This window comes from Platalea leucorodia, assembly GCF_965183815.1.
Source record: "Platalea leucorodia genome assembly, chromosome: 5".
NCBI lineage: Eukaryota > Metazoa > Chordata > Aves > Pelecaniformes > Threskiornithidae > Platalea > Platalea leucorodia.
In genome coordinates, this window is record NC_138827.1 from 39822738 (window position 1) to 39893864 (window position 71127).

General features: G+C 37.7%; 3 protein-coding genes across 6 annotated transcripts in view; 2 read left to right on the forward strand and 1 right to left on the reverse strand.

Annotated features, from left to right (window-relative positions):
• The first annotated feature begins 6269 nt into the window (after positions 1-6269).
• Positions 6270-34662, forward strand: MTF2 (metal response element binding transcription factor 2). 4 transcript variants are annotated; one of them, XM_082312200.1, is made up of 15 exons: positions 6270-6500; positions 18153-18351; positions 18500-18593; positions 20115-20210; positions 20590-20690; positions 21059-21207; positions 22462-22557; positions 23726-23794; positions 24654-24777; positions 28151-28218; positions 28619-28789; positions 29446-29554; positions 29744-29802; positions 29956-30060; positions 33160-34662. In XM_082312200.1, exons 1-15 carry the CDS (start codon positions 6496-6498, stop codon positions 33512-33514), a joined length of 1800 nt encoding a protein of 599 aa, XP_082168326.1. In that variant the 5' UTR covers positions 6270-6495; the 3' UTR covers positions 33515-34662. The 4 variants fall into 4 exon arrangements, with proteins under 4 accessions (XP_082168326.1, XP_082168327.1, XP_082168328.1 ...); XM_082312201.1 differs by having other exon boundaries at positions 18500-18581; XM_082312202.1 differs by lacking the exons at positions 6270-6500; positions 18153-18351 and having other exon boundaries at positions 18546-18612.
• Positions 34663-43568: 8906 nt separating this feature from the next.
• Positions 43569-50114, reverse strand: TMED5 (transmembrane p24 trafficking protein 5). The gene is made up of 4 exons (XM_082312815.1): positions 49713-50114; positions 47308-47405; positions 46425-46608; positions 43569-43874 (listed from the first exon to the last, which is right to left on the reverse strand). Exons 1-4 carry the CDS (start codon positions 49926-49928, stop codon positions 43656-43658), a joined length of 717 nt encoding a protein of 238 aa, XP_082168941.1. The 5' UTR covers positions 49929-50114; the 3' UTR covers positions 43569-43655.
• Positions 50115-51198: 1084 nt separating this feature from the next.
• Positions 51199-71127, forward strand: part of CCDC18 (coiled-coil domain containing 18) — a gene marked incomplete at its 5' end in the record, with an annotated part of 22188 nt that continues 2259 nt past the window's right edge. Inside the window, 20 exons of the mRNA XM_082311828.1 lie at positions 51199-51329; positions 51507-51663; positions 51926-52093; positions 53068-53177; positions 54073-54201; positions 56246-56342; positions 57110-57231; positions 58809-59118; positions 60463-60566; positions 60676-60836; positions 61518-61738; positions 62529-62639; positions 63810-63941; positions 64720-64854; positions 65429-65506; positions 66967-67083; positions 68466-68633; positions 69093-69235; positions 69706-69869; positions 70707-70920. Coding sequence (XP_082167954.1) covers positions 51199-51329; positions 51507-51663; positions 51926-52093; positions 53068-53177; positions 54073-54201; positions 56246-56342; positions 57110-57231; positions 58809-59118; positions 60463-60566; positions 60676-60836; positions 61518-61738; positions 62529-62639; positions 63810-63941; positions 64720-64854; positions 65429-65506; positions 66967-67083; positions 68466-68633; positions 69093-69235; positions 69706-69869; positions 70707-70920 — 2972 coding nt within the window. The remainder of the gene's footprint in view (positions 51330-51506; positions 51664-51925; positions 52094-53067; positions 53178-54072; positions 54202-56245; positions 56343-57109; positions 57232-58808; positions 59119-60462; positions 60567-60675; positions 60837-61517; positions 61739-62528; positions 62640-63809; positions 63942-64719; positions 64855-65428; positions 65507-66966; positions 67084-68465; positions 68634-69092; positions 69236-69705; positions 69870-70706; positions 70921-71127) is intronic.

Here is a 71127-nt window from a genome sequence, read left to right on the forward strand (position 1 = left end):
CCCTCCGGCCAGACTGGTGTCCAGAACAGATTTTTCACCGCAGATGAAACGGTAATATTCTGCCATGTAACTGTGTCCTGAGGGGCCATTAAACATTTTTTTACTTCAGTTTAGAGTTAAGAGGTAAGTCTGGTCTGTACTGTTGCAAAATTTAACCGCACAAGAGCTGGAAATTCTGCTCTAGCAGACATTTTTACAGTACACAAAGGAGCATAGATGCTGACGGAGAAAACCTTGCCATAGAACTCTATGATGCCACAGTCTTCAAGAAGTCATGATACAACCCATCATGATGTAAAATATGCGAGACTGCAATTAGTTTTGCAAATCTGCAGAACAGAGCTAAAGTGAATGAATAAAATGCTTGCTTAGGCTTTGACTCTGAAATGCTGACTATGCATTTTAACTTCAGTCACTAGAGCTTCAGTAACTGCTTTCAGATCTATGCATAGAGAGTAGGGGATGGAATGCATCACACCAGCGCATGACTGAATTCTCAGGGAGTTTGGGAACCGGAACCTCTTTCTGATCCAGGCAATTAACCAAAATTTCAAGTCTTGGCAGCTGTTTGTTTTCTGAAAGAAGGTGATTATATGACCACGGCAGTAGAATGACAGTGCAGAGAGAGCAGTGAACCTCTCTTTAAATTCCAACTCTGAGTAATGAGCTCATATTTTTATGCACTGGTCTCACAAGAAAAAGACAGGAAGAAAGATTACTCAGGACTATGCTTGCATACCTTCACAAAATTCCCACTAGCTATAATAGTAATAAGCTGCAGTTCTCTCACAGCTATTTTCTGGAGCTAAAATAATGCTACATATGCTCAAAATTCTTCAATACAGAAAAGACAGTATGGCCAGTAAGAACACAGTAACTCATGCATAAGCACCCTCAGCAAGGCCAAACTTAGTCAAGCACTTGTTTTTTCTCCTTCAGACTTTACTCACTGTGTTTAGGTACCAAAAAAGCATTAATATAACTTAGGTGCCAGACAAATACTCTCTCAAAATAAAGGCCTTCCCCGCTCTTTAGCAAGCCTACTCAAAGATGGTGTAAATAATGTAGAAACACTATGTCTCAAGCTCTTACTGTTCCAGTCTTTGAACATCTCGGTCTATTACAAGTTTTATTTTTTCCACTGTTATACATACATGAACTGAGGGATTGCTTCTTATTCAGCCACTTCCAGCAAACAGAGAGATTTCAGCCATGGTGGGGTATGAACTGCAAATTAGGAATAACTAAGGTCTTATATTAGAATTATGTGAACATTTAATAGCTTGTAAGTGCTTTGAATTGTGAACTATAGAGCACCTGAAGAACTATCTATCCACCTACCAAAGACCACTCAGACATACAAAATCCTGACTTATGTTTTAAAAGTCATTTCAGAAAGGTTACACATCTGGAATAAAATTTTAAGTTAATCGAGTATTAAGGACTTTTAAAGTTGTAGCTTGTTTGACATTTTTTCAAGCATCTGAAGTGTCTGTTACTAGATGCAGAGCTAACACCCATAGTTTTGTTTTTGTTTTTTTTTTTTTAATAAGTGTCTTTGGTGCTTTGAGTAATACTGCCAGGGAAGGATTTAAAGAACAGAGTTAGATTGCTAAATGTTACTTTTTAGAAGGTAAACAACCTTTTAATGGTTTTCAAGTTTAAATGTGGCTTAGTTCAAAGGCTAATAAAGATTGTGATACCAGTGGATAATACACTAACCCACACAGTAATTGCTGTTTAATGCGTGTGTTGCAGAAGCGCTTTGGAGACTTACAGTCAAAACTAGGACTCCAATACTCTCATAATATTCTATCTTCAAAAGTTACAAGCAGTAGATTTTTAAATATTAAGGAGATAATGAAGGAAAAATTGCTTAGGATTAGTGGGACAAATACGTTGTTTTTCTATACATTGAATTTAACAGAAGAAATAGTATTTGACTGGCTAAATTGGGTGAACAATGACCATGATAGTGAACACATTTAAAAGGATATTTACAGTTTAAGCTTTATCAAGCAAGATCCCAACATTCAGAAGAAGATGATGGAGTACAGGACAGTTTTTTTCAGGATTTCCTGATCTCTGAGAAGATATACCTCTATAAAAAAGATGGGAATGGTAAAGTGTTTCTGTGTGAAGACCAATATCAGGGTACCTTACATCCAGTAATATTAATTTATTTTCCTCTGTATTGCTGATATATAAGGATGAAAAATTATTCATATTCTTGTCTATCTAGAAAAATATTTAAAGATATATATTTTAAAATATTTTTTGTCCTATTTTTGTATCTTTAGTGTAAATATGTAATAATTACTGTAATTTTATGACAATTGTTAGGTAGTTGTAAGACAATACAAAATTCTTTATATCTTATAACATCACTTGCCTATTTTTTAAATTTTGAAATTGAAGATTCTTGTCTGAGTTGAGCCATAATAAATGCAGCATACATGCATTGTCTCACTAATTATTATGTTTATGTAAAAATAGATGTACCATATTTATCTTGATTTAAGATAGGAAGATCCCAGTTGAGCTTCCTTGCTGTTCCCATGCTTAAACAATGCAGAGAAAATGGCCTGGGATCTAATTTTCCCTCCTTACTGAATTGTGGTCATGACAACCATCTGTACAAGGATAAGCTTTACAGTATTGTCTTGTTCAAGGGTATCATTTTGACATTATGTTGTGTGATACAATAAGGTAATGGAAAATAATACTGTGCGGCAGTTGGTGCTCTCATCTACATATACTGCTGACTTACACTTTTGGGTTTTGTGTGTTTTCATTTGCTTGTTTAATATTTATGTGGCCATTGTCGCAAGGAAAGTACAGAACATCACACCAGCCTTTAAAAAATCCGTTAACATTTGGGAGAAGGGCCATTGGCTAAGGGAAATGCCACTGTTTCTGACTCTTCAAATTCATCCATCTCTACTGGGTACTAGGAAATTTACATTTTGAATATGGAATTTATTTTTTCTCTGCTGTGCCAGCAAGGCAAGATACGATTTAAAAAAGCCAAGCCTTTGCTTTTGCATGTCTTTACGGCAAGAGCTTGCCTAACAGTATATGGACAAAAATAAACAGAGGTAAAGACAGGGCCAGGTTGTTATTCTTTAGCCCCTTTCTGAAATAGAGCTATGTATAAGATGAGATGGAATAAAGCTGAACATAACTATTATTAAGCAGAATTTGATAGATAATCAAAGACTATTTTTTTTCCTGAAACTTCTGCACAGGAAAGCCCTTACTGACATTGGAGGGAATGTAATTTAATTTGGCTTTGGTCACTCTGTGCCTCGAAGTATATACATAATATGTCTGGAATTGAAAACACAACAGGAGAGAGTGCTTAAACTGTATGTTCAAATAGTTTTCAGGTATTAGTGGAAGGCAAAAAAGAAAGTAAGGCAGGAAAGTTCATTCTAAAGTCATAACATACAGTCTTGCCATATGTTAAGAGAAAAAATAACTGGTTGTTTTACTACTAGCACTGAACAGAAAGCAGACAAAGATTCTGGCTTGCTCCAAATCAGATTAATCATCCATGTCTCATAGTATAGTAATGGGAATTGTGGAAAGAGTGCTTAAACTAGGTTTTTTCCTATTGCTGTTGATTTCTTTGTCCCACATATGCCAGTGATAACAAGGATCCTCCTGCTGCTGCAAATACAGGTTTCCTGATTTGAGCATTTTAACTTGAAAACCATTTGTAAAGGATCATTTGCACATTTCCAGTAAGGTTGCCAACCCTGTAACAATCTGGTCAGCTTGGGAAAAGGAACAGTGCAAGTGACTCTTCCAGTACAAATTTCTCCTTCCAGAGTACAAGTTGTTGAACTTAAAGTCACCTGTGCTACATATACCTCAGCCATTTGATTTACTTGGTCTAGCAGAGGGACTGGATGAGTAGGAGTCACACAGTCACTGCTCTAGAAAGGGGCTTCCTGTCGGACGGCGATTCAGGGACCTGCTAAATTGATTAAAAAAGGATGTTACGGTATGAGTTACTAAATTAAGGTGGTGGCAGGAGGCGAGGTGTGTATGTGGGAGATACATGGCTTGGAATTTTTTTAGCTATCAGTAATAGCTGGCCTTAAAGGATATAGAGTTTGAAATGGTTTTATTTGGTGTTCGGCTATAAGCTCATATTGTACTTCTTGGATATTACAGGAGAAAGATATTATGTGGAATCTAGGTTGTGGGAAAACATTGGTATGATCTGCTGTTTGTAGTAATAGAGCTAATGGTAACAAGCTTTGGGAGGTACATTCTGGCCTAACTAGTGCAATCCCTAAAATAGCAAACTAATCAGTTTATCAAACTCTAATTATTCTTATGTAACGTAGGGATCCCTAGTGTCTCTTCATGCTGCCCTCAGATAATGCTCTTCCAGCAGCAACTCCTCGCTTCGTGACAAGTGGTGCTTTATGGACAGGGTGGGGCCAGGCAGCTCTGCAACTCTGCGGTGGGGTTACGCAAACGGCTTCTGGGAGCAATATTCTAAGGACAAGGAGGGTAGAGCTGGCATGTGCCGTGTTGGTCAGGAGCTTTTTGTTTGTTGGGTTTGTGGGGTTTTTTTTGGTGGTGGTGCTGGTGGTTAAACAAACAATTTACATTATAGGGGAGTGATACTACTTTGAGAAGTTTTAAGTCATTTCAAAGATACTGTATGACACGGCTGGTTAAGACCCTCCATCTATGACACTAAAAAAACTTGTGAGGGAGCCAATTGTTGATGTTTAATCACGTTTATTCTGTTGCTGACTAGAAAATTTGCTTTTTAACTTAGCTAAACACTGGTTCTCACACCACTGTTGTGATTTAAAAATAAAAACTTATACGCAGGTGTATCTCCAAATAAGTGCAATTTTTTTTCTCCTGCTGGTGACCATTTGCCTTTAGCATTAGAAGTACCTGACTGCTGTTCACAGTATGTGAAACCTGTGAAGAGCAGCCAGGGCCTTTGTGTTGTGCAAGTCTGTTTTTAGCAGCAGACTATTCACGATTCACGACTACTGAACAGTGTCTAGTTAGCACATCCAGGGGAGAACTATCCCCTAAAACTTGTATTTAAAACAACTGTGAACAAGAGATTTTGATCATAAATACTGCTTTATTCTGACGTAAGTAGGAGTTGACCAGACTAAGCTGTACTCCGGTGCTCTGCCCAGGCTTCCCTCCCTGTCCCCCTTCCTGGGATGGCAAACTGATCCAGCGTCTTATTTTCAGTGGCTTATCCTAGGAGGGATGAAGGCTTTGGGAATTTGTGCGGCATGAGCAGGACAGAAACGGGAATCGGAAATTCACCCTCCAGTCCACCGGGTTCAGCCGTTCCCCGAGTGTCTTCTTACACCGGTCGTCAAGATCTGATCCAGTAAATATTTGCATTTCAGTATTGCAGAGAGGCCCGAGCAGCACTGAGCAGCTGCCCTTACAGGGTTAGGGCACGCTTTGTAACGTATGTTACTGCTGCATTGGGCAATTGCTGCGTTTAATCATGGGGACTACCGTGGTCCAGTACTGCAGTCTAAAAAACTATTCACAAAACCAAGCCGTTCTCGATGACAGAAAGTGAAATGCCTATTTCGCGTGGCTAACACAGCTACCGCTAAGAACAGAAACCGAGGTTTAGCTCGTCTCCTAAAATGGCAGCACCCCGATGACTGTCACTGCGGAGTAGCACTCTGTTCGGCCCGCTGCCCCGTGCCCTCGGTACCACGCACCGGCCGCAGCAGCCTCCAGTACCCGGGCCGGGTGCGGGGCGGGCCAGGCCTCGCCTCGCCTCGCCGGCCACCCGGGCACGAAGCCGGGCTGCCCTCCCGCTCTCTCTGGATCATTCTACATGCCAGGGCCGACCGCCGGCCATGTGGGGAGCTGCGCCGCGGCCCCGGGCCCGGGCGGGGGACCGCCGGGGCCGCCGGGCGCGGTGGGTACGGCGGGGCGGGCGGCGCTGCCCGGCCCCGGGCCGCCTCCCCACAGGTGCGGCGGGGAACAATAGGCAGCGGCCGGCGGGGCAGCGCGCAGCCCTCAGCACTGCCGCAACGAGTCCCGGGCGGCGGGCAGGGATCTCTGCTTCGGCAAGCACGCCTAAAGTAGTCCCTCTTTGTTCACCAGCGGCAAAGGTTCGGCTTCACCTGTGTCCTTCCGCCGCGGCGCTCTTCCTCCCCGCCCCCTGGCCCAGGAGCTGCCTGTCGGCGCAGGCGGGGCCCGCCGGGGCGGGGCCCAGGCCCTTTGTGCTCCCAGAATGCACCAGCTTCTCCTCCGCGGGAAACAAAAATGGCGAGGGGCTACGGTGGAGCCGGGCTGTCTGTGAAGCGGGTCTGACCCCTCCCCCGCCGCCTTTTCCTCCGCTGCGCCGCGGGGTCCGTGCTCGGGGGGGTCCCGCTGCGCACCGAGGACCCGGCCGCACCGGGGCGCCGGGGGGAGGCTCCTGAGGTGGCCGATTTCCCTGTATGAGGCGGTTGGCACCACTGGAGAGACCGAATGAGGTGAGGGGTGGGGGGGCGGGCCGCGGCGGCGGGGGGGGAGGAGGAGGAGGAGGGAGGGAGGGAGGGAGGGAGGGGCGGCCGGGCCCGGCGGGGAGGGGGGGGCGGCGCGCCCCGTAGCTTGGGCCGCCGGTGCCGCATCCCACCCCCCCCGCGTCGGCCGCGCCAGCCCTCGGGGAGGGGGTGCGAGGGGCCCCGCTCCGGCGCGGGGGGCCCCGGAGGCCTCTGGGGGAGGGGAGGAGGCTCCCTCCGAGGCGGACGCTGGCGAGCAAGTAAGGGGTCAGCGGTGCTCTTCAGTGACCAAAACAAAGGGAAGGCAGGCCGGCCGTCTGACGGGGTCCGTGGGGGTGCCGCAGCGGTGAGGCTGCGGTTCGGCGTGCGCCAGCTGTATTTTCATCTTCTCGTTTAAGGATATTGTCCGAGCAGGCTGCGTTTGCTCGAGTGCGAAGGGAGCAGCACAAAAGAGGTGGTGGTGGTCGCTGGTAACTTTGTTTTTGGTTTCTCTTTTTTGTTTGCAACGCCTCACCTCTTAGTCTCTGTCAAGCTAGGCAATTTGAATGTGCTTAGAAGCTCGCGTTTTTAGTCCGCTAAAATACGGTAACTGTTGCTGGCCGAAAGGATGTGCAATAACGCGTTTTCTTTTCTTTGGCATTTGAATTCCGTAGGAAGAACGGGTTGATACTTTTGTTAGTCAAAGAGAACAATATGGTACTATGTTGGATGCTCTGGACACCGATACTAGTGTTGAAATACTAATATCGTGTTTATCATCCATTCATGAAGTATCTGGGTGCTATTTAAAGGAGAGGGCCTGTGTCATTAAATGAAAGGGCCTGCCAAGAAAGCAGTGTAGCATTATGCTTGTTTCTTGAATTTCTGATAGGTAGGCCCTGCTCATGACTTTAAAAGGCCAAACATAGTAATGGATAACAACATGATTTTCTCCTGACTTAGTGTAAGGGAAAGTGATCAATGCTTTCTACCTAAACTGTCAAAAGCATGGGATAATAAGAAAACTGTTTCCCTGTTTTGGGGTTTTTTCTTGGTTGGTAATCAGGTTGGTAGAAGTTAACAAGTTAATGTTTGTCCCTTTCTTGAGAGCTCAAATTACAATTAATTTGAAAGCATTCGAGGTTAAAAGAAGAAAAAATCTTAGTTCCTAAAGTATTAGAATACAGGCTAATAGGTTCATAGCTTTTTAGTGGAAGGAGAATAAGAGAAACCAAAGATTGAAAATATGAAAGAAGGTGCTAATAAAGTAGTGAAAGTGAGAAGGATCTTTGCAAGGAGCTACAAGCTGGTGAAATGTGGATCTATACTGAGAGTATAATGCAGTAATGTTTTCCACAGTTAGCTCTTGTTTTGTCAAATATAGATGTGTGGCTTCTCAACAACTTGTCCTTTCTACTCTGGGAGGAATTTTAAATCAGATGTAGGTTGCTTCTCAAAAGTTGGCTTAATATGGCTAGTTACTAGTTGTTGAGGTACATTTTTTTTTTTTTTAAATAGGTGAAAGACATATATACTGGTAGTTAGTATCAAGGCTGGCCTCCGATACAGTTATGTTTGTCCTTCCCTGCATTAGGAGATCAGGGAAAGTGTATGTGAAGAGCAGCTGTAACAAATAAGTTGCAGTTCATTTCTTAGTAGAGAGTGGACTTCTGTATTCCCTGGAGATAGATGTGAATGAATATACTACTAGAGGCACCTAAAATTGCTTTAAAGCATATTTTGTGCTCCTCATGCTAGTTGTGGAGGGAAGAAACACGTGTGACCAGAAGCCAATACAAATCTTCTCTTAATTTGTGAATTGACAGTACTTTTTGTGTGATTGACCTCTGAGCTTGCTGCAGTTGGTTTCACCGCCTTTACAGGCCTTCCTTGCAGGAAATGGAGGGGAAGTGTGTTTTTGAGTAAAACACACGAGGAGAAGAATGATAAAACCACAGGTATTGCTTGGAGGGTCCTTGGGCAGGGTGATACCTGTTACCGAAAGCACTGAAACTAGTTGAGTTTACACTTTGAACAATCTAGATTTCAAGCTGATGGGGTCTTCCTGGAAGGTAGAATCTCTATGGAGGAGTGAAATCAAGAGGCTTAATTTTCTTTGAGAGGAAGAGAGCTAAAGATGAGAGCATTCCTGATGAGTCTGGACATATTTCATTCACTAAATATCTTGGAGGATAATAATACTTTGTTTATGGTTTAGGTTGATTTTATTTTAAATTTCTTTCTGTGGAGTGCTTATGAACGTTACTGTTCTTGTAGACTAGCCTTAAAGAAGGAAATGTATCTTTGTGGGGTTTTGATCACCTCTGAAATCCTTTCTCTAGCCCTCCCCCGTGCAAGTCAGCATGTTGTCTGTTACCTCTTTCACTGCTTGGGTGCATGCTCATACTGTACTCCCTTAGGTATGTTGCTGGGCATCCTGTATTTGGATACTGTAGAAACCCAAAAGGTAGTTGCTGTGTTCAAGGATGTGCTAAGTATACAATTAAGGAAAGATCTGATCTGAAAAGGTGTGTTGCAACCTGATACCATTGTTCTCTCCCTGATACAACCTTCTGCCTCTTCTCTTTGTGTACAAACACATGGTCAATCCCGAACAAATGGCTCTTACAGTACAGGACTGCCCTAGGGAAATATGTTATTCTGTAATGATCTTTTAAAGACAAACACTTTGACTTTGCATATCAAATAGAATTAAACTGCTTCTAGTTATTTATTATTTCTTGAGGGAGAATGTGAGCAAGTAAAACCAAAATCACAAGTGATTGTACTGTTATGGACATGAGAATGCAACTTATCCTGGTGGCTACCTGTTTTTAATAGTATGAATCAATCTCATTAAGGATAGTCATACTTCACAGGGTCACAAGATGACTCAGGTTAGAAGGGATCTGAGGAGTCCTCTAGTCCTGCTCAGTGTAGCATCAGCCATGAGGCCAGACCAGGTGGCTTTATCCAGTTGGCCCTTGAAAGCCTCCAGTGATGGAGGCCACACAACCACTGTGGGCCCCTGCTCCACTGATGAACTGGCCTCATGGGGGGCCGGGGGGGGCCGGGGGATGACATTTCTGCCCCATACCCATCAGAATCTCTCTTATTTCAACATGTCTGTTACCTCTTGTCCTCCTGCTGTGCACTACTGTGAAGAGACTAATTCCATCTCATTAATCTTCTCATAGGAGCTGGAAGGCTGCTGTTAGGCCTCCCTGAAGCCTTCTGGTCTTCAGGCTGAATGAGCCTGGTTCCCTCAGCCTCCCCTCACAGGGCAAGTGCTCCAGTCCCCAACTGTCTTAGTGGCCCTCCACCAAACTCATCTAGTTTGATGTCTGTCTTGCACTGGGAGAACCAAAACACAGTATTCTAGATGCCATCTAACAAGTTCTGTGTAGCAGGAAATAATCACTTCTCAGTCTTCTGGTTAAACTTCATTCTAATATGCAACAGATTCATAGACCTAACTGCTAATCAGCTGAATGGGCTGTAGGGACTTGCTTGGTTCTTATTGCAACTTTTTTTTTTTAGAAGCAAAACTTATTACTTTTGTCAGGTAATGTATGGATATACTTCTGAAAGCATAGAGCTACTTAAAGAAACACACTAATGAAAAGATGTTCTGTGATTACTAGAGAATTCTTTAAAGTGTCTAACCAGACAGAAGAATCCAGAGCAAAAATCATAGCCAAAATGTAAGGCTCTTTCAAAGGATTAAAATAAAAAACAACCCTATTGGGTTAGTAATGTATTGCATGAAAATCACATATGATCATGATGGGTGATACAATGGTTGACTGGGCAGAGCTGAGGAGTAAATAAGTTACAGTTTCTCATCTTTCTGACAAGGAGCAGCTTACATAGAGTGGTTGCCCTGAAATCATTGGTAGGACAAAGTTTTTCTGCCTTAAATGACACTTAAACAAATCCATCATGGATAGAAGTTAAGCATTGCTTGCTTGAGTGGCCTGTGAATTGTGGCTTGCTGCACATGTTTAAACAAATGTGTGAACTTGACTCATGTAGGCCCATGGGACCAGACAAGCTGCTTTCAAGAGCACAGAGATAACCGTGTGATGTTCTCGTGGGGCTGTTCTTTACCATCATAGGTTGTAGAGAACAGGGTAATCCGTAATGATTAGAGAATAGCAAATGTTACACCTATCTTCAAAACCGGCCAAAAGTTCAGCCCAGGGATCCACAGGGCTGGTTAGCCTCACTTTGGTCTCTAGGAAAGTCATGGAGTAAGTCTTCCAGGAAGACATTTCTGGACACATGGAAAGGTGGTGACTGGGAACAGTCAGCATATATTTACCAAGGATAAATCATGGCCTGACCAACCTGACCACCTTCTGTGTAAAAAATGGCAGGATTTGTGGATGAGGGGAGAGGAGTGGGTGTCACTTACCTCACCTGCAGCAAGGCTGAAGGAAGTGGCTGACAGAAACCTCGTGAAATTCAACAGAGACAAAAGCTAAGTCCTGCATCTGAAGGAAGAACCCCAGGCGAAGATTGGCTGGGGGTCTGACAGACAGAAAGCAGAACACTGTGAGCAAAAGCAAGTGGTATCCTGGGCTGTATTAACAGGAACAGAACCAGAAGATTGAGAGGAAGTGATTATTTCCTTCTACACAGAACTCATTAGATGTTCTGTGAAAGACATCAAACTAGACGAGTTTGGTGGAGGGCCACTAAGACAGCTGGGGACTGGAGCACTTGCCCTGTGAGGGAAGGCTGAGGGAAGTATGCTCATTCAGCCTGGAGACCAGAAGGCTTCAGGGAGGCCTAACAGCAGCCTTCTAGCTCCTATGAGAAGATTAATGAGATGGAATTAGTCTCTTCACAGTAGTGCATGGCCTCATGGCTGATGCTACACTGAGCAGGATTAGAGAACTCCTGAGATCCCTTGTAACCCGAATTATTCTGTTATCCTAAACAACTGTAAAAATTGAAAATAACTTTGAGAATCTATTTCTTATCCCCCAACGAGTACTTTTTGCTTTTGTAGACCAAGGAATGCCTAGGTTAGAGTCCCTTTATCCACCTTCAGTACAGTTGGTGATGTGGCTTAGGCTTTTGATTGTACCAGAATACAAAATAGTGTAAAGATAAGGACCTCAAAGTATATCTTGTGGATGTTATGACACAACACATTGGAAGCTCCATATTCATTTGGCTACATGAAGTAGCATAAAAGGGTAGACTATAATCTAGATTTGTGCTGGATCCTCTGCTTGAAAGAAATTCATGGCTATTGGCTAATATAATAGCCTGTTCATATGTAATTGGAACAGCGGCTGTTGCAACAAAGTTACCATTATGAAAAGCGAAGTGAACTTTCTGTTTTTTGAATCAGACTGATCCTAAGTTTGGGCCTGGATTGGGGTGGAGGAAGTATCCTGTTAAGTCTGTCTGTCTTCTTGGCCCAGTGGAATCTTTTTATTTGGAGGAGGGAGGTATGGTTGACACAGTGGACAGATAATGTTTCACATGAGAGCTCTTAAGTGCCAGAGAATATGCAAGGAAGATGGGAAGAAATGTGTGGCTGGGAACCAGTGTCTCTCCAGCTGCTAACAGAGGTACTGGATCCCAGTCACAGGTTAGCAGCTACGTTGGAAGCATGGCTTGGGCTTGGTTATGCGGTGCTGGGTGAACCAGCTAAGATTGTGGCTCTTAGAAAAGATTAATTTCCCTTTTCTGCTGCTTACCTGGCTTGTCTAGTCACCAGACGTTTCTGTGAGGTGCTTTAATTTGTTTAAAATACCAGAAAATGAATCCATATTAAGGGAAAGAAAACTGAGTAAGATCTTATGGAGAAGTCAGCTTGTCATTCCAGAGCTGGTGGGAGGGGAGCAAGCTGCTGGATTGGATAAGCCATGTGTGAAACTGCCCTCAGTTTTGTGCGTTCTGAGCCCTTGCTAAACCTCCACCCCCCATTCCCTGTGAGATGTTAGCTGTCCTGTTTTAAGGAGAGCAGAACAGACTGCAGGTATTTTACAACCTTTCTTCATAGTTCAGTTTTCTTTAAAGTTTAATAAAAGTCCGGTTTGTCTGTAACTTCAGACACAACAATTGCAACTAATCAGCCATAACATCACACTTTCAGAACTTAAACTGATTATCTCTAGTTACAAGTTTTTTTCACTAGATTTTTCCTCTCCTGTGTGATACAACATTTTCCAGTTTTGAGATAGATCCTAAACCTGTGTGAGTCTCCTTTAGTAGGATGCTCTGTGTGTGTGTGATTTCTAATGTGAATTCCCTTCTGTTAAATCTGCTGGGCTCTCTAACTCATCGTCCCTTCAGTGTGATTTTATATTTACTGGGAATAAATGAATTATCTGTAGGTCCCACTTTTATGAGTTGTCTCAGTGGATTAAAATTTTCTCTTCATATGCTTTGGGCACTTAGTTGTTAAAATTTAGTATCTTTAAATTAGCTTCCAAAAACTATGTGTACTCATAGGGTAGCTATCATCTGTTGCTGTTGCAGTATTTGTGAATCACCCAGCCCTTCTGGAAGAAATTTCCTGAAATTGCATGGATTGTCAGTGAAATTGTCTATAGTTCAGTCATGCAGTCTGGCAGTGCCAGTTGAGGGAGTTTGTGTCCCAAGTTGCTTGTTTGCATTGGTTCTGTTGTGCTGACAAACCATTCTGTGAAACAAATCAGTGAACTGAGATGGCTGAAAAAATAACTCTGTCAAGGGAGTTCTTAACAGGGGTTGTTTCACAGCAGTTGTTACAGCTGAAGGAGTACAGCAGTATGAATGACCTTAACCTGGCAGTGCCGCTGAGGAAAAAGGCACTTGGAAACAGGAGGAAGAGTGCTCAGTTTTTTTAATCCTCCAGCCTCTTCACATTTTTTTTTCCCCTGCCTTTTCTGCTTCTTCCTTCTGTAGGATTGCTGTGGAGATACAGGAGTCAGAGCCACCAAATGAACATTGACATTTTCTAACCTCTAATAAGCAGGTTATAAAGAGTTACAAACAAGTCAAAACTAACAGAAATCTAATTTTGATTTTGATAAATACAATGCTAGGCATAGTAATGCCATTCCTGTTGACAAAGAATGACAGCTGTCTCCTGCTGCTGCAGCATATTATAAACTAATTCATTAAGTAGATGAATAGAAGGTCTTCTGCCTGTCTTTCTTGAGAATATCTATGTTATGATCTAGACTCCGAGGTGAAAAATCAGTGAGCATTTTCAGTACTTCACAAGATCACCTTCTCAAGAAATGGTGAAAGTGCACTTCTATTTTGAAGTGTATTTCAACATGCAGACATATTTCACTGACTTTCCCCACTAACTTCTGAAAGATTGTATGGGCCTATAAGTACTTTCTTTGCGTTTTCAGTGCTTAAGAATACAGCCACAACATACTCAGTATTGAGTAAAAGATGTAAAGCCAAGGTAGGTTGGACATGCTGTGTGACATGCAGTGTAGCTTAGTTGTGCAAGCTAAATGAGATAAAGTAGATTTTTATATTGGATAAGTTTTTCTGAAAAACAAGACATCCCTTGGATATTTTGCAATGAGAAGTTTTTGGGGAGAAGTTTTTAAGATAGTGGGGAAATTGTTACTTAAAGGTTGCTAATTTTGTTGGTAACTATAAATGGTATGGTAGGAAGGTGCTATGGAGCTAAGTTTAGGGAAGACTTGAAGGCAAGTTTCTGGAAAATGTGGAAACTTTAATTTCAAAATCAGCAAGCAAGAAGTTAACCTCAGTTTACATTTTCACTTAACTTCGAACAGAAATTTTATTTTAATGGTTGGTGTGACTTTTTGGTACTCCGCTACAGTGGAGAGAGCTGTGGCCAGACAGACGAGAAAGTTATTAACATTTTAGGCGTGTAGTTTTTATGCTGGTCTGCACTGAATTTCTTGTGATTTCTTGTGCAGTGTTTCCAGAAGGCACTTCAGAGACACCTCCTTTAAGTAACTTATGGCTTGCTAATTAAAGTCAACTTGTTAAAACAGTAGCTCTTCCCACTTAATCTCCATCAAAACATTGAGGGAGTGTTTCCCTGAAGAGGAACTTCTTATCCATGTGGAAAGCAACTGTTAAGCTAGCTCCAAGTGTCAGCCTATTGTGATAACTAACGCTATTTTCAGTCTATGTGTTAGATAAACCATAAACTACCACAGCAGGAGCTACTTCATGAGCTGTTTAGTCATCCCTTCAGCAGTGCTATCTCCCACAAAGAGAGCAACGTGGACAATGGAGAAGTATCTGCTTTATTGGCTCAGACCTTTACTGTGTGTCAAGATTCTTCAGTGTCTGAAGTAGCTATTGTGAATTTAGGCTGTTGTATAAGTCAATGTATAGACTCATTTAAGTGCTTTGTGCCAGAAAATGATGCACAACGCTTTTTTTTATAGTTCGAATGGAGTTATGCGACAAACTTCCATACTTAAAAGGATGTCATATGCTTTTGAAGGCTTTTTTTAATATGAAACTCAAAAATAGTTGTTGATTTTTAAATGGAAATCTGTACTAGATTATGTATAACAAATAAATTGATTGTGCCTTTTCACTTATTCTGTAGAAGATAGTTCACACCTCTTTTCAAGTACTGGAAAAGAAGAGCCAACATTGCTGCCTTTTAGCTGCTTTCTCTAGTCTCTTAAATCAAACCAGATAAAAAGCTGGAAAGAAAATCTTTGAACCTCTAGAATAGAGCAGTCCTGTCAAAACACTCATTAAACTGTTTCAAGGTGCACTAGTGAATTTGCTTTAGGCACTTCAGACTACACATGGCAACTTGTTGACCCATTTAATACGCCGAATCAAGTTCATAGATGTAATTTGAAGTATCTAAATACTTTTAATACTTTGTAATGATGAGTCCTTTCTAAGGAAAGAATTATTGGCTGAGACCAGGTTCTAGTTTCACAGCTATTTCTAGGCTGTTATGATCAAACCTTGCCTAACCTTTGAACATTGCTTGCTTTGTGCTAAGTTGCACGTGTCTAGTCAGAAAGGTTTGGGGAACTGATGAAAATAAAACGTTTTTTCCTCTTTCGACTAGCTGACTTCAGATACATTTGTTTTGGAGCCTGTTTGGTACTTGGCTGTGTAAATTGTACAGATACAAAGGACGGAGTAGAATGTGGTTGCAACAAGTGTTAAGGGCTGTGGCCCTGCTTCAGAGGCCCTTGCAAAGATTTAAGCTGCTGTACAAGATAAGGGCCAAAATCTTGCAGTGATGTACAAAAGATGGTAAGTTTAAATGATGAAATATTCTAAGGGTATGAGGTTATTCAGAATAATGTAGAAAGTGTAGAAGGACTTCAGGCTACTGAGTGACTGGATAATGAAGTGGCAAATGGAATCTGGTGCAAACAGAAGTAATACACAGTGGGAAGAGAAACGATAGTCTGGGAGCAGTTAGAATGAGAACCTGCAGTTTCTAATCTTTCTTTGAAATTTTTAACTCAAGGCCGGGGGCGCGGGGAGGGGAAGGCTACAAGTGTTGTTAGTTGGAAAGGAGCAAAGAATAAAAAATGGCCTGGGCTGCCATGCTATTACTCTGCTATTGTAAACTTACTTTGAATGCTGCATGCATCCTGTCCCATTTATTAGAGGTTAGAGTAGAACTGGGGAAAAGCAGCAGTAACTAAACAGCTTTCACGTGAGAAGCAGCAGAATTGGTAGGATTCTTTATCTGGGAAATATGGCTGGGTGGATCTAAACATTGTTACTGGGGCATGAAGGGAGAAGATGGAAAACGGCAGTTTAGCTTTCTGATGCAATGATGAAGGACATCAAGTGAAGTGACAAGGTGCCAGCGGTGAAACAAGACAAAAGTGCTGCTTTACAGGTTCAAGAAAACACGTAGGAAAACTTGCAGAAGAAAATTCCATTAAGGACTAAAAAAAGTGAAGACATTACTGCTTGAGATCTTTGGATCCATAACCCATGAGAGACCTAGAGAATATTTGGGAGAGGAGTGTTATAAGTTTTGTCTGTTCCTCTGGTCTTCCTTAGTCACCTATCTGAGTGTTTTTGTGTTTGGGATCAGGCAGGACTTAAACTGGTGACCCAGTTGTGCATGAGGATGCCAGAGTTACTGGGCTAGATGGAACACTCGTCCGGCCCATTATGGCTGCTCTTCCTGTCATGTCATTGTTTAGACTTACTCTGATTATAAAGATGCTTAAAACAGCTGTCTAACTTTCTTGTGTCTAACCTTCCTCATTTAAACTGTTTAGAACAAAAAAAAGTTGATCTCTAGAATATTAACTTTTGCATTTTTGCATATTTTTGATGCTTTAAGCCATTATAATTCAAGTTTTATTTTCATATTGAACTTAAATAGTAAACTTTTTAGGGAGAAGGCATTCCCTTCTCTTTGAAACTTTAGAGTAACTTCTCTAACATCTGAACAGTAATCCTCATCAAACTATATAGGACACTGATTCATTTACTGGTTTTGTTGGTGCTTTGTGATTAATTCAAATGTTTCTGGTGCTGATAATGTACCCAAGCTATCTTGAGTGAGGTGAAACTTTGTTCTTTCAGTTGACTCTATCCTATTTAACTCCCTGATCTGTCCTTGTGTTTGCATCGTAGTTATACATACATTTAGTTTCTAAAGAGAAAATATATTTGGATATAGGAATGGTAATTTTGTTTTATTGCTTCAAATTCTGCCTGTTACTTATGAAGATTCTTTGTTGTGCATTATCTGGTTCTATTTTATAATTTTCTGTATTTTACTCCTTTACTTGGAATGTAGTGTTTGATAGCTAGTCTGACATAAAAGCATATTCACATGTGTATATATACTTATATATAAATAGGCTATATGTTGTGGAATGTATGAGGAAAAGATTATTGATCCAAGTAACTTATAATTTGGGGTTTCATATATGAAGAAAGGTTGCAAGATCTTTTTTTCCCTCCTTATTCTTTACACTTCTGGTTATAACAGAGAGGAAAGCTTATTTTACATTAGAAAATTCAGATGCAGAAATTCTTCTTGCGCTAGAAACCTCTACAGCTATGCTTAGTGGCAAAGCATGATGCTGTGTTGGAGGAACCTGAGTTAGTATAGACCTTGAGTTAGCATAGTGTTCAACCTGGTTTCTTTCTCCACCAACCCCCCCCCCCCCGCCCCCATGTTTTTGTGCTGTGTTTGGTTTTGTGTGGTGTGGGTTTTTTTTGTTGTTGGTTTTTTTTGTTTTGTTTTAAATTCTGAGTAACTGATTGCTGAGTACCACATTGTCTGCTACTCTCCCTACCCGAGGTAACGTAGTTAGAAATGGCTTAGGACCTTTTTAGCTTCCTTGGAATTTTAGAAAACTGTCAGTGACTTGAGTGACTAATGTTTTGCATAAGTAATCCTGTGTTGAATATTTCTGATGCATTCTTTGCTTCTGGTAACTTTATGAAGAGTCTCTGAGCTGGAGAGCTTGTGTCTCCCCATCCTTGTTAACAGTAGTTGATTTCATAGAAGATTTTTCTTTATATAAACTTGTCTCTTTCAAATTTTGTAGACTCTTATAGTGGCAGAGGCACTGCTACTAAAGGTGCATGAAGTCTGAAAACATGACCAGGATTTTAGTTACCTGAAGTTCTGGAGTTAGTTAAGTGAGTTTTAGCTGTGAATCATATTAATATTTAAAATACATGGTTTCTTCCCTTTAGAGACTCTACAGCGGTGGGTAATTCACTGGTCCATAAGCGGTCTCCTTTACGTCGAAGCCATAAGACCTCAGCATCTCTGACCAAGCTGTCGTTACGTGATGGACAGAAAGCCAAAAAGCCACTGTGTAAATTTGAAGAGGGTCAGGATGTCCTAGCTAGATGGTCAGATGGCTTGTTTTATCTTGGAACTATCAAAAAGGTAAACAATTTTTTTAACTTCACTGGAGTCATACAGTATCATACGTTGGTTAAATATTACAGTATTATTGTCTCACTTACTTAGTATTAAATACATTCTTCTATTTAGTCCTTTTACTCATGGCTTCCACTGTATTTATGTTTTTCAGATAAACAAACTGAAACAGAACTGCTTCATTATATTTGAAGACAGTTCCAAATCCTGGGTTCTCTGGAAGGACATACAAACAGGCAAGAACTTCGGTGAAGTAGTCATTGTTTGGTATTTTGTTTAGATTACTCTATCTGTTAAAATAAATTATTAATTATATTCTTGTATCCTGAAGAGAGCTATAGTTTAATGTGACCCAAGATCATGAATTAGGCAAATTAAAAAAAAAAAAAAGTTTCTTTTCAAACAACTCTTTATCATTGCAGTTACTGTTTTGTTTTGGGTTTTTTGTTTGGTTGGTTTGTTTTTTTGTTTTCACATAACTATGTGCAGGGAGGGGAGAATGCTTCTAAAAATAATCACATTTGAGTTTCTTTGGATGGGGATAGAGTGTAATACTCTGTCTTAACAGAAAACTCCAGGCCCTAATTTACACCAAGTTTATGTCCTCCTATTGTTTTCAGTTGAAACAACATGACGTGGAAAGAAACCAAAGACTGGAAAATCCTAGGTTTGAATGGAGTTTTCACATTTAAAAGTAACACCATAACTGTTGCACATAAGAAACCATTACAGATTTTGGAGTATTCATGTGATATAAAGAAATGTGCAATTATCAAGTGAGACATCTATTGTATATTAGCTTTGATTTTTCAGATATTTGGGGAGTAGCTAGTATTTTGATAATTAATGCTAATGAAGCATGGATGACAATTTCAGTGAGAATTTCTTCTGAAAATCAGTTACAATTTCCTCATCATATAAAGGCAGTGGAAATCTGATCTGGCTCTTGCTGATTCTTGATATTTAAACTAAACACTTTATCTGCTGGTAGGAGAAGCTTTGTATTCATAGTAGCAAAAAATAAACTCCTTTATTTCTGAGAAGCTTTTAAAATACTGCTGTTGTGCTTCTGTATAGTACTAGTTTATGATCTTTGATTCATTTATCATAACGATCAAACTTTAGTGCATGAGTGTGATAACATGTAGATTAAGTTTATTTGTATTTTAATCCAGATTTTTACATTGATACGTGGTATAGTCGGAGCAAGATGTAGTTTTGTTTCTGGTTTGCAAGCTAACTTTTTTTTACTTCTACTGTTACTGTGTGCTTTTGCATGCTTGCAGATATGTATAAGAAGTAATAACGTATTTCCTAAGAGTGTTGGAGTTCAATATTAAAGCACCTTGGGCAGATCTGTCACAAAGATATGCACCAAATTGTCCATGTATTTACACGAAAACAAGCACAAACTATTGTAAATACAAAACATATCTATCAGTTGTCCAGATAGGATTTGTTTGTATGTATTTTTTAGCCTGCACTTACTTTCTTTATTCGTTATTTAATTTTTATTGTTGATATTAAGGAACCATGGACTGCATAGTAAAGAGGCAGCATATAGCCTGTGATAAGTGATATAAATACTTGTAACACGTACAGTCTGTACAAAATGTCTGAATTTATCTTTGTTAGGAAGTTAGGCTCTGTAACTATTTTTCTACAATGCATGGATCTGTAACCGAAATTATGAAAAAAGCCATATGTGTGGTAACCATTCCGACTGCAGATGTAGTCTGAAAAACAATCACACTTTCATCTTTGTCTAGGAGCCACTGAAAGTGGGGAAATGGTCTGTACAATATGTCAGGAAGAGTATTCAGAAGCACCGAATGAAATGGTTATATGTGATAAATGTGGGCAAGGTAACGATGTTTTTTTTTTTCTCTATTTACTGCATTTTGAAAGATGTTTCGATGTGCTTTATGAAGGAGGATATTTGCCTGGCTACGACTGACTGCTCAACTGATGTTAAATTTTATAGCCCTTAGTGGCTATTAACAGCTCAGTAAATAATGATAATCCATGTTAAAGTATCTAACACCTGTTCTGTAAGTAAAATTTATGTTTTCCACTAAGAAAATTTCAAAGACCATTTTGCATGTGTTACCAATTTTTTTATCAGATTTTTGGCACTTAATAATGGGTAATGCCTTATAGTTGCATTAAAATTATATGTAGTTAATTTTGTGTAAGCTGCTTCTGCCATTTTAGTAACACTTCGGTTGATCATTTTTTACACAGGTTATCATCAGCTGTGTCATACACCAAATATTGATTCCAGCGTGATTGATTCAGATGACAAATGGCTCTGTCGACAGTGTGTTTTTGCAACAACAACAAAGGTGTGTTTCTAGAAAAACATTTCTTAATACATCCCATACTGCATGCATGCTTTGTTTTTGAAGTCGAGACAAAAAAATAAAAGAAATAGCATAAAAGAAATAGCATTTTTTTCAGTGATTTATTTTTTGTTAACTTGGATCCGAATTGAATTTTTATATTTTGGGAATTAATATTTATTTTAGAAATAGATGACATTTGGCTTTTGATTAATTTTTAAACAAATATGCTAGTATTAAAACATAAATACAGGTGAAAGTATTTTACTTTATTATAGACAAATTTTTGTAACTTTCAAATTAAAGGATTTCAAAGTTTCAGAAATATATTATTGTTGTTGTTGTAAACTAATGTATTTGTTTTGCCCCAGAGGGGTGGTGCGCTTAAGAAAGGACCAAATGCCAAAGCACTGCAAGTCATGAAACAAACATTACCGTATAATGCAACAGACCTTGAGTGGGATGCAGGTCATAAAACCAATGTCCAGCAGTGTTACTGCTATTGTGGAGGACCTGGAGAGTAAGTAAACAGATAATACATAAGAGCTTTTCTCTGTAATGCAGCTGCAGACTTTGGCCCTGATCCTGTAGACTTTTACTCGTGAACTTGTTAGCTTCTGTTTCTATTTTGTGTAGGTATTAAACTCGATGCAAAGTGGAATTTTGAATTTTATGTATCTCTTTTTTAAATGTCTCATGGGAAATACATGATTAATGGCTTTCGTTCTTCCATCAAATCTTTTGGTTTGTTTTAATTTTGCCATGTTACCATCACATAACATCACAGTCCATTCTACAACAAGCAAGAATGTATTTTTTTGCATTGCTACTGTTAATATGTTGAGATTGGATGGAGTTGTTTGATCTTCTTGCAATTCTAGGCAGTGTTTTTCTGATGTTAACTCAGCTCTGTCATTAGTCACAAATATAAATTTATCTAGAGATTAGTTTATTAAATTTTGTTGGGCTAGACAGGTGTCTGATTCTACCATAAGATCATACCCTGGATTGCAATTATTGGCGGGGGAAAGACTTTTTTCCTCTTATGGCATTAGAGGGTCCTCTGCTGGTTCTTTCTTACAAGAAAGGCAAGAAGAGGATTTCTTAAGCAGGTAGAGATGAGTCTGCATGGATGAGTGAATGAATAAAATAGCATTGAAGATTTGAAGTCAAGGCAAGTCAAGAGTCCCACAAAGAAGTGGAGATTTTGAGTTTATACTCACAGAACAGAGCTCTGGTTTGAGAATTTTGCAGACTTGGACAAACATCGCCTTCAGTTTTGAATGGTTCCTTTTCTCAAGGGAGAAGCAGAAGAAGGAAAAGGAAAAAAAGTGTAAACTATGAGGTTCATTGTGAGGATTCAAGTATTTGAATCTTCAGAACAAATGTTTGTAACTTAATGTGGCTGTACCATGCTTCGGAAAATAACAAGGAAGCTAATCTGGTATGCGAGAAAGAGCTTATATGGAGTTACTGAATTCTTATTATTGAGAATTTAAAGGTGGTTGTCAGAGGAAATTAAATTTTTATTTTCTTTAATAGCTTAATTCTTCCTTTTACTAGATGATCTTGTATTATTCTTAGTCAGTCTTTTCTAGTAATCATTCATCATGGAACTTTGTTACTGAAATATCCCTACAGATGACAGTTTGTTTTATAAACTGTGAAAATCAGTTTTGGGTCAGAAGATCCCTTGCTATTTAATTTAAATGTAATGAAGAACAATTTTCAGTAACTTTTTTAACACGTATTGTTTTTCTTTCTGTTGGTGAAGCTGGTATCTAAAGATGTTGCAGTGCTGCAAATGTAAGCAGTGGTTTCACGAGGCTTGTGTGCAGTGCCTCCAAAAGCCAATGCTTTTTGGTGACAGGTAAGAAACTTAAGCTGTACTTTATGGTTGTCTTTATTTAAAATGTGGAGGGAATCTCACGTATGAGCTTTTATTAAGGCATCTGTAATACAACAGTATTTTCCAAAGATGGGGTGAGTTTTGTTTAGAAGATTATATGAAATAAAGCATGTGTTCAGGTGCCAGGAAAATGCAGTTCTTCATCTGTGTTTAATGAAGGAGGGTGGGGTGGGGTGGGGTGGTGGGTGGTGTGGTGGATGGTGGAGAGGTAACCAATGGATAGTTAAATTCAAACTGTTACTGACTTCAGTTTGTGTGGAAGTCCATTATACTATAGGTGCTGGCTACTGGGAGATTGGAAGCTTTAAAGCAGACCACCTTAGTGGGCTCATAAGTTAGATAAGGGCTTTCAAGTTCACATTGTGTAGGTGACTAATCTCTTGTATGCAACAGGCACCATGCTTCAAGGTAGGCTATCAGTGTGTGTGTGTGTGTGTGCGCGCACAGTAGTAGTTCCCTGTACTAACAGTATAGGTAACTGGAGAAAACTGGGAGGATAGTTAGACTGAGGGAAACTCTGTACATCCTCTGTTCATGTGTGATGAGTCGGGACAAAAGGAGATGAGAAAGCGCTGTTCTGTGCTTCCATTTTAAGAGGAACTTGGAGCAGTTGGAGCAGATGAGAGAGAGAAAACTGGAGAAGGGCATCAAGGAGTATCTCATTCATTATCTATTATACGTTCTTTTAGCTGTTGTTTGTGCTGGAATGTTTGTATGAGGGAACTGAGTTAGGACCCAGGAATGCATGGGTCCTTTAAATGCATTCTTACACTGGTGCATAGGTTTCTGCATTTGAGAGAATGGAGTGGGGACATTACAGAGCATCTTCACTGATATAGTCACAGGTTGAGGGACATTCTTAAGGAGTATGAAACAGTGGTACCAGGATAAAATTGAGGAAGTACCTTGTATCTGGCCTGGTAGGTACCGGCACAGATCGTGGAAGTTGATAAAGGAAGGTGGAGGATGAAGGGACTCTCAGATATCATATGGCTGGGTTCCTAGCCTGCTTAACTCTTTTTTTTTTTTTTTTTTTTAATAACTAGGATGTTAAAGCGTTAAGAGTGTGTGTGTGTACAGACACCCACCACCCAGACACATGTACATATACATATGTATATATTTTTAGGTTTTATACGTTCATTTGCTCAGTTTGCAGTTCTGGACCAGAATACCTCAAACGTTTACCCTTGAGATGGTAAGTATAAGCTAAAAAAAAAAAAAAAAGGTGAGTTGAATACCTGCTCTGCTTTTTTCTTTTTGGTGTTTTGATTCGCCTTGCAAAAAAGGAAATCCACTTGCTGCCTTGAGGAGTTGTTGTTGCTGCTGCTGCTGCTTATATGAACAGGGACAACTTTTCCTTCAAAGCTTATCCTTAAATGTAGAGAGAGATTGCAATTATGTGCTCTTGGGATTTATTCCTGGGATTGTTCAGTAAAGTAGCAAGCAACTACTCACTTGTTGTATATGTGAAGATTGAGATATCTGAACAAAGTCTTTTTTGCAGGTTTAGGATCGTGCCCTTAGAAAAGCCAAATGTAGTGAATACTAGAGTATACATCTTGATACATTTTGTAATAGTTTCCTTGATGAGACTTGATGGTTAATTGTAGCTTGAAATCTTTGAACTAACCCATATTAGAAATTATACCCAATTTAGTGGATATATGTGCTAATAAATATATGGTGGAAATTACCTTGTTAAATGTTAATTCACCAAAATACTTGCATGAATTTAGAATTGATACATTCAAGTATGAATTTGGACTTACTTAAATATCCTATGGTTTAGACCAGTGTCGGACTTTAAAAGAACATCATGACAATGAGATGAGGCAGAGATGAAAGTAAGAGTCAAAGCAGAAGGAATCATTTGAGGAAGAGAAATGACAGGAGACTTCGTAATATTGTTCTCTGCATTGAGTGTTTTAAGTTGTACTTTGTGTTCCTCTAACCATATCGTACCAATATCTTTTCTACTAAATTATTTCAAAGAAAAGCAATTGGAAGAAAAAGACCTTTTTCTCTGTTTTTACTCAAATATCTCTGAATTCTAGGGTAGATATAGCACATCTATGCCTTTACAACCTAAGTGTTATTCATAAGAAGAAATACTTTGATTCGGAGCTTGAACTCATGGCCTACATTAATGAAAACTGGGATAGATTGCATCCTGGTGAGGTAAGTAATTGGAATACTCTCTCTTGTTTTTCCTCACAGTGCAAATATATGTCCTAAAAGTTAGCGACCTATGAACTGTTTTATTCTGGATGTTAGATCCTTTGTTACCTTAAAATCTGGTAATCCCAAATAATGAGGAGACCATCTTTAATTTCCTTGCAAAAGTAGAATGCTTTTTAAATGGTGTATGTTTTTCTGAGCTATAAAATTTCTCAAGTGGTCCATGTAACTATTATTTTATTATTTGCATGGTAATTTTAATTATTTATACTCAACTGTTTACTCTGTTGCATATATGTATTTTCCTTTTCTTTCATTTTATAATTGTCTCATGGTTCCTTGATATTTTCATGTGTACAGACCAGAAAAATCTAAATGTAGAACTGAATGCAGAGTACATTGCATATGAAGACATCTTCAAAGTCTTTAAGGTTTAATGCGTAACAAATTATTGTACATAAACATTTCCTCTTTCCTCCCTCTTCCAAAAATGGGGGTGATCAATTCGTGTCCAGGTCTAAAGACTGTTTTGATCCTTTTCCAGTCTGATTCTGCTACTTGTCAAGGCATCTTGGTTTTAGTTTGTTACTATACTAGTTATTTTTCCAGCTATTTGATCTACTGGGCAGTTATCTTAGCATTAAAGGAGATCCATTTCCCCAAGTAGACTGAATTCATAGTTAAGCAAGAGGAACAGTGTAGATACTTGTTTCTGAATGCAAGGTTGGATACAAAATTTATGTCTAAATTCAAATTGGCATACTGCTAGTAGAGTATGCACTTCTTTTGTGCATGAAAATTGTTTAGGGTTTTGAAGTTTTTTAATACAGGTGGCATATAACCGATTTCAAACTTTCTTATTGTGAGTACATCCTACTTTTCTACTTCTTTTCAGTAAGTTCATATATGTGTAATCCATTTCTACTAGCAGAAACAATTTGAGAATCAAATGTATATTCTTAGTTTACATGAGTAACTACTTGTCATATATAATGGAAAATAGTTTAAAATACATATGTTTAGACTATGAGTGTCAATAGTTTGTTAGAAAGACAAGCAAACACTCAAGCATTACTAAAAATGACAATTAGCATCATTATGAATAGACATCTGGTTTACTTTGGGATGTATAACATCTCTTAGCTAAGTCATATCAAGTCAATAATGCTGTTATATCAAGCCTTAAGCTTGAATTAAAAAAGGCTGCACAAAATGGTAATTCTCACACCATCTTTTCAATAGAATGAAATATTCTCACTGTCTTACTGTACAGTTTAACAAATATGTAAGCGGTGTTAAGTTTTTGCTTTTGTTTTTCTTACTATTGAGGGAAATGTGGAAGAAATTAATGTTTGTTTAAAGAAAATTATATTACGTGAAATTAATTTAACATAATTTCATGTCAGAATGGCTGGTCAGAGCAGCCGGGGTGTGGATGAGGAGAGTGGAGCTATCTAGCTGCCACTGACTTGGAGCACACATGCCATTTTGAAGATGTTGAAAGGCTACAGTCCTTATTGTGCTGCTCTTCCCCCTTTCAGCTTTCAATCCATCCATGCTCAATCTATGTGAAAAACACATAACTAAGGGGGAGAAAGGAGAGGGGAGATCCAAAATAAGGAAACTCACCTTAAGTGGCTACTTTCAATTCCTTAATCAATATTTCTACACCTTCAAGGAAAGTACTTCTTTTAAGTCTGAAGACTACATTTTTGAAGGGGTAGATTTTGAATAAATGCGTAAAAGCTGTGTTGAGGAAATCTTCAAGACTTTGTTCTGAAAAGATTCTAAATGTCTGTCACGAAGTTGGGAAAAATTGTCTTGAAAAATTTGAGGCAAATTTATTTTACTTTGGTTAATCTGGTTTATTTATAAAACAGAAGTTAGTCACAGAAAGAATAACATCTACAATATAATGGTTTTAGGGTTTTCATAATATTGTTGGCTTGCCACTATTTGAAATGACACTTTGGTTTCTTTCTCTAGCTGCTTATAATTGAATAAGAGAAAAAGAGTTTTTTAGCCATAGGTAAGATAGGAGTAAATGGTGGAATCTTCAGACCTCCTAAGCCAGTAATTTTTAGCATGTTATTTAGGAGGCAATAAATATATGGCAGTTTTCTATATTTCAGTGCTACAGAGTTGCAAGACCTCTGGATAGCAATGGATTATACTGAATGCATGTGGTAAAGATGTGTAAAAACAGTTGGTGCTTTCTTTGGCTAAAATTGGTTGAATACTTCCCTTAACCTGACATAGACTGTGAATCTTGCCCAAAATTGTGTTAAAAGGATTGTTTTTTCTGAGTATATTGACTCACTTATTTAGCTGTTAGCACACTTAATCCTTTGAGCATTTCTATCTGTCCTGTTTGGTCAGAATTGTATTTAGAAAGTATTTGAAGGTGATGTGTGGGGTTTTTTTTTTTTTTTGAGCTGCAAATGTACAGTCTGCTCTGTAGTATCCATGCTAATAGTGAAACTTATAAACTGTTTGTCAACTCTATAATTAAAGATAAATTTACTGCAGAGCCAAGTGGATGTAAGTTCTGGAACATTTTGGCATGGCAACTGGAAATGTGGTAGCTTCACTGGAATTTAAAAATAGCTGTCTAAATAAAAAAAAAATAATCTTGTTTTAAATTCTATTACATAAATGTCGTGTCCGCTTCTTTATAGTCACCACCATACTTATTCTGCTTTATGTCTCTGTAATTCATAAGTATATAGTTTTTCAGAGAGCAGATTCCACGTTTTGGTAGCTTGATAGGGACTAGCTATTTCAGGCTTTGGTGCAAGAAGGGAGGTTAGACTGGGTCTTAGCAAATGGGGCATGAAAATGGATTTACTTTTTTTTTTTTTAAACTCTAGTAACTTTTCTGGGCCTCTTCTATTTTTTGTATCATGTTGAGTAATGTTGGCAAAAATGGGAATTAGGTCCTGTGGCAGGTTAAAATGATCACCAATAAAATAATTAAGTTTTTGTGTCAATATGGTTATCTTCTGCTTGCAATCTCAATTCATTTGGGAGTATGTAGTGCCACAGAAGAATTCTTGTTAGCAGTCTTGGGAGGGCAAGCTAGTATTATGTTCTTTGAGTATACTCAAATTCTTTTACATACTTTTCTTGCACTTCTTACAAGTGAAACTCAAATTATTCCACCTGGGCTTGATCCTGGCATTAATTCTGTGGGTGTAAATCACAGAATATATGGGATAATGATTAATATCCTTTGGGGTTAGGTAGTTTCCATAGCTAATACTTCATAAATGTACTTCACATCCAAATCTGTGGTTACAGTAACTCAAAGTAATGGGAGTCTTTCTATTACTAAAGAATTTGACAGGTTAAATGATTTCTTAATACTTCACAGCTGGCAGATACACCAAAATCTGAAAGATATGAGCATGTACTGGAGGCATTAAATGATTACAAGACCATGTAAGTTACTGGTACTTTTTGTTTTAAATGTTGTTTGCCTATTTAAGATGATGTAGATTAGTCTTCAGTCTCCTTTGCACAGTCTATCTGATAATCACTTTGGCTGCAGATAACATGTAGATTTTAAATACTGTTTCTATTTCAAACTATAACATTACATAACTATTTGAGTGGAACCCAGATCATGAGAAAAAATTTGTTTTAACTTCCATTTGCTTTCCACTTCACATTCTGTATTTGAGAGTGAGGATTGTGTTAGGGTAAAAAGCAGAATAAAATAGCATTAGAATGAGTTTTGCTTGCAACTAGTTTGCATAGTTTTGTTTTGCATGTACGCTGTTATTTTACAAGTTGCTTTCCCTGGGCTCAGAATTTTAACAATTAATTTAAAATCATCTAGGTTTATGTCTGGAAAAGAAATAAAGAAAAAGAAGCATTTGTTTGGCTTGAGAATTCGTGTTCCTCCTGTGCCACCAAATGCTGCTTTAAAGGCTGAGAAAGAACCAGAAGGAACTTCTCATGAGTTCAAAATTAAAGGCAGAAAATCATCTAAACCAATCCCTGATGTGAGGTAAAATAACCCAGTCATTCTAGCAATGTTGTGGTAAATTGGGACTACTTCGGGTATATGTTTTGTGCCTACAAAAAAGGCATTTTCGTTGTATAATGTACTTTTTTAAATAACTGTAAAGGTGGACTATTTCTGAGAACAAGGTCTTTGAACGAATTTAATTAGCTTTCTATTAGAAGCCTTTTAAAAACAAAACACAAAAACCAACATGAAATTTAGCAGTAAGAACAATGGAAAATATCCCAGCTTTGCTGCCATTTGGGAAACAAAATCTCTCGCCTTTCTGTGGAGCTCTTATGCAATAACGTAACTAGAATTCTAAATAGGAAATATGATGTGAGGTTGTAACTTGTATTAGTAAATGTGCCATCTTTTTTTACCAAGTGTGATCATATGAATAAACAATTAACACTTGTTCGTTCCTCTCCAACATTAGAGAATCAGTAATGTCACTAGAAAGATCTCATGTGTTTACGTTATTCTAGAGGCAAAATTATGTAGCGTTGTACCTGGCGATTTTCATTTACCAGAATAACCTCATTTAGCACAATGTTTTAGCAGTAGACATCTAATTGTGTATTCATTGCCAAAGGAAAACATGTATTCAATGAAAATTATCTTCAATAATACAGAACAAAATATAAATTTTCTTCTAGGGAATTAAGTAATGGTATAGAAAGAAAAGGGAAAAAAAAGTCAGTAGGTCGTCCACCTGGTCCCTATACAAGAAAAATGATTCACAAAACTCCAGAGTCGTCTCCTCTGGTAAGGTTTTGGATATTCCCCCCCCCCGCCTTTCCCTCTAACTGGATTACAGTTTTTGAAGAAAAACATAACCAGTTAATCTGAATCATGATATTCCCCCATTCACCCTCAAACAAAATTGATACAGTAATTAAAACTTAATTTGAAGTACTTTTTTTTTTTTTTCTTTTTTTTTCTTTTTTTCCTTAGGATAATGAACCAGTTCCAGTGATGGAGAACCCAGCCTTGGAATTACCCTGCACTGTTGGGTAAATTAAAAAAAATAAATTAAAAAAAAAAAAAAATTCCCTGTAAAACATTTTAATACTATGTCATTTATTTGTGTGCTTCTGAAATGTTAGCTCAGTTTTTAATATAAGATTATTTTCATTACATGGCAACCCTGTTATCTTGCATATCAGGAAATCTGATGGAACTGCACATTCATCCAATACCTCAGATGTGGAATCCACAGGTGCTGCCAGTATGAAAGAAACTACCTCATCTAGCATTTCCAGACATTATAGGTAATTATTCAATTACTCTATCTTCTATAAAGGTTAAGATTTACAATATATTTATTTTAATAAAGTTTTCTGAAAGGGGGGACAGGAAACAATTGGTTCAGCAGCACTTCACCCTTAATAAACAGAAGTTGCAGGGATTCTACAAGAGATGCCTTGCCAAAGCATGACATGTAATGTTCTAAGACTGGTTTCTCAAAACCTGAGGTTCTGTTGTACTTCCAGTCAGTTCTGAACCTTTTGGTTAACTTCCATGAAATCTGATCCAGGTAGATCCAAAGAAATTAGAGTCTAACAAGATTCATGAAGATAGACGCTTGGATGAGAGAGACCCAAACCAGCAACCCACACTTACAGAAAGGCAGATGATTTTCTAATCATCTGCGGCCTAGTCGTTGCCAGTGCTGTTCTGTTGTTTTGTGTGGTGTGTTTTTTTTTTTTTTTTTAAATTTAGTTGAAGCTTTGGCAAAACAAAGGTAGAAGATAAGGTAGGAGGTTGACTGAAGTTATGAGGCAGCCATAGTAGATGTGAAATGGAGGTAAGGATATTGCAGAACTGGTGGGAGAATAAATAGAGAAGAACTAAGGATGTTGCAGAGGGGTATAACATTGAAGACGTGGTAGTTCACTGGGATTTGGAGTAATGAGCAACTGAGACTCAGAGCAGAGCTATAAATTGCATGGGGAAATGTAAAGAAATAGATTTTCTTTAGTAGTTCTGCTTAAAACACACAGGGTGAGGGGTTTTTTGTGCTCACTAACTACTGTTCTTTGTTCATGTAAAATATGTAGTTTAAATTACATTTACTGAAAAGAATTAAACTCCATAAGCACTTTCTGAGCTTAGTTTTCTAATACAGGCCACAAAAGAGCTGATGTATACCCTGAATTAATTTTAGCAGCTTTTGTTTTTGTAGGTTTGTGTATTCATGTTAAAGAATAGTAAGTATGCTGTGATTTTGTACAGTCAATAGAGCATGAAAAATTTTTGGCACAGTCTTCATAAATAAATTATTAACTACAATCAACTTTTCTGCAAATAAATTGTTACTTGAACTTTTCCCTCTTTCGAGTTCAGCAAACATAACTTTCTCTTCTATTGAGGTACATGGATCCTCAATCTACTTACTCTGTCTCCTCTCTTTCTGGTTCATGCTGTCAGGTGCTTTCATGAGACATTTTTGTGTGCATTACTGGCACAAATAGTCTGTGTTCAAAAACTCACGTTTAACTTAGACTTCTGAAATTGTTACCTAAGGACTTAAGTCATTGTTTTATATTTCTGCCCTTTATTCTGTTCTTTTTTTTTAATGTTAAAAAGATGCGCTTTTTTCCTCGGTATGTTACGTAGGAGTCTTGAACATCAAAGTTCACATACCATTTAATTTAGGACTTTGTCAAACATGATCTGGATGAGGGGATTGAGTGCACCCTCAGTAAGTTTGCAGATGACACCAAGTTGGGTGGAAGTGTCGATCTGCTGGAGGGTAGGAAGGCCCTGCAGAGGGACCTGGACAGGCTGGATTGATGGGCTGGGGCCAACTGTAGGAGATTCAACAAGGCTCAGTGCCAAGTCCTGCACTTGGGTCACAACAACCCCATGCAGCGCTACAGGCTTGGGGAGGAGTGGCTGGAGAGCTGCCTGGCGGAAAAGGACCTGGGGGTGTTGGTTGACAGCCGCCTGAATATGAGCCAGCAGTGTGCTCAGGTGGCCAAGAGGGCCAATGGCATCCTGGCTTCTATCAGGAATAGTGTGGCCAGCAGGACCAGGGAGGTGATAGTGCCCCTGTACTTGGCACTGGTGAGGCCGCACCTCGAGTACTGTGTTCAGCTTTGGGCCCCTCACTACAAGAAGGACATTGAGGTGCTGGAGCGTGTCCAGAGAAGGGCAACGAAGTTGGTGAAGGGTCTGGAGCACAAGTCTTGTGAGGAGCGGCTGAGGGAGCTGGGGTTGTTTAGTCTGGAGAAGAGGAGGCTGAGGGGAGACCCTATTGCTCTCTACAACTGCCTGAAAGGAGGCTGTAATGAGGTGGGGGTCGGTCTCTTCTCCCTAGTAACGAGTGATAAGACGAGAGGACACGGCCTCAAGCTGCGCCAGGGGAGGTTTAGGTTGGATATTAGGAAAAACTTTTTCACCGAAAGGGTTGTCAGTCACTGGAACAGGCTGCCCAGGGAAGTGGTTGAGTCCCCATCCCTGGAGGTATTTAAAAGAAGGGTAGACGTGGTGCTAGAGGACATGGTTTAGTGGTGGACGTGGCAGTGATAGGTTAACAGTTGGACCTGATGATCTTAAAGGTCTTTTCCAACCTTAATGATTCTATGATTCTATGTTTTATTATGTGCAAATTATGGATGTAGGCTTTTACATAAGGATTTATAACTTGGACGCTCTTAATATTTGGATGATGGTTTATTATTGGATAATGTCAGAAGCTTCTTTTTTCATTCCTGGATATAATACTATATGAGTTTTGGATATATGTACTTTTCTGGCCACATATAATAAATCTTAGTCATGTGTACTATAGAAGGTAGTGATGTAGAATAGATTTTGCAATATCTTCTTTCATATTTCAGAGTTTTAATTTACTGAGATAAAGTCAGCTTGAAAAAAATAACTGCATAAATTCATTTTTTATTTAAAGTCTTAACTATCATCGTCTCAAACTCTTTTTATAGTACAGCTTTTTAAATTGAGGCCTACCTGTGTGATAAAGCTGTATCTTTAATTTGCAAATTTAAGCACATTTGGTGCAGACTTCTCTGAAGACAGTTTTTTAAAAATTTGCTTAAGAATGGGATTAAGCTGTTTCAAAATAATACTCTTAACATATCTAGGCATATGTTAATATCATTTAGCTAACCTTTCTGACACTTTGTTAAATTAGTATGATTTTCCTTATGTAAATAATCATTATTCTGTAAGTGCCATATTTATAGTCATCTATCTGTAGGCAACAAGTATTTTTATCAGTGAAAAATAGAACAAAGAAGTTTATGATACGAGTTGCATGGAAATAATTGATGATAAAGCCTACCTTTTGAATAAGTTCCTTGGAGTTAATGCTGGTTTGTTGTTTTGGTTTGGTTTTTTTTTAATAGTTTATCTGACTCGAGAAAAAGGACTCGTACAGGAAGAACTTGGCCTGCTGCAATACCACATTTGAGAAGAAGAGGTCGCTTTCCACGAAAAGCACTCCAGACTCAAAATTCAGAAATTGTAAAAGATGATGAGAGCAAGGAGGATTACCAGTATGATGAACTCAATACAGAGATACTTAACAACTTAGCAGATCAGGAGTTACAGCTCAATCATCTAAAGAACTCTATTACTAGTTATTTTGGTGCAGCAGGTAGAATAGCTTGTGGGGAAAAATACCGTGTTTTGGCTCGTCGGGTGACACTTGATGGAAAGGTGCAGTATCTTGTGGAGTGGGAAGGAGCAACTGCATCCTGACTGTAGGACTGAACATTATGTTCACTGCACTGTCATCTGTAAGTACAGTTCATAATGCAGAGCCACGAGCGAAATGTGTCTTTAAATGTGTTTCTAAAAACAAAACAAAACCAGTTTAGCCTTAACATGTAATTGTTATCATTACAGCTCTTGTGATAAAGACTTATCTTTTTAAAATCTGATCTGAAACTTAAATTTTTTAATCTGAACATTGTTAGATTGTTTTAGGTTGGGATATTTTGGGTTACAATTGCTTAAAAATGTGCATGGTGTTTAAAAAAAAAAAGACATTTTCTAGAGAACATTCCATGGATACAGTTATTGTGATTTAGAGAAAATATTATGTAGATAGCACAAATATTTGAAAAATTTCGGTTTGTTTTCTTACCCAAATGTTTGCAGAAATGTATTTCTATTTCAATACTTTCTAGATTTCATAAGTGCAGTGTATATAATGCCTACTGAAGACTGTAAAATACTGAAGTTTTCTTTCAAACAAAGTGTAAAAAAAAAAAAAAAGAAAAAAAAATATATTGAGCCTGTAAATTGCTCTGTGACCAGACTTCATTGTCTTCTTAATATATTCTTTGTGTGTGTGCGTGTGCGCGTGTGTGTGTATATACATATGTATATATGCACACACATACTTGTGCGTGTATATATATGTGTGATTGTGACCTATGCAATACAAATTATGGGATTGGGCAGCTTCTGAGAATATGTCCCATAATTCTTTTTTCAGGAATAGTTGCCAGTATTTACACAGCAGCATTTCTTCTCAGGCTTATTGGGTGCTGTTGCTTTCTATGTACTAAGGAAAAGTGTCAAACCAGTGCAGCGTGTTCTGGCAAAGGGTGCAGTCATTGATGTTCATATGCTCTAGGTAATATATTCCATCATTTTCCATGTGAATTAACTGTTAAAAAATCATGCAGGATCAGAACATTTTAAAATTAACTTTACTAGAAATAACAATTTAAAAGTTATTGTGGCACACTGATTGTAAATTTTGTGTCCCAGTTATAAACTAAGTTGACAGGAGTCACACACAAGATTCCTACATATCTGTAGAAACAGTCATATTTTCATAAATGTAGTATGAACAAAGTGTATTATTGCACAGGGTCAACAAACAGTTTGTTGCCATTTGAAGTAACATTACTGATTTTATTACAACATTACCTCTTTTGTTTTTATAAAATGTACCAAGTTTTAAATTGATGTTTTACTTGTTTGTTTTTTTTTTTTTTTAAAAAAGTCAAAAGTCTCTTGCCAGTATTAGATGTTTTTTCTTTGTCTGCTACTTTTGAGGGGGTTTTAGCCAAAGAGTAAACAGAAGAATATTTTTACTTTGGTGGTTATTAACTGTACTGCGTAAGGTTAGCTTTCTTACATGCTTACGGTTTACTACCAAAATAAAATTATATAACATTTACAAATGAGAGTGGTTTAAAATGTACTGCCTGCGTTAGTACTTATTTATTCCATTACTTGATTATTTGACTTTTTCTGCTCATCTTGAACATCTTCAAAAGGTGATATCCCCACCCCCACCCCTGTCACCTTATAGCCAAAGGAAGCAGAGAAAGCTTTTTATCCTGTGCTTGGTTTATGGCTGGCCGGGTAATATTAGCTTTATAAAAATGCTAATTAAAAACTGCCACTTCTGTTTACCTTCACTAAAATGTGTGGGTTTTTTCTCACACCCTCAGCTATTAATTTAATGTTGCCTTGCCTATAGCTGCAATATTTTGATAACACAGCAACTTCATGTTAATTTTTGAATGTTTATATCTTGGGATAATGCAAAATGTAAAGCCTTTGTAACCTTACTCACACCACCTGTATCTGTCTTTATTGTTTAACTTTATCCAAGTCCTTTAATTCTAACTGAACACCAGCAGTATTTTTCGTAAACTTTCATTAAAGATAAATATTGGAATGTACTTGGGGACTTGGGGGGGAGGGGAGAAAATATTTGCCAAACTTAAGCTGTCCATAGACTTAACTATTGTGAATGTCATTGTTTCATTTTATTATGGTGGTTGACTTAACTCTGATGTTCAGTTTGTATTTTTGGAATTGCTTTTTTCTTAGAATTAAAAGACCAACATTAAATGTGTGTATTTTTTGAGAGAGAAGAATGAGTTTTGATTCTGTATTCTTGTGAACTACATACTTGGTGGTATCCTCCCATCCACTGTTTCTCTATCTCTAGCTTTCCTATTACTGTCCTGGAGACACTTGCCCTGCACATTAACACTAACCAGTGCTTCGGCGGTGCTTGAGGGATGCTTTGTTACAAGGTGTCATGTACTGGAAAATGCTGCAATAGTGCTGCTGAAGATACAGCTAGAGTAGTAATTAAAGCACACCTACAAATGCCTTTCTCTCATTTTATGTGAATTTCATTGTATGTAGTAATGGAGTGTCTAAAGGAAAAATACAAATGTTGCTGTACATAAGGATTTCATTTTGGTATGACTTGATCACTGTATGTATGCATGTGTGTAAATATATGTAATTCAACTTTGTTGTGGTCACTGATTTAGAACCATTTCTGTGTGTATCAGATTTAATATTTTTCCATTATATATTATTTGTATTACAGTAGCATTTAGGTGAAGTCTCTCTTGAGGCCATTCTAAAAATGTAGGCATCACACAAACAAGACAGCAAAGAAATAATGGCACATTACTGGTGAGAATTGTGAAATAACTGTCCTAGCAAACTACTTGTCAAATCATTGTTCCCAACAAAATCTTCAAGAGGAATAAAAACTATGCTTTTCTATGCATAACAGGCATTTTGAGTGAGATTACAAAGGAATTTTGAAAAAACCTCTGTGTGATATGTGAAATGAAAGTCAATATTTTGACTTAACATGAAGACAGAAATAAACCAAAAAAGGCCTTGAAGGTGAAGACAAGCAGTTTGTTGTCTAGGGACTGGGGGGAAAGATAAGTGGATAAACAGAAAAATGGTCACATCTTTGGAACATCCTGCTAAAGTGATCTTTAGTGTTCTATTTTAAAAGGAAATTGGTGAATTGAGATGGAACGTGCCAAGGCTGGAGATGGAGCAATAGTCAGAACACAGTGATAAGGATGAACTGGACAGGAGCATCAGTTCTGTGCACAGAGGGAGGAGGATGAATCTTGCAAATGCTATGCAGGTAACATTTTCAGGCTTTAAATTGTGTCACTTCTCCAGTTCTCTCACATCTGCCTGAATGGAAAGTAACACTGCAGTTAAGGGTATGATGACAGCAAAAGATATTTTCTAGAAATGGAGAAAAGAGTTTAGTATGGTGAGTTGTGTTTGGTCGATGCTGAACTTAAGCTGATGGCTAAACACCCATGTGGAGGTACCAGATCTATTGAGATCCTAGTTTGGTCAGAAAAACAGTAATGTGTGACGAAAAAAATCTAAGTTGTCAACCTAAAGTTTGTAGAAAAGTTGATTTATTTTTTTTGTAAATTAGATCATCTATAGATGAGGTATAAAGAAGAGAGAGACAGGGGAAGAGATTCCTTTGGAGTCCCTGAAGAAAGTTGAAAGGGGAATGACCACTTTCTAGAAAAGATAGTGCAGGACAATGGAAAGAAAAGCAAAAGATGAGTACAAGTGGAAGCTGTGCACAGTCTGAGAACGAGCTTCGAATTCAATGCTTTTGCTGGTCTTCTATCATTCAGCAACAATGAAACAAGATTTTTGTATTGTCCTGATGTTTTTATCTGTTTTACATTTATGAATCCCTTAATGTTCCTCTCTGCTAGCTCATCTCTGCTATTTTTAATCAGATTTTTTCATATTTCAGCATCGAGATCCATATAACATCGAGTTGTTCAGGTTTTTATTGATACCAAAACATTTTGCCTTGCAGATACTGGTTTTTCAAATACAGCTGTAGCTCATACAGTTCTCTTGATATCATCTTTCTCCTAATCTGTTCACTGATATTATTTCACCAGTGTGTATTTCTTTTTCACTTGTTCCAATTTATATTTTTGAGCTTCTGAATTTGACAATATTCTATTCTGTTCCCATTATTAGCTCTTTTGTGTTTGCCATTGATTGACTTCCATGTGGTTTTGGTTTCCTAGTCTTCTGTTTACCTAGTGTCCAGTGTGGCAGCATTGACTTGCAATCTTGACATCTGCGGTCTTACTCTAAGCTCATTTGCTTCAAAACCTGCTTTATAGCAAGAAGCTAATTAATAATTCTGTCTTGCTCTAAATGAAGTTTGTTCTTCTGTAAGCACCATTTCAAAGTACTTCATTTGTGCTCTGCCATTCCCTCATGAATATTCATAAAACTCGCTATTATTGCGTTCACTCGTGTCATCATCCAATGTGATAGTTATTGCTTTGCTATGTACATGTTTCTCTCTTCATGAACATTACTAAGGTTGCCTACTTCATGTTTTTCACCTGTTTGCTCTAACTTGGTATTCATAACTTCACAAATTGGTTGCATGATAGCAGAGATTGGAAAGCAGGAAGATAGTAAAATTCCAGATATTATCAACAATGGTTGGAAATTCAGAGAAAGGGAAATAACGAATGAATAATTGGAAAGGTTTTCAGGCTGTAGAATGTTAAAATATATTTGTAGTGGTAGCAGGACGAAAAGGTGAGCCTAAAAAGGGGATGAATTTAAGGTAGAAGTAAGAATTGATCAAGATAATGCAGCGTTCCTTGGTTAGGGAAGGTGATGCTTTTTGTACAAAATCCACACTCAGAACTGTCCTTTCTGACAAACTAACTAGGGAGGCCAACTGGCTTGTTGCAGAAAAGTATGTGTATATAAATATAGGTATTATGTATACTTAAATGTAGAAATACACAAGACCGAGTAATACAATGAGAAAGAACTTGGATGTATTTAATTACAGTGGGAATTTATTATTTTTAAGGAAGTCTTTAAGTGGGCTGTGAAATGCTTATTAAAAAGACAGCCTTTGATGGACTGGGGGGAAAAAAAAAATTGCTAATTCAATCGTTGCCTTCTTTCCTCCTGTGCTTTGTCTTCTCTGCTTGTGGTAATGAGCCCAGGTATCGTAGGCGCTCACCTGCCTCCCAGGCATTCAGAGGTAAGTGCTGAGGCCTTAGAATGGGAACTCCTATTTGGCCGCTTGGCACCTGAGCCTGCTTCTTTCTTCCCACTCTTGTGGTGTCATCTCGTGGGAGGGAAGTGACTGGGAAGAATGATTTCGGGAGAGGCAGCGTGAGTGAGTAAGGGCTGAAGCGTGCTCAGGGCTTTGGGGGCGGGGGACGGGGTCTGGCTCTGCCCTTTTCCTGTCCCGAGAATGTAATCGAGAGTCTTGTCATTAACTGTTTGGAACAGGGCTTGATTGAACGGTCAGAAGCGTTTTGTACAGACAGTCGTGGGTATCTTTTGTCTTGACTTTCATTTTTACCACTCCCTGAAATCCTCCAGCGTAATAGAAAAATGACTTTAATTAGATGGTTAATGTCAGGTCCTTTAACATAACGTTGAAATAAAGATGCAGACTATAGATACATGCTTTTAGAACTTTTCTCTTGGCAACTCTATGCCTTCCTTACACACCTGTATTCCAATTTGGCAGGTAGCAGATGGAGAGTGAAGGAGGATATGTTGTTTCCAGAAACTTGCTACACACTAAGGGAAGAAAGGGGCTTGTGAGCTGCATGGGTTCCAAGTCTCATTAACTGTCCTCAACTATAGAAAGTGATAGCATGAGAGAAGATGATGTAATTCAGATGCTTCTGGTGAAACTTCAGCAGTGTAGGTGTGTTTACTATTAAATTTTTAAAATTTATTTTTATTTATTATTATTTTATTACTATTTTATTATCTTTACCTCTGATAAACAGTTCAGTAAATTGTTGGCTCTGAGAAAAACCCCATACAATAAGGCATATAGCTTTTGATCTGCTCTGCAATAATTTATGAATATGGTGCTTACTCACCTCTGTACTAGCATTCCTCCTGTATGAGCAGTTTCTGTGATAGGGTACTACTGGAGCGGGGGGAAAGCATGAAAAAGGAAGGGCTTAACATAAGCCATTTCTCAGCAGTAACTGAGAGTTGTGTGTCTCCTGTCTGCACCAAAACTCAGTAAGTTTTAAAATGAAACAGTCTCAAACAGAATTGTTCTTTGAAACTAAGGAAGGCACAGGAACTGTTAGTTTTTAAAGATATCAGATATAGCTCAACCTACTTAGTTCCCGGCTGTCTTAATTAACTTTTGGGGGAAATGAGTCTTTAGGACAGATTGCCATATGAATATTTATTTTAAAAATACTCGGGGGGGGGGACAGGAGGGGAAGTAATTGCTGTGGCCGGTTGAATAAAATTTTTAACAAGGTGGTCTTGTCACCGTACCACGTGGTCACGGACTCTGAGGATGCCAGGTGCCGCAACCTGACCGACCAGCGGCGTTGCACAAGGAAGCGCTGCGCTGCCGAGTACGCGAGATACAACGGACTCGTGCCAGTCTGAGGTACGAGAGTGCCGTCTTGCGCGTCGGAAGGAGTTGAGGCAGGAGGTGTCATTTCTCACAGCGTGCACTTCGAGAGACCAGGAAAGGGAACTTTTGCATGCATTTCGGATGTCTTTGTCCAAAATGGCTTTTGGTAGTTTTCACTGTGCATGTACCTTTTCAAGTCAAACCACTGTCCCTTCTACCATTAATTGCCCAATCTGGCAATGTAATGTTGTACCTTAGTATTTTATGATATCTCCTTCATCAGTTCAAAACACAGTACAAAAAGGAAGTTCCTGTTCCATTATTTGAACAATGTGGTTAGCAGGCTTCCGGACAGGCCCACGTTTCTCAGGCGTCTTATGAAATGGTAAACAAGCTCGGATTTGTTATGTGTATTACTTGATGGAGCTGAAAAAAGTGCTCCAAAATGTTGAGCTTTTACTCTTAGGATCTTCTGTATTCTTTTATGAATAATGGGAAAGAATTGAAATAAAAACTATAAAAAACCTAAACTATAAAAAAAAAAAAATAAGGCTCATACCTGACATGTGTCTGGTAACTTAAAAATTAAATGTATTTTCTGTTACAAAGATCAGAGGTTGGTGTCACTGTGATCCGACACCTATGTAAATCTGAAGTTATTTGCATTGATAAAGTTGATTTTGGGTTACAGTAAGAACAGAATCTGAACACTGCAGGAGGAAGAAATGAAAAAGCTGTATTACTAAAACCAAAAGTTCTTGTTAGCTTAGCATCCTTGATCTTTTGCAGCATTTGTAGGTAAAGCATTCTTCCTTCATTATAAAATGAAGAACACAAACAGAGGTTTAAACTTCATTTATTGAAAATCTCAGAGTTTTGCATCATTTTATTCAACATCTGCAAGTCTTAAAACATTTAATTCTGAATAAAAAGTCCATTAAGAAAAAAAATTTAGATTTATATTCTTTGTAAATTTTATACAATCAAAAGGAATCTACTCTTCAGAATCCAAATGGAATTTTATTTAGCTGCAAGTTTAAATGCCAAATCCTTCACCTACAATAAACATATTCCAGCTGCCAAAGTCAAAAGCACAGTTACCTTTATAGTTATTCTGTTTAGTTTTCTATAATGAACCTTGAATGGGGAAAAAATACAGTCAGAGCTCTTAGTTGCAAAATAATAATTTCTTCCAGCTGAACTCTGCTGACAATTGTGTTATTTTCCTTCTACCAGAGACTGCTATTTGTAATTGGAGAAACTGCTGCAGTTCAGCCTTGTGTCTTTGCTCAGAGAAGTCTGCGTTCATTAGCAGCGTAAGCTAATACACCATACTGTTTCACCACTGGATGTACAACTGCTGTCAGAGAGGCACAGCAGAGCAGCTGGGGAACCTAATCCCTTGAGGTGCCCTTGGAAGACTTGGCAGAACTCATCTGTTGCAGGTCTAAGCCGAAATCTAGTAGCTTTAATATAAGAGGTAGATGTCTTAGTCACAGCTTTGCAGAGCTGGTTCAGCGTTTTGCGGATGGGTTGCAGCATCATACTTACGGTGATGCAAGCAAAGATAGATCTCCTCTTCTACCAAAATGGGCAGAGCCCAAAGAATCTTATTTGCCTGTCCTGAAGGGACCTGATCAAAACCTTGGAAGTTGACTTCAGTGAGCTTTGGCTTATGCCCTGATGTAGATATGTGGTGTATTGGTACTGGGAGATGTACAGGGAAATGGCAGAAAAATATTATTTGCCACTCTAGAAGAAAGAATCAATTTTTCCTAGACTCTGTCCTGATCACACAAATAACCTTTCTAATTCCAAGTAGTTTAGAGTAGAAAGCATCATGTGGAAAAAGAAGATATGCAGAACCCTAAAGGGAAACAATCTTATTTTGGACACAGCTTTGCAGAAAGAAAAAGTTGCTCAACAGCCTTTGGAGCCCTCTACAACAAGCTGCGTAAAGAATAATACTTTTGCTTATAAAAACTATTTAGAAATATTATTGCTAGGTCCCGTTGTCTGAAGTTGAAGCTGAAGTGCTGTTTCTATGTACTGTAGCCCTTGCTAGCATCTGCTTCGTTTGAACAAAGTGTTTCTTCATGCATCTATTGACCCTGTTTTATCTCTATAAAATAATTTTTAGTCACAGAAAGTCACAAAGTTGCAATTCTGCTGTTCATACCCAGATGACCCAACAACAGGCACAACACCAATACATACACTTTTTTTTAAAACACTTTTTAAAAAAGTGTTTTTTAAGAAAGTGTTTTTTAAAAACACTTTTGTAATGAAATGTAGTTTAACACATTTATACAGGAAATTCCAGTGACTTGGCACATCGTAAAAATGACTAACTTTGAACCATTAAAAAAAAGTTAATTCTTATACACCAGGGGTTTTGGTAAAGATGCTCCATACCCTCACTACACTGTTAAAAGCCACTTTGTCTAGAAATTACAAATTACTGATTTGAGGATAGCTTTACCTTAGTTAAGTGATATTACATATTCAGTTGATCCTAAAATTTGAAGCCTGTACTTGCTGTTCATGTAATTCATGCCTTACTTGTATAAGTAGCTAGATATAGAAACACTGCTCGTAGGAACTGAGTGTACTTACACAGCTAAAAGACTTGTGAAGGTGAGCAAAAAAGGGAAAGTTTAGGTGAATAGCTTTGGTTTTTCATGCCTATGTAAATCACCCTATTAACTGCTACATTAGTCACAGATGTAGTAGACAAAAAAAAAAAAAACGGGCAAATAAGGGATTTTGAGACCACAAAAATTAACGTTAAGGTAATGTTTTCACCTCCTCCCTTTATTAAAGGGAAAGAATAATATGAGAAATAATGTCTTGAAAATTATCTATTACATGAGGTTAGAGTAATTAAGAGTTCACAAACTATGCTTCAAGGCGTGTGTGCTTTTTTTTTTTTGTATACCATGTAGTCACTTGTCTCTTGAATCTCATGTAACAGCCAGAAAGATTTATGAACAGGAATTGCACCTATTTTCTCCAATTCTTTTCAACACTGACTCAAGTTCACATTGATGGTGAACCTTTTTAAAGTGCTGATGTTAGTCGTGTATATAAAAGAGTTCTCATTTTGCTCTCACGTTAGCCCAGTGTTTCTCCACGATGCCATAGAACAAAAGCTGAGGTTTTTTAAAAACATGTAACTTTGAAGATAAATGACAGTAACTACAGACTACCCCTCTGGGCCCCAATCCTGTAAACACTTGGGCACATATGTAAATTCACTCAACATTTAACAGCAAATAAACCAATGTCTAAGTTACCATTTAAAATTCTTTGTGAACATGAAAAAAAGGACAGTATTAACATTACTTTGCATACCCACCAAGCATCCTGTGCACTACGCATAAGTTAGTCATTAACAATCATTTACAAATGCTACAAGTATAAAAAAAATACTGTTAGTAGCACTTGCAAAAATGGAAGAGCTTGGGGCACAGCATTCTGTTCATGTTAAAAAAAACAACCAAACACCACCACCACCACCAAAAATCAACCAAAAAGCCGAACGTGAATTAAAAACCTGATGTCTACTGCCTGTTCAAAAGAATGTGAAAGGTCATGTTTTTCTTTTTTTTTCTTTCCTGGAGTAGTTTATTGCTCCCCTTGTCTCCCCCATACCTGTTAATATTGTTATGATCATACTGAATATTAAGTTCTACTTTTCCTCTTATCTTCAAAGAGACTCTTCAACATGTAAACCTGAACAGCTGATACCACCACCATTACTCCCAAGTTGACCATGGACCAGAAATTCACTCTGTCAAAGTTGCTTTCTTGTATGTTTCGGTCACGAGCCTCAAATGCTCTGAGCAGGGTCTGAATCTGGACACTTTTGCTTAATCTGGCTTTCACACTGTTGATAGATTCCTGGTAAGTAACAAAAGAGTATTTTTAGAAGAAAAAAGAACACCTGAATTAAATTTATAGCTTGCAACACATTCAAGATATTAATACTATATTACCACCTGTAATTTAATTCCTTGCCAAGTAGACAGTTAATTTCACTTTAAAATATATACCTCGTGACAGAGTTTTCATTAATTTGTCTAGGCTGTTTATTGTAGATTACCTAAAAAGGCTTAGTTAACATAGCATTAAGGTTCTATAGTAATTTGTTTTTTCTCTTTTACAGGCTAGAGAGATGAGAGAGAGAAATCAAACCTAAAATCAGTTTTCTAATATTCCATGTATCTTGGGGAACTATGATTCCAGGTATTCAGACAAGTAAAAAGCAGTGATCTCTACAGAACTATTCTCAAAACAAGTTATGTAGTAGCAGACAAATGTACATTTTTTCTTTTTCTGCTGGATAATCAAATTAAGGCACTTTTTAATGCAAACTACCATCAGGACTATAGCTGTAGCAAAAGAAAAGAAGTACAGTAATGTTATATTCCCATCTTCTTTTTATGCTTTCACCGTAGTGTCTATAAACTGCTGCCTCAGCTTTGATACTAAAGCAGAATATTGATGATAAATTGTGAATAGGACAACCAGAGGTCCTACAAAGGACACACAGTGTGCCTCAGGGAATCAGAGGAAGTACACAAACACTCTGGCCATAACAACAGCAGCTCAAGATCCACTCCTTATTCTGCGTTTACAAAGTAAACACCTGGTCCTATAATATGTTAGAGTTTTATCCACAACCTAATCAACAGTCACAGCCTAAAAGCTGATCTCATGAAGTGCTGATTTATGTTCTTGATATAATTATGTATAATTATGACTCCCTGAAGGAACTTTTAGTGAGAAGAGTAATGTGTGCAGTAACAGGAAGCTATAAATTAAAAAAAAAAAGTTAAACCCAGCAGTAACATTTTCTCCATGGACATTTTCTCTGTTGCATATTTAACAAATATTTCAAAAGAGCTATTTTGGAAGCCAAATATTTTTATGATGATACTAAAGTTCATATGTTACACAATAAGGAACATCAACACCATAACAGAGCTTTAAAAATAAGACACAATTCCCCATTTTCCCCAGCAAATGTTGTTTATATTAAAAAAGTTAAACTACTAAGTGTTTATGTAAGTCCTCACAGAACTTCCAAGTAAAGTAATAACTTGACTAAGGAAACAATGGCATCAAATACTAATGTTAACTTTAAAAAAATTACCTACTTCATAAGACCTGTGAGGCTCTTAAAGAAAGACAAGTTCTGCATTTCTTTTTCTTTTGGAAGAGATACCAGTATGTACACATGTAGCTATCAAATCTGTTCAAGTATTGCTTGTTATTAGCGTGAGAGGGATTTTCTTTGCAATTTCCCCTATAAACTTTGTTTTTTCTAATTGCCTTGATTACCAATTTTAAAGAAGATCTGGCCAGCTTTTCAGATTCTGTTTTTGGTTTTAACTATTTAAAAGTGTACCATACACCTATAAAAGATTTTAAACATTAAATTTGTTTTGTTGTTTAAAAATCTGCATTTTGCTTATTGCAATAAATAGAATACAAACAATGTCATTCTCTGCACCAGTGTATTTGGTTAGTGTTTGTGGATGTTGGTTTGGTGGGGGTTTTTGTTTTTGTGGTTTTTTGGTGGCTTTTTTTTTGTTTTTGTTTTTTTGTTTTTTTTTTTTTTTTTGTTTGTTTGTTTTTTGGTTTTTTTTTTAGATACCTGTTGTCTGTAGCTTTGAGCAAACAAAATTACTTATTGCATCCTACCAAGCCCTAAGAACAGTGGTACAGAAACACCAAACAATCCTCTGCTTCTAAAGTAATCTCAACATTTAACGATCATGAGAGGATATAAAAGCTTTGACTTGGCAGTAGTCTTCATCCTATATCAAACAGAGTCAGCATACAGTTTAAGCAAACATTACCATTCATACAATGTCTGCAAGGGTGAACCTGCAGTGTAGTCCTGTTTATTAGTTTGAAAAGATGAAATAAAATTTTTGGGGAAAAAACCTAATAAAGTAATACATAATTATTGAAGATAAAAATATTAATCCGTACACTGTTTGGGGCACTTCTGCGAAGATGGGAAGAAAAGGCTAACACAGTACTTTATTTTCAAACATGGATAAAAAAAATCTATGCAGTGATTCCAACTACATCACTGGGATTAAGCAATACTTTAATACTATAAATATTCATTTCATTGCTGCTAGGGAAAAATGTCCCATTTTAGCAGTAGGAAGAAAGGAAGCTGAATTGGAAACAGAGTGGCTTTCAGAGCTAGGCAGTTTCTTCCTGCTGATTAAGGGTCTATTTTGAAAATATTCTCAAGCTTCTGTGTGGAAGCAAGAGATGCATGGTGCTAGGCTTCATGTATCAGTAAAAGCAATATATGGAACTGGAATAATTTCCAGGATGATGCACCAGACCAAGGCAGAATGGCTAAATGACATTGCGTTTTTTTCTGAATGTTCTTATACTGAAAAGAATGAAAGATCAAATACTAACCAGAATGTCTTCCAATTTCATATCTAGGAGATCTGTGCCTGTAACGTACTTCTTCCAGTCTTCCTGATCTTGTCCGTCTTCTCCCATATTGTCCAGGATCAGTTCAAAGAAAATCACCTTTTCAGAAATGGTACTGAATGTGTTGTCAAAGCAGAACATGTAATCCCCATCTTCTGTTTCCACCCTGTGTATGTAAGCAAAATGTCATTAAGTTAACTACACTTTTTGTGCTGGTTCTCAAAAAGCACATTTTGTAAGCAAGCTTTCCTCTTTAAGACTGAAAATCATGCACTTAGAAATAACTGAATATGCTTTTTATATAAAAATAAGAGCTCTAAAGACACATTACAGATTGCACAGTCACAGCAAAACAATCCCACTGACTCTAAAGGGTTATAATGATGAAGATAGCAGCTTACTTTCACTTTCCTTTATTGGGATTTTGAATCATTAATCATTACAAAAAAGCTATAATATGAGTGGAATTCTTATATCCTACAGTAAAATTACAATAATTACTACATATTTTGATAAAAGGACTGGAAAAATAGGGGACTTTTCAGCTTATTATTTATATGACCGACAAGATCTTTTCATATTAGATGTGGACACCTTTTTCAACTCCACAATAATTATTTTCATTCACTGACCATTAACAGCTATCATTAAAACAAAAATATCCTTCACTTCATGGTAAGATCCATGTAAAAAGCATTCAGTGTTTATATAAAAAGGTAATTGGTATTCTCAAACTGTCCTATTAGAAAATCTTTTGTAATGCTAAGGAATAAAAAGTACTCAACCTTTATTTTAGTTATATTTGTTAAAGAAACCAGAAAAATACTTTATGTAACACTTCTAAGTTTGAAGATTTTAAACTTACGTATGAACTCCATCTGATTTTCTTTCATCAAAAACTAGAGTTTCACCATTTGGAGACAGTAGATGAAAATCAACATCTAATCCTGCTCCATCTAGAACCTGTGAAACAAACAAACAAAAAAAATCCCTCCAACCAGTGGAATTCCTGTTGGCATTGCTGATGCAATGTTTTTAGGGAAGGCAAACATTTTTAGGTAAGGGAACTGAAACAGAAAGAATCTGAAAGCTGAATCTGTCTGTATGAGTTCAGACCAAGTTAATTGGAAACAGATTAAAAACTGGTTCAACCCAAAAGCACTTTAGCCACTTCAAATCTTAAACTAAGTATGATCTAATCATGCTAGGCTGGGCTTATATTGAACCTTTCCCTAATTGTTTTTAAGAATGCATACAATTTTATCAATGGGCAGGGTTAGACAACCTGTAAGAATACCAACAGATGGCTAAATCTAGCATTTCTATGGCAGACATCATTGATAGGTAAGTACCCCAGTGCTAGTTCAGTGGTAGAAAATAAATTTTATAACAAATATCTGTCACTTTTATGTATAGACACATATATATTTGTACAAGAACACAATCTATGCAGTGTCATCCTAGATCTCTTTGTTGAGTGCATTTTGTGTCAAAGACAGGAATAGACTTCTGACGCCAATCAAAGCTGTACCACAGACCTTCTCACCTTTTAATGCAGATTTAAGGTCTGAATTCTCCCAGGGCACTCTCATTTCCCAAAGGCAGAAGGAATTGAAGGCATTTCACTTCCTAAGCTTGTAACTATACAGCGTTACAAAGCTGTGCTGCTTTACCTGTGTAACATGGCTACAGTTGTATCATCACAGCTGTTGTGTCGCAGAAATTCTCTATAGGGAAGGTAGTAACTGCATAATGGGGCAGAGGGGGATCATTTTTATGGCACTACTTAGGTCCACGCTAGGGGATTTTTTGGTTTGCTCATTTTCCAGTGAGCTATTTGAGTACAGCAATCTGCTCCTGCTGAAATGGAGGGCAAAGTTTACACTGACTTAAAGTGACACTGGAGACTTACCAAAAAAAGAGAAAGGACAAGGAAAATTAGTAGCTAACAGCTGATCAAATTAAAAAACACACATAGTGATATATCTTTAGGGCTATGACATAATCTAAACATTCAGAACAAAACTTCATACCAGCATAGTGTTTATTACGTTATGTCTTTGGAGAATGACCTGCATCTCTACGTTAAATATTCCTATGCTTTAGCCACTAACAATTCAGGATAATTACATACAAAATAAATCTATATCCAATAACATTCAGAGCTCCTTTTCTACACATTCAAATAGAAAGATGAATCATTACTGTTAGTAGTAGTGCTGAGAAATTGATGCCTGAGTAGAAATAAATTCACTGTTATACACATTTGTTCTAAAATAAATTTTTTTACTTTGATTATGATTAAAATAAAATCCTACTTGGTCAGTGCAAAATAAACTTCCGCTTTGCTTAGACAGGGCGCTGAACAAAGCTTGAACACTTCAATCTTTCATTCTTGTTCAGTTCCGCATGTAACAATAATTAGGAAATAATCAGGAATTTCAGTTTTGTATTTTTAGTTGGGGGGGGGGGGGAAGGGCGGTGGTGGTGGAGAGACAGATCCCAGCCAATTCTGAGGCACAGCAGAAGGACAGGAAAATATTCACTGCAGCTTCTCTCACTGTGCCTGTTGTACTGAAAACAGCCTTTATTTTAAGGAAAGAAAAAAAAACAGTCAAAATCTTTCCGAGAGATATCTGGGGAACTCAAATCTTCCCAAGAAGGGCATCCAGACCTTAATGTTAGTCTAGTTAAATAAGCCTGTTTTTGAAAAACTTTCATGATTGAGATAAAAGGCCTTTAATATCAACATAAAGATAGGTAAGTAAGGGTTTTGTGCATCAGCAACAATTTTGTTTATGCTTCAGAGCTACTACACAAGGTCACAAGCCATTCACTTTTTACATTTTTGCCGTTTTAAAGGACGGCAACTTAAGATCTTGTAAAAAAAAAAATCTATTAGAAAAATTAGAAGGTTGTAAAAGTATTTTTTTTCTCCCAAAGACACAGCTTTTAACAGCGTGTAATTCCAACGTGGATTTGCGGGCGCTACGCAAGGCCAGCAGAGCCCAGCACCGCTCGCAGGGCCGCGCTGGCGAAGGACCGTGAGGCGGCTCCAGCCGTGGCCTTGGCGAGGGGTGAGGGACCCCGGGAGGGCGGGAACCAGCTCCCGGCAGCAGAGGCGGGCGGTGCCGCCGCCGCTGGCGGAGCCTCGCCTGTGTAAACGGGAACCGGCAGTCGAACCGCCGAGTACCGCCCACGGCCCAGGGAAAGCAGCTCCCTTCCTCCCGGCTCCCCGCAGCCGCCCTGCCCTGCCCTGCCCGACCCAACCTGGTACTCGAGCTCCAGCGAGGCCTCCTTGCGCATGGGCTGGTAGAAGCACTCCTTGCGGCCGGCAGGAAGCGTGAAGGTGAAGTCGCTGTCCAAGGAGGGGCTGAACTCGGCGGCGCCGGGCGGCGGCAGGAGCAGCACCAAGCACCCGAGCGGCAGGAGCAGCAGCGGCGGCGGCAGCAGCCGCCGGGGCCACGGTAACGGCATCCGGCCCATCCTCCCTGCGCGGAGCCCACCCGCCGTCGCTGAGGGAGGGCGTGGGCGGGGCCGTTCCCGCCCCTCGCTCTCTCGCTCCTCCAATCGCAGCCACCGCAGCTCTCCGCCCGCCCACAGTGCACCGCGGCAGAGGAGCGCGATAGGTCGGTTTTACCTCTGCTCGGCACGCGCTTCCCCCTCCCAGGTGCAGCGGCGGCGGCCGCGCGTGCGCTGCTCGCAGGGCGCAGGGTGAAGGGGCTGCGCATGCGCTGCCAGGGCTTCGCGGAGAAGGCGGGCTTCGGCTGCCGTGGCCCGCGCTGTTTGAAGCGGGGTGAGGAGCGGGCTGTGGGCGCTCCTGCGGAGGCTCCTGCGGAGAGGGACGCGGCGGCTTGGAGGGGGCAATGGGGTGCCTGGAGGGGGCAATGGGGTGCCTGGAGGGGGCTCTGAGGCGCCTGGAGGGGGCTCTGAGGCGCCTGGAGGGGGCTCTGAGGCGGGAGCGCGCCGCCCGCTGCTTCCCGTCCACCCGGAGGCGGGCGGAGAGGCGGGAAGGCTGAGGAGGGATCGCAGCCGGGCCCGGTGCCGGTCAACTCCGGCCTGCATAGCCGGGTGGCGGAGGGACCCCGGTGCTGCTGGAGAAGGGCGGGCGGCTGCATCGTCTGGCCCGGGAGCATTGGTGTCTCTGAATCATCTGACCGTTTCCCATCGAGATATCTTAAGCCCGGTCTGCAAAGTCTTATCTGCTGTGGTGAAGGCTGCCTTCTCCCCCCGCCCCCCTTCCCCCCCCAGCTTAGTTTCTTGCGTCCTCTGGGCTGCCAAGTCCTCGCTGCTCTGATTTTTTTAAATTTCGCTGGTCGTTGGACAGCGTTGTGTGTACGCTCTATGACCTTTTTAAGCATCCTGCCAGTTGCATGGGATTTCTGAAGTAACTGAGATGCATTGTATAAGAGATTTTTGGCAACTAATGTATAGCAAGTTTTTCCAGTTTTCATAATTGGCAATTCATGAAGCTTCTCATACTTCATGAATACATAGAGAACCTTTTTTCTCAAAAAAGGCAACTTGTACAGAGTAATTTTTATCTAGTGGATGTGGGAAGAGTTAGCGTGCGAAATGTATGTTTACATTTGGAAATTCAGTATTTCCTTTTTCGTATTTTTCTTTTTTTTTTTTTCTCCTTTCCTTTTTTTCAATTTGCCTTATTTCAGTATCTTTAAAAGTATCTTTGCAAATAGTATTTGTATTCTAAAATGTTTTAATATTAAATATTATTTTAGCCATATGTATGATACCAATGGAATATAGTATGTGGACTTGCTCTGAAAGTGCTGCTGATGAAGACCTGCTTGCAAATTTACAGTCATTACAGAATCAGCTGAGGAGAACTGAAAAAAACCTACAAACTGTGGAGGAAGAGCTTTCCAGGTAGGAGTGTGTTTGGGAATGAGAACAGCCTGTCTCTTGTAGTGTAAATCTGTCTTATTCAGTGTAATGGATTATTGCAAGTAGGTCCTTTTGTGTTTTTCTTTTGAATACTCTCTATGAGCAATTTTAAACTAAAAAAGAATAAATGGTGTAGCAACTTTTTACTCTCTCTCCTAGCACTAGTACAAGTGAACATTATGGCCACTGCTTCGATGAGGCTGTAGACTTCACTCTGGAGGACCTTGTTCAGTTGAATTGCAACTATCAAGGCTTTTCCAACTGTAAGAAGAATGCTGGTAAAACATCTTGCCAGGATTTTCAAAGAAAATCTGAAGTAAATATTGCACTTCATTACTTATTTTTATTACTTTTGTTTTCTATTCTTTGCTATGTTTATGAATATTGTTTTGCTTTTAGAGCTTGGAGTTGATATACTCTAGCATTGGGCAATTATATCAATGGAGCACTCTCAAACATAGTATGATTTAAATACATTTGTTCTGCAGAGTTTCCATTGATGTATATATTGCTTATGTATGCATGTATAAGTATGTGTGTGTATATATATATATAAAAAAACCTTCTTTTATGTCTAGTCTTACTCAGTATCCACAACTTCTGATAAAACTGTGGAAGAAAATGAACGTCTTAAGGAGAAGCTGGATGCCCTTCATGAGCAAAATGCATCTTTGGCTTCTCAGAACCACTACCTAAAGAACAGAGTGGAAGCAATGAACTTTGAATTGATGCAGTCAAAAACAAGAGTATGTATCTTTAGCGTATTCATCAAAAAAAACCCCAAACAAACCCCAAACCCAAAAACCGCCTCAGTGACCATGACTTTTGAGTCTGTAATTCCAGGCAGAACATGCTATTTTTTTGTCTCGTCTTAATCTATCTAAATTTAATATATTCAAACTTTTAAGTTTAATATTTTATTTTTTCATAATATTCAGAATTAATCTTGGAACCGAATAGTTTGGAATCTATTTCTCTATGAGCAAAACAACTACATTAATTATGAATTCTATCTATTCATTTTCTAAAGTTTAATCTAAAGCCAGTAAGTTACCGAACAAAGAATACAATATGTAAGAAAATAGCTCAATAACTATATGTTCATGTGTTTGAGCTACATTAAGATTAATGTAAATAATAATGGCACAGTAGTCATTTTGTTTAGGAAATGAAAAATGTTGACCTTTTAGGTTAGATTAATATTGCTATTTTGAAAAAGTGAAGGTGAGTTAGAAGGAAATATTGTATCTAATAAATCATTACTGATTTAATATACACTTGCATGTACAGTTTTTTTCAGGACAACTATATTCTTGCATTTGGTTTACATGTAACATTAAAATATAGCTATGCTTAATGCTTTTTGTGTGAGAAATGTTATCTCCAAGACAGTACAAATAAGTAGATAAATAAAACGTTTGACTGTCTGACAAGGAAAGAACAAATAGCAGAATATAAACCTTTGGGGAAAAGCAAGAGACAAGATCAACTTATAAAGAAATTACTCTGCTAGACAGCATACCACCCTGGAATGGTGCTAGGGAACTGGAAGGATATTAAATGAGCAGAAAATTGGAGGTCAGTTTGTGTAGATGAACAAGCATCTTTTACAGTAAGGTTAAGTGCACTGTGTCATTCAGTAAGCAGATTGTTCTTGTGCATCCCCCCTGAAGGTATGTATGCAAGTGTTAGTGAAACCCCAAATATGTTTGTATTTCAGATTTCTTATCTTGAGTCGACTTTAGGTACAAGTTTAGTCAGCATTCCGAAGTTAAAAGAACAGATTGTAAACTTGGAAGCAGAAGTTTCAGCTCAAGATAAAATTCTGAGGTACTAAGTGTACTTTTAAATCAACATTTTATTGTGGTCTGCTTGCTGGTCCAATCTCTTTTTCAGGATGACATGATTACTGGTACTGTGGGGGTCATGTAATCTGGGGCTTGAAACGTTCATTTCGGAGCCATATATAGGAGGAAGGAGGTGTTTTATTTTGTACTGATATCTTAGATATGGAGAACGTACTTCAGGAAATGGAGAAAAAAATAATAAAGGCTGGTAAAAGAAACCAGTTTATAATGTACCCTAAACATGAATGTGCCCTTATAACTGACTAGAGTGATTGTATGCTACATGAGTGCATATCTTCTGTGGTAAACAAGCATACATATTTTCAAACACGACTGTGCAGCATGTGGTGTAAATAATTCTTTCTTCATTAATAGATTAATCAAGGCAAATGCCAAATAAAGCTAATGTAAACAGCGTCCAGAGGCTGTCAGGAAGACATACCTGGCTGTCAGTTTATCTTACAACCTCATGCTATATAATAATTAATATCTCAATAGTCTGTCTTCACAAAACAAGTAAAAATACTTATGTTTAATTTATATTTTAGTATTGTTTCCCACGTATGTATCCTGACCAGTCATACCTAATGCCAGAAAAGTGGTGATTTCTGTGTTCAGATCTCATGACACAAAGTCAACCATCTGAGTCCTTGGCAATCATGACACCTGACGCCTCTTGATGAGGTTTGGACACCACTCCAGACTGCAGACATACTCCTGGGCAGTCTGGAGACAGTGGGTGTTCCAAACCGGGTTTTGAGAGCTGCAGCGTGTTTGATTAGTGCTTCTCAAGCATCATGTGCAGAAAAGAACAACAAAAATCTAGTTTCCTTACAAAAAAGTTCCTATTTTTTAATTATGCTTTGTTTATTTGCTAGAGATGCAGAAGATAAACTAGATCAAAGCCGGAAAACAGGAATGGAAAGAGAAAGCATGTTGCAAAGATATAAAAAGGACTATAAAAATCTGAAAATGGAGTTAATAGAACGAAGCAAGCAAGGAAAGAGGTAGCTAAGTAATTTTAATAAATTGAATACAGAATAATAGTGCATAAGTGTTTATTTCCATTGGCAGATGTTTAATTTGTGGAAGCAAATAATTTCTCTGCTTTATGAATGTTATTTTTTTAAAAAATGGGGAAATTCTGTGTGAAGATACTTACTATTTAAATAGGCACTTTTTAAATCTTGAAATTTTCTGGTAGTTGCAGGCTGATATCGTACACTAGCAACCAGTTTATCATCTGTTTTTTCCTCTTCAGAATAGATGTGCTGCAGTGGAGTGCTGAAATATGTCCAGAATATATTTTTCCTGAATTATTTTTGACTTTGTCTTGCAAGAACCTACAGCGTGTGCTCAGTACTCAGTATTCAACAGTACTGACTGCTGTATTTCTGGGGTTGGTGTGAGGAAAGTGATAGAAGCACAACTTAATTGAGAGAACATTTTTGTTATCCTTAATCTTACCAATCTATATGGTACTATTGAAAAGGGTGCTGTAATTCCATCCCAATCCCCATTTCCCTTTCCTATTGCCTTCTTTAGCCTAGTGGTTGTGTGGCTACTGGGAGGGTTAGGTAATTTCTTTCTACTGTTGCAAGTTACCATATACAATCCTATCACCTCCAAAATGTGATTTTAAAGAAATGAGAGGAATAAATAAAAAGATTCCTACCTGCCCAGTTCATTTAACTGCGTTACTTTGGACAAAAATTAACTGAATTAATGACTTAAGAAAGCATTTCTTGAGCCTTTTGAATGCAAACCCCTTGTTTGGCTTGTCTATCTACCCATTAAATTACCTCTAGCTTTCCTATAGCTAGACAAATGGAAATACTGTGCGGCTTGCACTGCTGGTGAAGAAATATGTGTTGATTTACGTTCACTGTTTATTCAGAGCATGTGGGGTTGGAACTAGCTGTACTTAGTTACTAGTTGCAAATGTAAATATTTTGGTACTTTAGAAAATCTGAGCTTCTGCCAGGTGTTAAAGGCAACATACAGTGTTATAGTCAGTATTAACAATTATTACAGTGTGCTTTTAATCAGTAATTACAACCACTCACTCACTATTCTTTGGCCAAGCAAACTGAAGTGCTTTAGACTAACACTATTTTGTTTGTTATTCTGAAATCCCTTTGTCCCCTTCTCTGAACACTTTTGCCATCTCCAAATAGGCAGTGCTCCTCAGACTGAGAAACACCGATCTGAGGGTAGGCTGTACTTAGATGAGGCACTTGCCCTGTCCCCACAGTTCCCTTAGCGGAAGAGAAACAAATGTTATTGAGCAGCGGTAATTCTTGTGTGCCTGTGTTGGGTGTCCTGAACAGACTGCATACCTGAGCTGTCCCGAGGTTACTGTTCCAACTTCTTCCCTAGTGCGTAATGGTAGGGGAAGGTAAGAAAGTGGCAGGGGCCCAGAGTAATAGAGCGAAATAGTAGGCAGTCTGGGTTGCTGCTTCGAATGGCTGCTTACCTGATATCATCCCAGTCTCAGCTTCCTTTACTGTTTTTCCAAGGCTACTTAGAATTAGCCTTGGAAAAACTTCCTTTACTTTATTGATGCCATCTCTCCAGTATCCCCCAAATAATTTATCCTTTGTTCAGTTCCTGTCAGTCTCACCATAATTCCATCATGAGAGCTCCCTTCAGTATAAAAATCTTTTCTAGTTCCCCTTAAGCCGTTTGAATTTTAAGGAGGACTGCTATCTTCTGCTTCCTTGTCATGCACACTATCCCAGTCTCTAAAACGGGCTTTCACTGGTAGGGAAAGGAGGATGATTTGAATCAAATTCTTTTTGAAGGGGAATCAAAAGTCTTTATTTTTACATTCTTAGTCTTATTGGAATTTTGCTTATGTTAATATGCAAAAATTATATTTAAAATTAATTTATGTCTCATGTAATGTTTTTTATCTAGGGCTTGGAAAGTTGGAAGAAGAAAGGAAGTTACCTGAAGCAGTTAATTTAGTAGTTGTTTTTAGTAACTGGAGGAGATTGCTACATAACGACTGAAATTTGTGATTTTTAAGATTGGTATGCTTCTTTGCAGAGCAGAACAGCAAAGAAATGAAGCTTTGTTGAACACAGAGGAGCTGACAAGAGCTTTCAAAAAGTATAAAGAGAAAATAATCGAAAAGTTAGAAAAGGTAAGAGTTTTTTCTTCGCTTGTTTGACCTGCTATTAGGATTTTGCTTCTTCCAGTAAGCTGTGCAGCAAACAGCAATGGGTTCACCAGTGGGTCAATTGTTTCTGCTTGTTGGTGGCAAAGTCTTAAGAGAGGTGGGACAGGGTAAGCAACTGTTTGTGGTGATAACTTCAGTTATCCAGTTTTAAACTGTCTTCGCACAGTCTGGACAGTCTGCATCTTTGAGGTACCCTAATACTGATGATGTTTCTTCTGTCGCTTGCTTGCCAGCTGGGAATTTTACATTTGAAAAGTAAATGATCCTTTTAAAAGAACTCTTTTGACTCCACATGTATAACCTGTTCAATGAAACATGAGCTAGAGAAGAGCTAAGATGAAAATGAAGTCATCTCCCAAAGTTCTAGTGATTAAAATTGTTAATGCTTCCCGCCTTATGGGAAGACAAAATACAGGCCTGAGACAGTTAGCTTTTACCTAGGCTTTTTATTTGATTAGACTTCTTTCCTTGTGGAAGGAGATTGCCAACCACAAATATGCCCTAAAATATTAAACCAAAATAACATTACTTTTTTTCCAAATGACAGAAAAAAAGAAAACTTCTTTGCCCTTCTCCTTTTCTTCACAACAGTGAGCAACAGAATTATCTACAGGCTTACCAGAAAGAAAAAAAGGAACAGCATAGTTTTGATAGCATTCTTTTCAAAAAGCCTATTGGCCATAGAAGCTTAGATTATTGTTGTACAGTAATGAAAAAAATTGCTTTTTAAGGTTAAAGCTGAAGAAGTAGCCTTGGAAAAACGTTTAATTAATTGTGAAAAAGAAAAAGAGAAGTTGAATGAAAAGTGTGTCAGTTACAGAAAGGATCTAGACATCCTAGAAGAGCAATTAAGGTAACGTAAAGACTTTTAAAAATTTCTGTACAGTTATTTGAGAAGAAATAGCATGTTACAACTGTCACTGTGAATGTGCTGCTCAATTTGCGTAGTTCAAACCAAATCAGGACCAGCATCAGTGAACACTTAGGATCAGTATCAGCAATGCAACAGACAAACCATAATACTAAGCAGGTAAAAAATATTAGCATACACTTAGAAATTTCTAAATTCTTTTCTATAGCTAATCCTTGAAAGTTCTAATCCCACGTGCTGCCACATATTCACGGTAACAAGCAACACCCCACCAAGAGTTCTGGGGGTATAGGTTCCCTTGCTCACACACTGCTTCTGTGGGAGGTGTGGGTACTCCAGCTTCATGTATACCTGTTCTGCTGCCTGCAGAATGTACATGCAGATGTACATGCCAATGAGAAAGCACCCTATGAGTGAATTACACCGCCAGATGTGAGTCCCTACTTGTTGCACACCATATTGTCAGTCCCTAGCTAGAAGGAAGGATACTCTTGGCATCCAATGGGGAGCCTGCACTCAGACCTGAAGAGAGGTTGTGATGCTGCCTGGAACTTCTGGAAGTGTCAAACCAGGTTTTGACTGCTACTCTGTTCCCACTGCAAGCTCCTTTCCCACTGTTATAAATTTTTTTATGTTTCTTTTCAAGCTGAACCCCACTTTGTTTCAGAAGTCTTTTGGTAATTCCCTCATTACTTTAATGAGGGAAGATAGCCATCAGCTCGTTGTCTTTAGCATTATTAGGTTTGGACAAACACCTTCTCAGACAGTGTTGGGTATCCCATTCACACGTGCTATCCACACCCATGTTCCTGTCTTAACAATTGTTTTTTAGGCCATTTTGGCAAGGGTGGGCAGTGTGTGAGCACCCTCACACTAGCTTGAGCCTGTTTAATAGCTCTCTTTTGCTGATGGGGGTCTTTCCTCTAGACTGCCCTCTTTTCTCTGCTAACTTGCACTGGGTTTGGCACTCATCAGGACCTTTGCAGAGCTAATTCAGTTTGTTAAATCAACAGGTACTTAAAGAAGTGAATAATTTGTGATGGGCTAAAAATACAATTTGCTCACTGTACAGTCAGATATGAGGGGAGAGAAAAAATAGGACCCCTCCCTCTCTTGTTAGTAGCAGAGTGTTCGACTAGCTCAGTTTTAGTATGTTATCTTCATCCACTGTCATTTTAGGTGTAGTTATATAGTTATTTTATCTTGTTCTTAAATTTCCTTGGCTTTAAGGAGGGAAAAAGTTAAAGCCACCTTGATCCACTTCCTACCAGTGACTCTCCTGATAGTGCTTAAAAACATTATTAACTTTTTTAAGAATGAGAAGTAGTTTATTCTCTCCTTTTGTTTGCTGATGTCACTGTGATGACGCTGTTTGCGTCTTGGTCCTTAGGAACAGTGAAAACTTAGTAAAGCAGTGAAAACTTTTCTATCCTTTGTATAGAGCTAGAGAGGAAAACAGTAAAACAGTATAGCTTATGGTGTGTTCTTCTAGAAAATGGAAATCCTAGTCTACTTCTTTATGTTGAGCTATATCTTTTAAGTGGATATACTTTTTTTAGGCAATTAAAGGAAGAGAATCATAGCACGAAAGAAGAAATTAAGACTCTAGAGGCAAAGAACACTGAAATGGTATCAATGCTGACTCAGTCTGATCAGAAGATCATTGAGCTTGAGAGTCAACTTAGTGAAAAAGAAATAGTACTTAAAGAGAAAAATGCTCTAGTAAGTGAAAACGCAGAGCTGAGAGCACTTACTGCACAGCAACTTAACCGCTTGAAATTATGCCATCAAGAAATTGAGGATTCAAGGGAAGAGCTCAACATACTAGAAACCATTATTTCCCAGTTGTCTCTAAGTACATCTGAAGAGGTACAGTAACTGATTATCCTTACAAAAACTGTATTATGTGTCTTAAACAATCCTTACAAAAACTGTGTTATGTGTCTTAAACAATTCTAACTGACATTGCGTGGAAATCCTGTGGCGTTCTTGAGAAATAATCTGAGTAAATATCTTTGGTTTTCAAGATGTATGGATGAAATGTTTTCTTAATCTAAATATTTTACTTTTGTCTTCTCATTCAAGAAGAAGAAATAGGCGCTTTGGAATTGATTAATCAGCAAGCATTTAAAATTACACTTTCCATTCCTCTGTTCTATGTGTTGATTCTTCAGATGTAGGTATATTCTCTAAAACACGATATGATGCTGAGGTTCTTCTCAGTAGCACATTTCCGATATGGCAGACACATTGTGTCACACAGCCAGAGTCGATGTGTCAACCTCAGCAACAGAGAAATTAGAGCAAGAGAGATGTTTGTAGGAACACCTTCCCTGACTGCGAATGAACTTTTTGTTTTACCAGGATGAACCCTGGCTTATGAGCCTAAAGCTCGTACTGGTGAAGTTTATCATTAAACTGACTGATTGGAAGAGTCTTGTAAAAAACCCGAAGTTGTGAACTGACTTGGGTTACTGAAGGAACTTTTTGGGAAGTCAGGAAGGGCTAGAGAGACGTATGAGGTCAGGAGTACAGATTGCATCAGTTATCTTTATTTTTTAAGTATAAATGTGAGTAGCTGTAATGAAAACAAAATCGAAAGTATGCTTTCTGTACGATTTTGGAATTGCCAAAGTGACCTCTGCTGGAGAGAATATAGTAATTTTGTATAAAAATGATGTTTTGGGCTGTTATGACCATAGGAAAGAGCCTTAAAAATTGTTTTAGGGCCCTTTTGGAAAATACATTTACATTTTCTGGAAAAATTGGGGATTACTCTAGTAATTTAATGAAATATTCAGAAGCCCTCTGTAACTTGAGGAAAAAATGGTATTAAATGCAGTTATTGAAATCTGACAGGAAGCATGATGTGAGAAGTTCAAAACATGGAATTACTCACAGTATCTGCATTTACTTAATTTTTTCACAGCAAAAATGTTCATGTTTCAGTACCTGTACAAAGATATCTAAAAGAATGGTCTCTGTTTCAGAGGGCCTTAATGCCTGTAATTTCTACTAATGTGAGATAAACCTGCAGTGGTCTGCAAGGACTTACTTAGGAGAATAATTTTAAAGATCAAGTTATCCAAACTCTTAATATCCTGGCGTATGTGTCTTAAAACTTATATGCTAGTATAACACATGAATTAATCATGCTCTGAAGCAATAAAAAGTTGATTTTTGCATTGATCTTGGTTTTCCCTTAACTTTTAGTTTAAATGGCACCACTTGAAACACCAGCTATCCAGTTCCTCACCAAAAGAAGCTCTCTCTGATTCTTGTTGTGAATCAAATACATCTTTGATTGCAGACCTAAGGTATAACTTTCTGGTTACTGAATTATGGCAAGAATAGGCAGATAATAAGATGGTATTAGAACTAGCATGTAGAAAGAATGTTAAATAATTGTCTTCTCCTTTATAATAGCATTAAACTGGCAAGGAAAGAAGCAGAAAATCAAAAGCCTCATGCAAATTTGACTATCTGTAATGGAGCTGAGCATCTTTCTAATGATAATGAAGGACAAGAAAATAGCAGGTTATGTGGCCTGGAAACAGAGCCTGTCAAACTGATCAGAAGTCAAGGAGGTAAGCTGACCTAAAAAGCTGGGCGGTTCTGTCTGATTAATCCACAGAGTAGGAGTTTTTTGGTGGGGTTTAAATAGTTTTTATAGTGTTTTTATTTTTTTTAAATCTATCTCTGTGAGCTAACAGATATGGTTTGGTTGAGCAGGGAGCATTTTGCTGCCTTGGAATTCTGGAAATTGTCATGTTCTCCAGGCACAATATTCTTCTTCCTTTTGCTAATTAAGTTACTTGTTCAGCAATATCCAAGCTATGCGTTGTGTTGAAATAGAACCATGTATTTCTTCTTTATGCAGGTTATGCTAAGGTTTCCGTATTTTCTTTGATTCTTTTCTCTGTATCCTGCTGTTGCAGAACTTCTGCAATCGCTTCTGCAATTACTATTAGGACTGCTCCATGAAATGACTTCAGGGCACCTATATAATGATTCTGTCTTCAATTTTTTTGTTTGTTTGTGGGGTTTTTTTGTGTTTGGGGTTTTTTATTTGTTTTTGAGTCGCAGCTTTCGGTTACATTACAGGGAAAAAATAAACAGTCTTGTGTCTGAATTCTATATGTGTTAGTTCAATATGCTGTCATTGAATTGTAATTCTCCTCTCTTTGGATTGTATGATTATTTGCTTGAGTGCTGGCTTTGTATGTTCTTTTATAAATTAATCTTAGATTTAATTTTTCTACTTTGAGAGAGGAGAAAATGTCAACAGTTGGAACTTATCAGCAAGCAATTTGAAAAGGAGAGGCGAAGATTCCAGAAAGAGATAGAAGAGTTACGCACTAAACTGACAAAAGCAGATGACGAGAATTCTTCTCTGAAGACCAGCATGGCTCAGAGAGCCAGTCATTTTCAAATCATTCAGGAAGACCTATTGAAGAAGGCTTCAAAAACTAGTAGCTTAGAGAGAGAAGTAAGTTTTTAGCAGCACTGAAAAAATATGTCAAAGATAGTTAAGACAGTAGTTATGAAAAAATTGCAATTGCCGTGTTAATTTTAAAATCTGGCTAATTTAAGATAAAATGGAAATAAACTTTTGAGCAAGCAGAAAAACTTTAAGATAGCAGCCTTAATTTATTAGTTGTCAGAAATCTCATTTTAAAGCTCATGTAGCTAGTGGGCTTTACTACTACTATTTTGACTTGTTATGTGGAAAAATATGCACAGTGTTGTTGCTTTGGTATGGTTGAATTAATGTGTAATCATAAGAAATAGCTGTTGAAGGAACAGTTTTATTTTTCCTCATTAAATGTTAGTACAGTTGCCAGAGATTAACACCATTACTAGAGAGTCACAAAAGAAAGAAATTAAGCTTCAGCTAGCTCTTCTCTGGTTGAGTACGTTAAAATGCTAATGTTTACATTCTGGTGCTAATGTGTTTTTAGAATTCCAGCATAATGGGATTTGCAGTATTTCCTAATAATGGCCATAAATGTTATAAATCTGTAATAGCTAATTCACTCATCTGGCACTGGTAATTATCATGAATTGGATAAATTTGAGGTAAATTGTCCTGAATTCTTCTCTGTAAGTAATGAAGTTTAATAGATCATACAAAAATAATCAAACAAGTAAGTAAGTAATAAAACTACTAGGAAATAGTAGTAGCTAAACCGGAATTGGTGGTAAGAAAGTATATGCAAATACTTGAATAAACCTGAAACGGTTGTCTTCATGCTGTTTTGTACCGTATTTAATTTCAGATAACAAAGAAATCTTCTCAACTTTCTGCTCTTGAGAAACAGTTGGAAGAAAAGACTATTGCTTATTCCGCTGCTGCAGCAAGAAATTCTGAGTTGGAACAGGAACTCATGGTAAAATGTTCTCAGTGAGAAACTACATTTATATAAAATGACATAAATGGGGATTAAAGTTCAAGTTAAACAGTATTATTCCATGTATTCAAAATGGATAGACTTTCAGATCTGCTAAAAGATCTGTGCAGTTTTTAGACAGTGCAGTTTTTAAACTGAATAATCTTGCTTCAAATAAAACATCCCTTTTTTCCTGCTTTTGAACATGGTAAGTTATTAATGGACATGTTACTTTTTCCTTGTGATGATACGTGCAGTGAAAATCTGGTCCTATTGAAATCAATTGTAGCATTGCCATTGGTTTCAGTGACATCAGAATTTTATCCTCACTATGAAAAATTTGTCTGTCAGAATTAAGATTTTTCCATCCTTTGAGCTCACTCTCTAAATCTCTTTTTAATCCACTTAGTAAAATTACCTTCCCCCCCAATAGAATAAAACTAGTCCTAAAATACCATATGCATGATTGGTTTGGTGTATAGGATGAATAGGTTAGAATCTACTGTGTTGGCACTGTTCTCTATTTCTTTTTCTGAAGTTCTCAAGTTGTCTTCCATATGAAATTATTAGGGTAAGAGGTGACAGAGGCGGATTCCAAATGTTAACTGGGACATTGGACAAATCACTTCTGTGTCTTTTTTTCGTTGTTGTTCTTAAACTGTGTATTTTTAAGAAATACATGAACACCTGTGAATAAAAAAGTCTTCTAAATGGTAATAAATGAAGAAGGTGATCTAACACTTGGAGCAGTGTAAATTCCAGTCTGGATATTGTTATACAAACTTTTTTAGTTTTGGGAAGGGGTCTAAGGTTGCTAAAAAAGGTAAATATTTATGTGGTCCCTTTCAAACGGAAACCTGTATTTTAAATATTCCATCTATCCATGTGAACATAGAAATTCTTTTCATCTTTGTCAGAAGTTCCTTGCTCCAATTGCTATAATCTGTGCCAGCAGTCCACCTTGGCAGACACCTTGCCTCTGTGTAGTGGCTGCATTTAGTGGCATTCTATACCTTTATTATAGGTATGCCATCCTTTGAGATGAAACATGCTATGTATAACTTCAGTATTTTCTGTGTTCTCTTATGAAACTCGATCATCAAATCAAACACTATTTAATATCACAGCTAAATATTTTTTTAAGTCCTTTTTGTTGTTGCTGTTTCCCAGGGAAAAAACAGACGCATTCATGAGTTGGAAACAACTACCAGTGAAGAACATGAGCAAATTACTTCTGCTTTTGAAAAAGCAAAGTTGGTTCACCTTGAGCAGCACAAAGAGATGGAGGAACAGATCGAACTAGTAAGACCTTCCTTGTGTGCTAGTATGTATGAATGATATATATGGTAACTTTTCTCCTGCATTAATTTTGTCTTTGTAGTAATTCTGAGGCAGATGTCCAATTAATAAGTTATATTATCTTCTCCCAACATTTCCTGATTTTAGTTCATTTTCTGTCTAACACTACACAAGCTCATGATTTCCCTCTGAGATATTCATATCCTCTTTTCTGCTCAACTGACGAGAAATAGGGACTGAGGAAGAATACTGTTGTTCTTTCCTCCAAACACCTAGCACAAAAAAAAAAAAAGTACAGCTTTTATCCCTACTGGGCTTAAAGCATGACAGCTTCTAATGATATTCTCTCGTTTGCTGAACCTCTGCCAGCCTGAGCCTTATGAGCATCTGTGTTCAGGGAGAACTGTCGGTAGGGTTTTTCAGTCTTTAGAGAAGAATTCTGTTGCTTTATGTGATTAGAAATATAACCGTGGCTATTCCTAGCTGTTAAAGAAGCCTGTCATCTTTTACTAAAGAATGTATGTGTGTCTTACTGTCTTAGCTGCTGACAGGCAATTACGCTCTGCTTGCCGTCATTGTCTTGATTCTCCTGTTGCTTTAAAATACTAAGGGTTTGGAATGTCTTGATATTTCTAATACTGTGCAATACTGCTGATGGCAACAATGTATTTATTTTTCATTCTTGAAGTGGTGGGTATATGGAACTGAATGACATATTTAGATGCACAAATTCTCTGAAAAAGCTTATTAAAATAATAAACCATGAATTACTTACGGACAGCTTCAGACACAACTAGAGAAGAAACATCAACAATTCATTGAACAAGAAAAAATAATATCTATTTTGCAACAAGATGTCATACATAAACAGCATCACATTGAATCATTGGATGGGCTGCTGATAGAAAGCAGAGAGGTAAGGTTGGCTCTTGGCTTTCTTTAAATGCAAGTCAAACAAGTGACTAATAATGATGAAAAGTATATCCATGAACACATGGGAAAATTGGAGAAAATGAAAGATATTTACGCTTTTGCTTCTTAATTCTTGTTGAGTAATTGACTGAATCTAGTGTAGTCCAGAGCTACAACTGCTATAAATTGTACAAACTTTAATGGCCTTTCATTATTTTCTATCTCAGCATTCTGTTTATGCCTCTGGTTTGCCCCTTGGACTTCTTTCTCTAATCAAAGGAAAGAGGTCTGGATAAAAAACAATTGCATCTATTCTGCACTAGGTGGAAAACCAAGAATGTTCTATTATCGCAATGGCGTATTCCTTTTAATAATTGCTGGTGCTGCAGAATATGAATGACACCTATCAGGAACCAAATTCACTTCAAAGTATGATGTACACAAATACAGTATACAAGCAATTCTTTTAAATACAGTGATCTATTTTTTTGTGATTCTTGGTATGAGTTTTTATTAGTTAAATTATTCTTACTATATTTACATTTTGTTCTCTTGAATAAAAATATGTGTACAAACAGGAAATGGAAAATCAAAATGTCAAGAAAGATCAAGGATTGAAGATGCTGAAAAGTCAGTTAACAGAGGAAAAAATCAAAGTTAGTAAGCTCTTTGTAATTTTCAATTGATAGTTTTAAAGTTTGCGGTAATGGTGTATTTTATCCTCTACAAACTATATTAAGGCTGATTTATAGAAATCTGTCTTATGTAAATATTTCAGAAGTCATTAACCTGAAGTCTTTCCTTTTTTTTTTTTTTTTTTAATTAAAAGAAGTATGGTGAAACCTGCAATAAGAGATTATGCAATGCATAATTGCTTTATAAAATTGCTGTAGTTACAAATAGGGCAGATTTGTGCTTGTTGTACTCTTAAAGTAAAACGTTGTCTAACAAAGATAATGTTATGTAGGTTTTTGCTCTAGATACAACATATATTTTAGACATATGTGATATTATAATATTGGTCATGTTTTTAGCCATCTATACCTCTTCCTAGTGTTCGTCTGATAAGTATTTTCCATGCAGCACTTGCAACAGTATTTTAATAAACCATTACCATGTAGTGATTTACCACAGTCAGGTTTCAAACAGTATTAAATCTTTAGGATATCAGTAGAAGATGATACTGGGGACTTAGCTGGTAGCATGCTCTTTCTGAACTTGTGTTGGACCAGTTTCCTATCCAAGTGGCTTTGTAATATTTGGGACGTTTTCCAGAGATTTAAAATTAGGACCTGTGGTCACTTCTTTTCAAAAAGCTTTTGAATTGGGTGGGGAGAGACGTGTAAAATCCAATATGATTTAGAAAACTGGTAGCATTGAAAGCAGTAGCCAATCTGCAGCTAGATTCAGCACAATTCTCATTGATGAGAAAAGTCTTCTTAGCATTGAAACCAAACAGTTAAGAAAAGTGTCATTACTATGGCTTAAGACCTCTGGGGGTTTGTTCATTACAATTTTTATCTGTTCGAGGTTATAAGATATTTGTTAGAGATTACTCAAATCCGAATTACTAGTAAAAGGATAAACTAGATTAACAGTGTTGACATTGCTAAAAGCTTTTCCTTTCCCTTTTGATGGAACTCAGGCACTGTCTCTCAGTGCAGAAAGGAAAAAAAATGCTGTTTAGTAGCCTTCTGAGAGGAATTGTATTAAGATCTGAATGTTATTTTTTAAAAAGACTTGTCACAACTCACAATGATGATAATTCCAAATTTATTTATACGACTATATGTAACATTTAATATGTAATGGAACGTGATGGATTGATGATTTGGTATTGGGCATATGTATACTGGAAATACCTTGTCATAACTGAGTCTCATCTAATTTAAACACAGTCTGAAGTATTGTAATTTAATTTCCCAAATAATTTTAATTTCTGGATATTATTTCAGTTTTTAAGTTTATCATAATCTTCCATGCCTGTTTTAATACTCTTTAGATAAAAATGTATCTTTTCACACATTTTACACAAAGATGATTTGTAACACTTTTTGTAGACTAGTTAATAAAAACCATGCCATGCATTTTTAAGTAATCTGTTACGTTCTACTAGGTGAGACAACTTGAGTCAGCACTAGATGTATGTAAGGAAGAAGTTGCACTGTATTTGAGTCAGTCACAAGAAAATAAGGAGATATTTGAAAATCAGCTCAAAAAAAAGTCTGAAGAGGTAACAGCTTGTTTTAACAGCTCTTCTTTATTGCAGAGAACACTTGTTATGAATGGTTTAATCTAAAAGTTTGTCTGTGAAATAAGAGACAAAGCCTTTGCAGCAGGAGCTGTGAATAGGATGTAAGCTGGGAAAAGACTATACATTTTGTGAGGGTGAAGGTGAAAATCCTAACTAAGAAACGCTGGATAAGCTTAGGGAAAAGAAGTACCAAGATAAATGAATTGTTGTTGAGAGAAGTAACACAATCAGAATTAAGTGAAAGAAAGCATTATCTTGGGGAAAAAAGTGGAGAGCGCGCTATTGCAATATAAACTTAGGTGCACATAATTGATTTGTGTTTGAAGTATCTTAATGGGGAAGAAGTCCTAGGCATAAGAAAATATTTACTTGAAGCCCCTGAGTTTTATACTTTCCACTCCTACATGAAAGCAAGAAAGAATTAAGTTTAAATATTATTAGTATGAATTTTTATTTGTGGGGATGACTAACCACATGAACTAATTATCGTAGTAGGCTGTTCGTGTCAGTGCTGCCCTACCTGCTGAGAGATAGGCTTTAGTCAACTGGAGATTACTAGACCGTGTACAGGAGTAACTGGATGGAAATCTATGGTCTGTGTTACGCATAAGCCTGTGATATTTACTGCTGCTTTCTAAGCCCTAAAATCTGTTGTTCTTATACTGCATATGAAGAGAATGGATGCTGTGTAAAAGTCAAGGGTAGCAAGTGAGGTGGTATAATTGTGACCAATGTTTACATAGGTAAGTGACAGTCACTACTTCCACTTTGGGCTGAGCAATTAGTGATTTTTTTTTTTTTTTTTTTTTTTCCTCTCCAAAAGAACCTTTCCCTTCCCCCCGCCCCTGAAAATTCTTGGCATTCATCACTGAGAAATCAGGCCATTCAACATGGGACAAGTTAGGCACTCAGAATTCCTGTTTTTTATTGGAATGACTATTATCCTAGAGGCAGGAAGAAATAAAGGGGAGGACTGAGAACAAAAGCTCAAGGGGAAAACAAAGACTTTCTGAGAAGTAAAGTAAGAAGAGTGACAGAAAGAAAAGTAGTTCAGTAATTTAGAAATGAAAAATCTTTGTTATGTACGTTTTTAAATATTGACCAGTTTAGGTATATTTAGAAAGCAAGAAGTCAAAAACTGGGGCTGATGAGTTACTTCTTTCCTCACTTTATAAAGCACAACTCAGTGATGAATTATGAGATGTGTTATGTACTGTTGAAACTGTAATGCAGCTAAATTCAGAGCCAGAATTTTTATTGAATCATAGGTGTGATTCTGTGCTTATTAAGAATGAAGAGAATAGCTGATGCAAGTGCAAATAAAAATGTTTTATTGTAATGGAAAATAAATGTGTTTTCAGGTTCGTTATTTACAGAAAGAAATAAAACTAAAAGATCAGAATATTCAGGAGACAGGTGAACAAAATATTCTCCTACAAGAAAGTTTGCATCATCAGCAGCAAATGTTACAGCAAGAAACTATTAGAAATGGAGAGCTGGAAGATAATCAAATTAAACTTGAAAAACAGGTACAGTATGGTGAGAAGTGTCTACGTAAAGACAGATAATTAAATGCTTTTATGTATGTTTTTGTAGTACCTTTAGAATCTGAATGTTTTTTTCGTAGTTATTATTTTAGATATACCTAAAATAAAGAGTTTAGTGGTTTGTTTTTTCTTAAACCAGGTTCTGTGCTATTAAAAACTCTAGCTAGTATTAGAGTGGCTAAGTACTTGGAAAATCAAACCCTAGACTGCAATTAAGGAGAAGTGTGTTGAAATTCAGAAAGTTGAATCATGTAATATTTACTAGAAACTACTTGTCTTTCAAATGTAACTGCAAAGTTCTAGTTTTAGATTATATAAAATTTTAGACTGTAGAGAAATCATTGTGTTAAAACTCACTATGTGAGGTGCAAGACAAGGATGTATATTTCTTTGGTATGTAATTTAAAAGTACCAACACTTTTTAAATACCTTTTTAAATAGGTATCCAATTTGGAACAAGAGCTTCAGAAGCAGAAAGCATATGCAGAAGATGAGTTGAGAAAGGTAGAGGAGAAACTTCGCCTAGCTGCTCAGGAAGCAGCTTTAAACAGACAGAAGGTGGATGAACTTAATAGTACAATCAGGTAGGTTTAGAATAACTAAGAGGTATATTCTGCAGATAGACATATCAATAAGAAAGATTGCTGTCTGAAATGGTATTCAGGTATGTAGTCATACAATTCAGTCTCCATCTGAGCATAGACTGGAAATCAGAAGGGAAATTTCTAACTAGCAGAGGCATGAGTTTCTGGAACAGTCTTCCAGTGGAATTAATGTGTGTCCCGGCATCCTGTTTAGCCTTAAGATGGCACTTCGTAATGCAATTCAATTCATAAATATATCAAGTTGCTTGTGATTCTAGATAGTAGAATCTTGGAGGGCTTGGTAAGTCTTAAAGAATATGGTTTTGATTGCAAGAAAAGCCTACTTAATATGACTTTTTTTATTCCTATTTTATTCACAAATGCTTGTTATCTTAGAGCATGTAAGGACATGCATATGTCACTTTTGTTATTACAAGATTAATTTTGTTCTGGTTGCTTCTTCTATTTAGACAAATTGAATTGGAGATGGGTCAGTGCAAGAATGAACTTACTGGTATGGAAAAAGAAGTAGTGCAATTAAAACGAGATGGTGAAGACAAAGCAATGCAGATAAATCAGTTGGATATTACTTTGGAAGAAGCACGATCAGAGCTCAATGAAAAGGCAAATAAGGGTAATTTAGCTATTTTGTTTCTCAGGCTTCCTTTCATCATGCTATTTCTCTGTGTGTATTAGACTAGACATTTCTTCTTTTTCCCCTATTGTTTTATAATCAAGTACATGAGATTAAAAATATGGTAATTTTGATGGAGGGGTTACTTTTTTTTTAAGTGTGTTGGTAATTCCATAGTTTTTAAAAGAAAAAAACCAAACCAATTACCCCCCCCGCCCCAACCCCACAAACCTTTTCTAACGTACCTTTGCAAATTCTCACTTCTGTGGGATGTACCTTTACCCCAGGTGAAATGAATAAGTAGTTTTCCCTGTAAATTGGTAATGCAGATTCTTAATGTTGTAATCAAACAAGACACGTAGATTTAATAAAGGCATATGCTATTTACAAAAATTCAGCTCTTTAAAACAAACAGAAAACCCCACAAGAGAGTCTATGGAAATAACAACCTTTCCAGCCCCTCCTCCTCAATTTAATTTTACAATTCTTTTAAACCGGAGGCTTACTAGCAATTCTGCTTGCATTATCCATAGTGCTATATATTCAGTTACTATGTTGTCTCTGTACTTTCTCCTTGGCCAAATGTTTTTAGATACATCCTCATATTTCAAGTCAATTATAGATTATGAGCTGAATAAAAACAGCAAAGGCTTAGGTGCCATGAAAAGGTGGTTGTAAAACCTCCGAAGACACTGTTTTTCTAGATTTTCCTAAAAATAATGATACTGAAAATTGATTATGACCACAAGTGCTAGTAGGCAGCGGTGTTGTGTAAAGACCCGGACTTACTGATTATTAAACATTTTGTGTTTTGTGTTGTGTGCATGTGTAAAATAGTGAATGATTTAGAAGCTAAGCTGCTTCAAAGTGAGACTTGCCACAGGGAAGCCTTACAGAAAATAGTAGAACTAGAGTCTGCGTTACAGAATGCCCGTGGAGAATTAAAAATCACTTTAACACAGCTTCAGGAACTGCAAGATGCATTACAGAATGCACAGTCCTCTCTGGAGGAGAAGGATATTGCTATCGTGGATCTAACAACTGAGCTCAGGTAAGATGGTATCTTTTCCATCATGAAAACTTAGTTGTGTTAGTTTTTCCTTAGGAATAGCAAGTAGTTTGGATGGTCTTTAAAATGTGCTAAAATTATTTTCTGAATCCCAAAGTTGTGACATAATTGTAAGAGAAATTACTTTCTTTTATAGTGAAATTGTCCAGTTTCCTTTCTGACCATAAATTAACGATACTTTCTTCTGTA

Excerpts from the sequence above, each read along its gene's own strand:
- MTF2 (XM_082312200.1), top strand. Across the intron at positions 28,219-28,618 it reads TTAAATGATTACAAGACCAT|GTTTATGTCTGGAAAAGAAA; the intron begins GTAAGTTACTGG and ends AAAATCATCTAG. Across the intron at positions 28,790-29,445 it reads AAACCAATCCCTGATGTGAG|GGAATTAAGTAATGGTATAG; the intron begins GTAAAATAACCC and ends ATTTTCTTCTAG.
- TMED5 (XM_082312815.1), bottom strand. The coding sequence starts at position 49,928 with ATGGGCCGGATGCCGTTACCGTGGCCCCGGCGGCTGCTGCCGCCGCCG. Across the intron at positions 46,609-47,307 it reads AAATCAGATGGAGTTCATAC|GGTGGAAACAGAAGATGGGG; the intron begins GTAAGTTTAAAA and ends TTACATACACAG. Across the intron at positions 43,875-46,424 it reads TGAAATTGGAAGACATTCTG|GAATCTATCAACAGTGTGAA; the intron begins GTTAGTATTTGA and ends GTTACTTACCAG.